At 48.1% G+C, this 71,001-nt stretch overlaps 1 protein-coding gene and 2 long non-coding RNA genes across 3 annotated transcripts; 1 reads left to right on the top strand and 2 right to left on the bottom strand.

Annotated features, from left to right (window-relative positions):
* The first annotated feature begins 16,149 nt into the window (after positions 1–16,149).
* LOC148107971 (uncharacterized) lies at positions 16,150–20,716 on the top strand. The gene is made up of 2 exons (XR_015721315.1): positions 16,150–16,198; positions 18,666–20,716. It is a non-coding gene; the product is annotated as an uncharacterized LOC148107971 (long non-coding RNA).
* Positions 20,717–20,896: 180 nt separating this feature from the next.
* LOC123777075 (uncharacterized) lies at positions 20,897–33,002 on the bottom strand. The gene is made up of 2 exons (XR_015721314.1): positions 32,166–33,002; positions 20,897–31,374 (listed from the first exon to the last, which is right to left on the bottom strand). It is a non-coding gene; the product is annotated as an uncharacterized LOC123777075 (long non-coding RNA).
* Positions 33,003–37,604: 4,602 nt separating this feature from the next.
* SCPEP1 (serine carboxypeptidase 1) lies at positions 37,605–69,770 on the bottom strand. Its single transcript, XM_045773532.2, has 13 exons — positions 69,640–69,770; positions 66,297–66,445; positions 62,272–62,361; positions 58,098–58,253; positions 57,697–57,771; positions 51,926–51,998; positions 47,878–47,915; positions 47,298–47,426; positions 46,598–46,691; positions 45,702–45,815; positions 43,387–43,524; positions 41,714–41,877; positions 37,605–38,187 (listed from the first exon to the last, which is right to left on the bottom strand). Exons 1-13 carry the CDS (start codon positions 69,707–69,709, stop codon positions 38,125–38,127), a joined length of 1,353 nt encoding a protein of 450 aa, XP_045629488.2. The 5' UTR covers positions 69,710–69,770; the 3' UTR covers positions 37,605–38,124.
* Between the last annotated feature and the right edge of the window lie 1,231 nt (positions 69,771–71,001).

Below are 71,001 nucleotides of genomic sequence, written 5' to 3'. Positions count from 1 at the left end.
TTAGCAGACTTGATTTTTTTTTTTTAGAGCAGTTTTAGATTTATAGAAAAATTGAGTGGTGAATACAGAAAGTTCCCATATACCCCCTCTCCCAAGTACACACTTTTCCTGATTATTAACATCATGCGTTGGTGTGGTACACGCGTTACAATTAATGAATCAATATTGATACGTTATTATTAACTAAAACCCATAGTTTACGTTACACCACATTCTCTGTGCTATATAGTTCTATAGGGTTTTTTTTTTAAATATTTTGTTTATTTATTTGAGAGAGAGAGAGACACACAGAGAGCACGAGCAGGGCGGGGAGGGGCAGAGGGAGGGGGAGAAGCAGCTCTCTGCTGAGTGGGGAGCCCGAGGACGAAAGGCTTGATCCCAGGACTGAGATCATGACCCGAGCCAAAGGCAGACACTTAACCAACTAAGCCACCCAGGCACCCTTATAGTTCTGTAGGTTTTGACAAATGCATAATGTCATGCACACTATCAGAATAGTTTCACTGCTCTAAAATCCCGTGTTCCACTTATTGATTGCTCCCTTCCCTCTCTCCTCTCTGACCCCTGGCAACCACTGATGTATTCACTGTATAGTTTCCCTTTTCCAGAATGTCATATAGTTAAAATCATAGTGTGTATGCAGCCTTTTCAGACCAGCTTCTTTCACTTAGTAATAGGCATTTAACTTTCCTCCATGTCTTTTCCAGGCTTGGTGGCTCATTTCTGCCTTCCCACCCCCTCACCTCCCCCCACCAAGCTTTATTAAGAAATAATTGACACATAACATTGTGTAAGTTTAAGGTATACAACATACTGACTGCATTCATTTATAAACTGCAAACTGATTACACCGTAGTATTAACTACCACTCCATCCCGTCACATAATTACCACTTCTTTTTCGTTGTGAGAACATTTAAGATCTACTCTCTTAGCAACGTTCGAGTATATATGTTGTAGGATCATTGAGTGTGATGGTCAAGAAAGAATTCTTGAGACGTTTTATGGTGCAACTTAGTAAGTTTAAGTAGCATGGGGAAAGGACCCGTGGGCAGAAAGAGCTGCACTTTTTGCTGTATGAAGCTGGTGACCAGATGTTGAGTGCCCAAGGGGAAGGGGGCATGTAGGGAGTATTAAATCATAAATGTCTTCATATTTCTACATGTAAAACTACTTTCTCAAGGTTTCTCGGTGCTTTTTATTTAGTTTGATATTAACTATAGGTGAGACGTACAGACAGTCATGAGACCCTTAAGAATGCAGCAACCAGCACGTATTTGATCCTTATCAAAACTATGCAGGCTATAGGCCAGCCTTCTGGGCTAAAGGTGAACATTTTTCTGCTTCTATCCCTCATCATTTCTCCCCTGACCAATTTTCAGTCCTTACATCTTTAGGTTTTTGAAGGACAAAGGGCTCATCTCCTGTAACTTCTTCAAGCGGATGGGGTCATAGGGCTGTTCCTATGTGTCCCCACATCCATAGGGATGTGACCTAGATTGGTCACAATCTATCCTTACAAGTAACTATAACAGAAGGCCATTGCTATAGAGTCCAGAGTGGACATGAGGGTGAATTTGTTTAGAGTAGTAAGGGCCATCTGTTGGCTGGGCGAAGGAGTCAGGATTATTATTATGACGAAAATAAGAAGAGTAATGAGAACCCTTTAGTGTAGACCATAGCCCACCTCCTGACTAGGAATGTAACCAGTCACTAAGTGGCAATGTAGGGCCTGTAAGAACACCCATTTGATTATTCACATCGTAAGAAACCCTGTTATATTTTTGTCATTGTCTGGAATGTAGATGCAATATTCTGCTCTAATAATGGCACATATTCCTCCTTGCACTGCTGTGAAAACATCTAATGCCATTCTATTTTGTAACTGTTTTACCCAGTTGGGTCATAATATAATACTCTTTTGAGAGCTATTTAAGGCCTTAATCGTGTATTTATCAGGGCCTCCATGTGCCATTTAACATCTTATAGACCTACTGATGGAAGAAAATTAGATGTCAGATGGTCATACCCGTGGAACGCAGACCTTGTCCAGCATTGTTTTAGATATGGAAGATTAGCTGGACTTATGATAGTCTTATTGCTACAGCCATGAGTCCAGGCATAATCTACAGTACATCTTCCATTCCAGCCTCGTGGAAGCCATGGCCATGGATTTGACCCACATAACCACTGGGTTCCATTAAGTGCTAGCCATCTGATGTCTGGTCACCTTGTCCAGTCAGTAACAAACCAATTGGTTGCCTTAAAATAATGGTATGGTCACGGGCTTCTGGAGGAAGCCATCCCATTTGGCAAGTATGATTGGGCCATAAATCAAGGGTATGCTTTTTCTGTTCCAAGAATTAAAGGGCCTTTGGCTTAGATGTCCTACTGTGGGAGTAAGCCACATATATCTGTCCTATATTTGATATAACCCTTCCGAGGTGTATTGATAGGAAGATTATGTAGTCGGAAAATCTGTTGTCAGGAGCCCCTCTGTGGACTGGCATGTTCAGTTATAATTTGGATAGCTTGAGGATAAGAGAAAGGTCTCATATAGCCTAGAGAGTCCCATGTAACATCTACCACATAGCATAGGCCAGCAAGAAACATCCTTTTTACTAACAGAAATATCCTTATATGTGCTGGTGTTAGGGTGATGTATCATGTCGGCAGTGTACTGACGTAATGATGCCAGTCTGCACCTTGTCATGGAGAAGCCCACCAAGGGGGCCTGAAGTGCTTGATACGGGCAGTAAGCCACAAATCCAGCATGAAGGTTGGTTTTGGAGCTCAGAGTAACATTGCGCCCGTTATAGAAAGGAGTTACCATTTCGGTATGGTTTGTAGACGGCAAGTAGAAGAAAAAGGACCTTCATGTTGTCTTATCTCATTGTTTGAAGAGGAGTCTGAGATCTTCCACCGGTTCACAGAATATGAGGGCGCGTCATCCAGCTTGTTGTCAGCCTGTGTTGAAGGGGGTATAAGTTTAATTCTGGAAATATGAGCCCATGTCAAGTGGTCTTCTAGTTTTACCACAGTGGGAGTGCTTAATGTGACCCTGTAAGGTCCTTTCCACTTAGGAATTAGTTCTCCAGAGTTCTTTGCCTTCCAATCTTTTAAATAGACTAGTTGTCCAGGGCTTACTTGCAAAGAAATTTGAGTCTCCTTAGGTCTGGCTTTGGCAGTACCTTATTAGCATATTTGTTGAGCGTTATATGGATTAATCCATGTTCGTATGAAAAATTTAAGAGGTTATTATAATCTGGGTCCAAGGATAAGTCAATGGTCTACCATGTATTAATTCAAAAGGGCTTAGGGGTGCCTGGGTGGCTCAGTTGGTTAAGTGTCCTCCTTCAGCTCAGGTCATGATCCCAGGTTCCTGGGATTGAGCCCCATATAGGACTCCCTGCTCAGCAAGGAGCCTGCTTCTCCCTCTGCCCCTCCCCATATCATGCTTGCTCTCTCTCTCTCTCTCTCTCTCAAATAAATAAATAAATAAAATCTTTAAAAAAATATTTTAAAGGGCTTAACCCCAATCTTTCCCATGAGGTGTTGTTTTTTTTTTTAATTTTATTTATTTGAGAGGGAGAGAGAGAGAAAGCAAGTGGAGGGAGGAGCAGAGGGATAAGCAGACTCTCCACTGAGCGTGGAGCCTGACATGGGGCTCTATCCCAGGCCCTTAAGATTCTGACCTGAGCCGGAGTCAGACACTTAGCTGACGGAGCCACGCAGGCGCCCTTCCCATGGGGTGGTTCTAATTCTTAAGAGACCAACTGGTAAAAAAAAGTTATCCAGTTTTCTTGTCTTTGTAGGCTCATCCTAGTGACATGTCTTTTTTTTTTTTTAAGATTTTATTTATTTATTTATTCATTCATTTATTTATTTTCGAGAGCAAGTGGGGGAAGGGCAAAGGGAGAGGGAGAGAGAAAATCTGGAGCAGACTCTGTGGTAAGTGTGGAGCCCATTGTGGGGCTTGATCCCACGACCCCAAGATCACAACCTGAGCCAAAATCAAGAGATGGACACCTAACCAAATGAGCCATCCAGGTACCCTGTGAGGTGTCTTTTTAAATTATGGTTAATCTTTTCAACTTTGCCCGATGATTGAGGATGCTGGCTTGTATGCAACAAATATTTAATTTTAAGGGCTTGGGCTACCTGTTGAGTTACTTGGGCTGTAAAGGATTGGCCATTGTCACTTTGAAGAGATCAAGGGAGATCAAGCCGAGGATAATTTCTCTTATAAAGTCTTTGTTACCTCAGTAGCTTTTTCTGTCTTACATGGGAAGGCTTCCACCCATCCAGTAAAGGTATCTATATAGACTAATAAATATTTATATCCCTTACAAGGTGGCATTTGTGTGAAATCAATTTGCCAGTCTTCCCCAGGCTATGTTCCATGTCTTTGTTCAAGTGTTAAAAGAGGAGCTGGTCAGGGCACCTGGCTGGCTCAGTTGGTAGAGCATTTGACTCTTGATCTTGGGGATGGAAGTTTGAGCCCCATGTTGGGTGTGGAGGTTACTTAAAAATAAAAATTTAAAAACTCGTAAAAAAAGGGGGGGAGGGTGATTGTAATGCACCTTCTCAGTGAACCTGGGCACGTATTGCATTAAGACTTACGTGTCTTTTGTAAAAGGGCTCTTAATCCTAGTCCATCAAATGAGGATTTGGTGAAATCCCATAAAGCTTCTCTTTCCATATGAGTAGGCTGGTGCAGACCTGTTGCTAATTTCCATTGTTTTTCCTTAGGGACAGAGATTTTTCCTTTATCATCCGTATACCATCCATTGGCAGTTTTCGTAGATCCTTCCCCAAGTGCTCTGTTGCTCTCTTCTATAGTACACGCGGGAACAACAGTGCTTACGGATTAGAGACTGCTGGTATCAAACTCATAACTAGTTAGCGTGAACTGCCAGGTTGGCTGCCCGATCGGCTAAATTATTTCCTTTAGATTCGAAATGTTTTCCCTTTTGATGTCCTCTCTAAGATACATTATAGCAACTTCTTTAGGGAGATGAACTGCCTTTAATAGAGTTACAATTTCAGGTCCATATCTAATAGGGAAATTATGACTAGTGAATAATCCCCTTTTCTTTCCAGATGACACCGTGTGCATGGAGTACAAGGAAGGTGTATTTTCAGTCTGTATATATATTAACTTTTAGGCCTTTAACTAACTGCAGAGCTCGAGGGAGAGCTATCAGTTCTGCCTTTTGAGCTGAAATATCGATCAGGGGGCTCCTGGTTGGCTCATCAGTGGAGCATGTGACTCTTGATCTGAGGGCTGTGGGTTCAAGTTCTACACTGGGTGTACTGATTACTTAAAAATAAAATCTTGGTGCCTGGGTGGCTCAGTCAGTTAAGCATCCAACTCTTGATTCTGGCTCAGGTCATGATCTCAGGGTCAAGAGATCGAGCCCCACATCAGGCTCCGGGCTCAGTGGGGAGTGTGTTTGAGCACTCTCTTTCCCTCTGCCCCTCCCCCCATTCATGCTCTCTCTCTCTCTCTCTCTCTCAAATAAATAAATAAATCTTTAAAAAATAAAATCTTTTTTAAAAAAAATTTATTTATTTATTTGTGACAGAGAGAGAGAGAGCATGAGCAGGGAGAGAGGCAGAGGGAGAAGCAGACTCCCCGCTGAGCAGGGAGCCTGATATAGGGCTCAATCCCAGGACCCTGGGATCATGACCTGAGCTGAAGGCAGACCTTCACTGACTGAGCCATCCAGGCACCCCCAAAATAAAATCTTTTAAAAATATATCGATTGGTAATGGGTTGGCCTCAATAGTTTTCATTAAACTGGCCATTGGATAGCCAGCCTTTCTCTGCCCTCCTTCTATAAAAATACTACCGCCCATGAACCAACTATCGTCAGCGTTGGCTATGGCTTGATCTTTTAGATCTGGAAGGCTGGAAGAGACTAGTTCTATGACCTCTTTACAGTCACGTGCAGACGCAATAGTGGCATGGTCTGATCCAGGCATGAGGGATGCGGGGCTAGGGTTTGACAGATTTTGAGAGCAATACTGGAGGAGTCTAAAAGCAGAGCTCGATACTTAGTCATCCCCCTGTCATCCATTGATGCTCTTCAGCTTCTAAAACTGCTCGAACCTGATGAGGAGTCATCACCGTCAATGGCCACCCCATTGAACGTTTAGATGCTTCTCCTAGTAACACAGTAGCTGCTGCTGCTTGGAGGCATGCTGGCCATCCTTGGGCTACCTGGAGGCATGCTGGCCATCCTTGGGCTACCTTGCCAATGGCTTTGGGAATATCAGGTCTCAATTCATACCCTCATTTTTGTGTTAGTACTCCTAGGACTTGGCCCTGTCTGACGGCAGCAAATAAGGTAAATGGCTTTTCTTTTTTTTTAAAGATTTTTTTTATTTATTTATTTGACAGAGATAGAGACAGCCAGTGAGAGAGGGAACACAAGTAGGGGGAGTGGGAGAGGAAGAAGCAGGCTCATAGCGGAGGAGCCTGATGTGGGGCTCGATCCCGTAACACGGGGATCACGCCCTTAGCCGAAGGCAGCCGCTTAACCGCTGTGCCACCCAGGCGCCCCTTGGGTAAATGGCTTTTCTAAGTTCGGTAGAGCTAGAGCCAGGGCCAAGGATAGTTTAGTTTTTAGTTGTTGAAAGACCCCCTCTTGTTCTTTATCCCATTTTAAAGGCTCTTCATCTGGCCCTCTAGCGAACTCATACAGTTTTGGCTAAGATTCCAAACCCTGGGATCCATAGGCTGCAAAATCCAGCCATTCCTGAAAAGGTTCAGAGTTGTTTTTTTGTGGCAGGTGACCCCAATTCTATTATAGCTCTTTTTCTCTCAATTAACAGGGAATGATGTCCAGGAGTTAATTCATATCCTAAGGATTGTACCTGCTGTTTAGAAATTTGAGCCTTTTTTGGGGCGCCTGGGTGGCACAGCGGTTAAGCGTCTGCCTTCGGCTCAGGGCGTGATCCCAGCGTTATGGGATCGAGCCCCACATCAGGCTCCTCCGCTATGAGCCTGCTTCTTCCTCTCCCACTCCCCCTGCTTGTGTTCCCTCTCTCGCTGGCTGTCTCTATCTCTGTCGAATAAATAAAATCTTTAGGGAAAAAAAAAAGAAATTTGAGCCTTTTTTGATGATACTCAGTATCCTTTCTCCCCAAGAAAGTTTAGTACAACACTAGAATTATAGTCTGAGCCCTCTTTCGTGGGGCTACATATCAAAATATCATTGATATATTATACCGTTGTTCCCTGAGGCCATGTAAGGACTGTCAGTTCTCTCCTGAGTGCATTACCAAACAAATGGGGACTGTCTCTAACTTCTGCAGTAGGACCGTGTTTGTAAGCTGGAATGCTTGGTGTCCTCCTAATGGGTCCCATTCAAAGGTGGATAGAGGTTGGGCCCCTTCCCCTTAAGGGATTACAAAAGAAAGCACCCTTTACATCAAGCATGGCAAACCACTTTGTATCGCACAGAATTTGAGTCAGTATAGTATAAGGCTTTAGCACTGTGGGGTGAATAGGGATGACAGTTTCATTTATTACTCTAAGGTCTTATACCATTCTATACCCTCCTTTAGGCTTCTTAATAGGCAAAATGGGAGTGTTATAAGAGGATTGGCAAGATTTAAGAATTCCACATTTAAGAAATTTATCTAGGAGTGATTGCAGGCCAGCCCTAGCTTCTGTCTTAAAAGGATTTTTTTTTTTTTTTTTTTGCATGTAATAGTAGCAAGATCCTTTAGAGCTATTTTGATGGGACGGACCTCTATTGCCTTCCCAGGGATATCACAATCCCAAACTCGTGGGTCTCCTTGTTTCCAAACATTAGAGGAAATCCCAGGATGGATGTCTAGTTTTTCTTCAGCCAGCAAGGAGAAGAGACCATCCTCCTGTCTAGTTAGTTTGAACTAGATTCCCAACTTCAACACGAGGTCCCTTCCCAATAGGAGAGTGGAACAGGAAGGGAGAACTAGGAAAGAGTGAGTAATTAATTGGTCTCTATATTTACAGATTAGAGGAAAAGTTTGTAAGCGTGAGTTAGGTTCTCCTTCTATTCCAGTAATTTTATGTTTAGAAAGGTCAGGCCAGAATGCTGAACAAGGACAGAGTAAGTGGATCCCGTATCAATAAGAAAATCTATGAACTTACCTCTCACATCCAGGGTAACCCAGGGCTCAACCATCTTGATGTTCAGGGGAGCTGGACCAGCCTCAGGGCCCCGTCATGCCATCTCTTCAAGTTGTTGCACTCAGGCTAGGAAATGAGTTCCTGGGACACCTGGGTGGCTCAGTCCGTTAAGTGTCTGCCTTCCACTCAGGTCATGATCCCAGCATCCTGGGATCAAGTCCTGCATCAGGCTCCTTGCTCAGTGGGGAGCCTGCTTCTCCCTCTGCCTGCTGCTCCCCCTGCTTGTGTTCTCTCTCTCTCTGACAAATAAACAAATAAAATCTTAAAAAAAAAAAAAAAAGAGGGAAATGAGTTCCTGTCCTCCTCTCCCTCTGTGACAAGGACAGTCTCTTTTCCAATGTCCCTCTGCCCTTCAGGCAGGACATGGTCTTGGTGGAGGGCACTTATCAGGACATTGTTTACTCCAGTGTCCAATTTGGCCATACCTATAGCATGGGGTCTTGCCTGGGCTTCCGCCTGATACTGCCTTCTTCTGTTGCTCCTGGCTAGCCTGGCATTGTGGGGAATCCACAATAGTGCAGTCAATATTTAAGCCTGCATTCTGCCCTGTATTTTAGCCCTGCAGCCCTTTTCCTGTCTTAGAGCCATATCTCTGTTACTTAAGTCTTCATGGGCCACTTCCAGCAGCCACTGGTTTGGAGTTTGAGAGCCTAAGGCCATTTTTGCCAATTTATGGCCAATGTCTGGTGCTGACTGGCTCATAAAATGCATATTTAAAATAGCCATCCCTACCAGTGTGGTTGGGTCTAAGTTTATATATTTATGAATTGCTTTTATTAAACATCCTTGAAATAAGGCTGGATTTTCATCATCTGCCTGGGTTACTTCCTTAACTTTATCAAAATTGACAGGTTTAGAAAATCCTCTTTTCACTCCCTCCAATAAACAGGTGACCATATGGTCTCATCTTTCTGTGCCAGATCTGTCCTTTTGGTAGTTCCAGTGAGGCTCAGCATTAGGAAGTGTTTTCTCCTACTAGATAATGATTTCTATCCCCAGTTGCCAGCTCATCTGCAAATTCTTGTGCCCCAGCCCAAATCTGGGCCTTTCCTTCTGGGTACAACGGTGTGTTAGAATAATGTAGATATCCTGCTAGGTTAAATCAAACTTTAGGGACACCTGGTGAAATCCATCTATAAACTTGGTTAGATCCTCTGAGTATCGTCCTAGTTGTTGTTTTTATTTGAGCCAGATCTGACATGGAAAATGGGACATGGACCTGTGCCCATTTCCCCATTTGCTACTTCCTGAAGTAGATACAATCCTGCCTTAGTCTGAGTGCTTGGTAGGTACGAAGCTCCACTTACATATGTCCTGCTAGACTAGAAGTGGAAGGCTCCACAGATTTGTATGGAGGGGGCGTTACTAGGGACCTGGGCTCAATTTGCAGGCTTATTAACTTTTTCTTCTGCTGATTGATGTTCTTGTTTGTCTGACTCAGTTGGTTTCTTTGATTGGGGTAGTCTACTTAAACAATCATCACCTAAAATATCTAAAAGTGGAGGGGCCTGGAATCTTACCAGAGACATCCTACACGTCTCTCTTGGATTAGGATCCTGACTCAGTGGCTTAAAGGCCTGGTTGTAGGGCACTTCGGTCCATTTTCCCTGATGCCTATAAAGAAAGGTCTAATTTATAAATAGTATTGAAGTATTAGGGACCTGTTAATGGGCATTTTTCATCATCGTCCAGAGAACATTAAGGCCAGGCATTCTTACAGAAGAAGATGAGGCACTTCTTCTTTAAATCCTGTTGTCCAGATTGACTCCAGTGTGCTAGGAGACAGGCCAAAGGGGAATCCTCTGGGATCAAGGAAGTTGATCCTGTAATTAATTCCTATAAAATGAAGACAGTACATTAACTAACTCGGAGTCCATTGCCAAAATCCCCCTCAGCTTCCAAATGGTGTCCCATCAGGAGTATTGCCAAAGGTTCCTGGGGTTCAGAGTATCGGAAAGTGTCTCTCATTCTCAACTGCTCTGACACCTTTGTGCCACTTGAGAAGGGATGTTGACCTCCCCTCACTTCCCTGCTGCATCTAGGCTACAGTAGATGCTGGTGAATGGACTGAACTGCCACATAGATTGGGGCTGCCTCTTTCCATTTTGAGGGAGTTGATGCATGTGGTGACCAATGATACTACACTTGTAAGCCTCTAGATCTAGTATTAACAGGTGGGGTAGAGGCCATGGCCTTTGGTAAGAAGGGGCAGCTATTTTATATTGTATTAAACGTCATATATCTCAGGTAGAAGTACTTTCAATCTGAGAGCAGGATGGAGAATGCCAAACAGTCCATGGGGAAGACAAATGAGAAACATGAAAAAACCCAAAGTATGGAACTCCTATCTAATCCAGGCACCTTTCTCATGAGCTTTATCCATGATCCAGTCCCGAGGGAGCAGTCCCCCCTTGGGTGAGTGCTTCTCCTGGGTAATAGTGCCCACTGGTCCCTTTCAGGTAAGAAATAAAGACTGGGGGTAAAGAAGACTTATTGTCACACCAGCGGTCTTGGGTTCACTCCATTGTCACCATACGGGCCACCAAAAATGATGCAGGATCGTTGAAAGAATTCTTGAGCTGTTCCACTGTGCAACTTAGTAAGTTTATTTAAGTAGCACGGGGGCAGGACCCGTGGGCAGAAAGAGCTGCACTTTTTGCTGTATGAAGCTGGTGTTCAGATGCTTTAGTGACCAAGGAGAAGAGGACACGCAGGCCGTATGTGATCATAAATGTCTTCTAATTTCTACACGTAAAACTATTTTTGCAAGATTTCTCTGGTGCTTATTACTCAGTTTGATATTAACTCTCAGCGAGTTAAGGGTCATAAGACCCTTTGAGAATACAGCAGCCAACACATATTTGATCCTTATCAAAACTGTGCGGGCCATAGGGCAACCTTCTGAACCGAAGATGAACGTTTTTCTGCTTCTATCCCTCATCGTATGATACGGTATTATTAGCTATAATCACCAAGCTGTACTTTAGATCATCAGACTTGTTAATCTTATAAATGGAAGTTTGTGCCCTTTGACCAGTGTCTTCCCATTTCCCCCTCCCCCACCCCTAGTGGCTCATATTTTTTTTTTAATCATCAAACACTATTCCACCATCTACATGTACTACAGTTTGTTTATCCGTTCACCTACTGAAGGACATCTTGCTTGGTTCCAAGTTTTGGCAATTATAAATAAAGCTGCTATAAACATTCATATGAAGGTTCGTGTGTGGACATAAGTTTCCAACTCATTTGGGTTAATACCAAGAAGTGTAATTGCTGGATCGTATGGTAAGACTATGTTTAGCTTTTCAGAAACTGCCAAACTGTCTTCCAAAGTGGCTGTACCATTATGCATTCTTGCTTTTTTGGATTCTCATTTTTTCCCTTAATGTGCAGTGAGAATTCAAAGTCGCTTAGAGGAAATCTGAATATAGACTCCTTCTAGATATTAAAGTTTTATGTCAGTCATTCACAGTTATCAATCTAATTTCAATGAAAGACTCAATCAACCAAATCTAATTCCAATGATATTTTTTACATTATTGAGAAATTCCAAAACACCTAATTTAGAATTTTCTTCTTTTGTCCTTATTATCTTTTGAGAACATTTTTATTATGGAAAATGTTGTATACAGACAGTTCAAAGAGCAGATAATCGGTGTCTTGAAACCAACGTGTAAACACCACCCAGCCCCACCAACTGGGAACCAGCTTGTGGCCAAGTTGTCTCATCCATAACCCTGTCCACTCCCCCTCCCACATTTTAGTTTTCCAACTAGTACTTTTATTGAGGCATCCCTTTCTTGAGATTATTTCTTTATTAAGGTAAAATTCATTTACAATAAACTGCACCCATTTCAGTGCACAATTTGATAAGACTTAACATATATACACCCTTGAAACCACTGCCATAATCAAAACACAGAACATTTCCATCATCCCCCAAATTCTCTTGTTCCGCTTTGCAGTCTCTTCCTCCTCCTGCTGCTAATCGCAGACCACCACGATCAGCCTTTTTTTCACAATACATATCTCCTCTCATATTATCTTGAAGCAAATGTCAGATAGCTTATCACTTTGTCTACAAATATTTTATTGATTTATTTTTAATAAATATTTTAGTATGCATCTCTAAGATGTAAGACCTCCTTTAGAAAAACCTAGCATAACCACAATACCATTATCACACAACGTAATTAGCAATAATTTAGTAGTATTAAACATCCAGTGGCAAAGCAGGTGCACAGCCTGCACACTAGGCTGAAGCCTCCCAAGGCTGGGGAAGGGGAGAGAAGCAGGGATTGCGGGCAGATCAAGCAAGCAGTATCGACTGCTAGCTGCACGGCGCTCAGGAGCAGCCTGCCTGCACCTGGCCTTCGGATGCTGAATGCCCTTCCGTCAGGTGGCCAGATCTAGGAAATAAAAATACAGGTTATTGAGTTGAATTAGCAAATTTGAATTTCAGATAAGCAATGAATAATGTTTAAGTATGTTAAAGTATGTCCCATGTAACACCTATACCAAAAGTTATTTATTATCTGAAATTTAAATTTAATGGCTGTTTATCTGGCAATCCTACACCTCTCCCCCCCCACACACACACACATTGATACGGAAAAGATGCTCTTCTAGGCCCTAAACACACCTCAGCTCCATGTGACCCTGCCTTCAGTGCAGGTGACCACCCCGCCCCCAAGTCTGTACATAGAACACTGTCTGGAGCTCAGGAAGCATCTAGGGCTGGGAACTCAGAAAGCTAAGCTCCATCTTGACTAAGGTGGGACTGGATAGAATGAGCTCAAAATCCCCAAAGGAGATAAGACGTCTCGTCCCAGTCCCCTCGTCTTCCCCATCCTTGTGGACAGAGACTAACCCCCACATTCCTCTCATGTATTTCCAACTGCTCTGGCTCCAGAGTCTCACACAAAACCCAACCCAAAATTCCCCTCTGCCTTTTTTTTTTTAAGTTTATTTATTTATTTAAGTAATCTCTACACCCAAAATGGGGCTCGAACTCACAACCCTAAGATCAAGTGTCACATGCTCTTCTGACTGAGCCAGCCAGGCGTCACCCCTCCCCCCACCTCACTGTGCTTTTTTGACAGGCTCAGAAAGAGAATAAATTAAAGCCTAATTAATCTGAGGTACCTGGGAGCGAGCTTTCCCTCACACTTTTCTACAGAGTTGCACTTTGCTGTGGAAAGCTCCAAGAGGCTATTGTTACAGCGTGAACGGGGTCTCACTCTTCAGCAGCCCTTTTAGGAATGCTCAGACACGTTGGATCAAACGGCAAGATGATCTCACCCAGCACTGTCCTCCTCCGAATTTATTTTGGGTCTGATGCACATTACCATAGCAGTGAGCCAGCCTGCGGGGTCCCCTGCATGGGACATTTGTGGAAGGCAAAAAGACCTTATGCCCCTTGTGTCTCTGAAAAAGAGAGCTCTTTACCTGCCATCATAGGCGCCTGCACCTGGCCAGTCACATCCCTCACCACACAGTTGTTTTTTGCTGTAAATCCCTTTATTGTTAACTATGTCATCCGTACAGAGGAGCAAACGGAACATGTGTACGGTTGCAGGTGTCATTATAAAGTGGACAGCCACCACCAGGTCCAGAAGATTACTCAGGTCTCCAGAAGCCCCTTGGGACCCACCCCTCCTCACATTCCCCTCCCCCCTTTGCAGATGGCCACCACCCTAATTTGTGGAAATCTGAAAATCATTTTTTGCTACTCTGTTCAATGTGTCTGCTATTTGTCTATCGCTAAGCAAGCCCCTATTTTTGAAGTTTATATAAATGGAATTACATTGTATGGTCTTCTTGGAGTGCTCTTCCCAGCCAAGGGGTGAGCTGAAGTAGTGGTACAAGGGCCCACTCATTTCTGCCCAAGTGCAGGACCCCTTGACATGGGCAGTCTTTGCTTCAGAGCTCCATGTTGGGCTGCCAGAGACTTTGACTGGTCTGCACTCGGTCTTGTCCATCTGCAGGTGATAGTCCCCCGTAAACCTCTCTTAGCCTCAGTCCCATGTCAGCCTCTGCTTTCACCCATGCTGTAACCAAGGGCAACATCTACTTCATAGAAATCCAAACTTTCTGATCAGCTCATACCTGGGTCCAATACAGACTCCACCCCTTCCCAGCTCTGTGACTCTGGGCAAGTTACGTAAACTTTCTGAGCTTTTTCTTCTCACATGTAGAATGGGTGATAAGTAATGTGGGGCTCAAGTGAGATATTTATAGAATGTGTCCCAGAATGTGAAGCACAGAGTAAGGGCTGAATAAAGGATAACTATGGTATATCCACAGACCACACACCAACCAGCCACTTGACATTTTCCATAAGGTTGTATCAGAAATCGGTTCACTATATTGTGTAGTAGATCTCTGACATTCATGAGGACTACACCCATTATCCTTATGAAACCCCAAACTACCAAATGCCCCCAGCACATACTGTCACCCATAAAATGAAATAAAGTACAACTGAAAATTATACATGACTCTTTTAGATCCTTACCAGTTCTATAAATAGGGAACTAAACCTTTATACAGCTGTTAAGTTATGCCAAAGCAATTTGGTGAATTGTTTCTTTTGTTTGCATTGAATTTCATCACATCAGAGGCCTGAGTCACCTCTGAATACCGCCCTTTTAATAAACCCAGACATCTGAAATTTAACATGCCCAAACCTGTTCCTCCCACAACCTGCCTCACTTCGGTAGATAATTCCGAGCCAGAAAATAGGAAGCCATCCATGGCACCTCCCTCCCTCTCCTTCCCACCTCCAATCCAGTAGCGTGCTTTGTCTATTTGTTTTCCTTTCAAAATGCCCTGAACCCACGCACCTTTTTCCAGCTCCACGGATGCCACTCTGGCCTCTTCTCTTTCAAGAAGCTCCTAACTGGCTTCCTCTTGCATTTAGAATGACCACAATCTTTGCCAAGGCTTAGAGGCTCTGCATGAGCCGGGCCCTGCCCCTCCCCAATACCACCTCCACTCCCCAGACACACCTGAGTGCCAAGCTCCTCTTGCTGGAGGACCATAGGCACTTCCTGTGCCTGGCACTCCCCTCCACCTACTCTGCATTGCACGCTCCTTTTCTTCCTTCAGGTCTGGGCCTACACAGCACCTATTCACCACCACGCATGGCCTCCTCCCATTTCTGTTAACCCAGCAGCCTGGTCATTTTTTTTGTTTTTGCCTGCATCCCAATTTGTCATATTTATTTGTTTATTGAAGGCTTTCTTCGGCGTGTTGCAGTTTCTTCGAGTGCACCAGTCTTTCGTATCCCTTTTGTTCGTCCAGGGCCAAACCCAGCACTGGCCATAACCACAGGCTTCGCGAACATCTGTCGGATGACTTTTCCAGCTAAGAATATCTATTTTATCTCTAACGGTCATTTTCCCCCATTGCAAAAGCCATACCTTTCCATTGTAGAAAAGACGATAAAATACAGATCGAAGAAAAGGATAAGACCGTGTTATCCCACATTTGGAGCTAGCCCCCACTGGTCTCCAGATACCTTCTTCTAGGGCAATTATCATGCATGTCTAGCCACCTATATAGGGATATATATGTTCCCAAGTCCTTCAGCTTTCTGTGGGCACTCTTTAATGGCCAAACAGAACCTCTTGGTCCCCACGCACACCCTGAGGGAAATCAAGCCTTCGGGAGGGGCTGTAATGGGGCTTGGCATCCTTGTTTACGAGGAGTAAAGAGTACGGATGCCAGCATTCAGGGACAGCCTCTGGGGAGGTCCCCGGAAGCAGGGGAGGCGCGGCTCTCACGGACAGCAACCCAAAGCTGGAGGAGAAGGGGAAACAGACGGCTCGTAATAAATGTGTTTGACTCCGTGTTTCCCATCTTAGCCAGTTTATGTTTCCTAGTGCTTCTCAAGACAGCCCGTCGTGCTTCTCAAGAACTGACCCCGTCCGATTTCAGCCAACCTGCCTGGCAAGATCTAGGCCGAGGCTAACGGTGTGTCTGGACAACACAGAACAATTACCAGCAAGTGAGTTCAACTTCAGCCAAACTTAACCGAATGTGGGAAAAGTCTGAAAAGTCTAGGAGACCCCAGAGCTGTTTAGAATATGTGTGTCATCGAGCGGAGTGGAGCAGGGAAGCCACTGGGCCATTTCACGATCAGACCAGAGGGACAAGATGTGGCCAGGCGCTTTTCGTGGTAGTTCATCTTCCCGGCAACCCTGCAGGGCAGGGGAGGTGTTTTTCACCCCTTCACCGGGAGGTTAAGTCATGTGACCAGAGTGACACAGCTAGAGGGGCAGAGCTAGGATTGGAACCAAATCTGTTTGACTCCAGAACCGAAAATCTTTCTGTGGATCAGAGAGATAGATAAAAGGATAGCATCAGCATTGCCGAACTTGAGGACGGCTCATGGCATGGTCCTGTGGCGTTAGTAATGAAAATAACAACTAATATTCCTGGCCTGGTGCTACAATTCCTATGTCCGTAATCACACTTATTCCCCCTGATATAAAGGAGATGCTATTGTATTTGTCTTGCTTTTGCACATGAGGAGATTGAAGTCCAGAGAATCAGAATAATTTGTCCAGGGTCGAGTCAATACCTGTGCTAGAATTCAAACCCAGAGACTCTTGCTGCAGGACACACCCCTTTAAGGCCCACGCGGTGCTCCCGCGAAGAGGAACAGAGGCCAGCAGCTTTTAGACACTAGCTGCAGCAGCTCCAAACTCCCGTCCAGGGGGGACGTGACTGTCCAGATAAGGGAGGCGGGAGCTATGGAGTCAGGCGGCGCTGAAGCCCCCTCTAGCCTGGCGACCTCACGGGGGGCTGCCCCTCAACTCCGCTCCATGCCTCCCCTTCTCCACCCAGAATACCTTTGGCTGCCATCTCCTTCCTGCCATTTTCCAGGACCGTGATGTGAATGCGCAGAGGAACAAAAGCGCCACAGCCTTGCTAGGGCTTTCCCACCTCCTGTGTTCTCTCTTTTGTTCACCCCATGTCGACAGACCGCAGAACTCAGCACTCCTCAGTTTCCAGAAAGACGGTGTTCACCCACGCGCACAAGAGGGGGCACCACCAGCTTGAATGAAGACTTGAAAGCGCAGCTGGGGAAGGGGACCTGCAGCCCACGACTCACAGAAAACCCTTATTCCATTTTCATTCTTCAACCCTTCTTTCCAGCCTGCTATCCATTTTATGGTCATCCCCCTTTGGCCTTTTCCCCGCGCATTTCCCCTGCCCTCTGGGGTGGCAGATGGTGGTCCAGAAAGCCCTTTTCTCTTCTCTGTGTCTTTGCTTCTCACTTTCCCCTCACCCCCTGGGCACACACAGATTCCTCTTGGAGACTTGTTTGGGTTACCCACTATCTTTTTTTTTTTTTTTCAACTTAAGTAAGCTCTACACCCAATGTGGGGCTTGAACTCAGGCCCCTGAGATCAAAGTCCCATGCTCTAGCGACTGAGCCAGCCAGATGCCCCAACCACAGCCTTTTCTCATCCAGTACATCCTTGGGGCCCTCCCTCTAGCCCAAGTAATGTGTGCAAATATTTGTTCCAAATAAGAGCTGTTCTGTCCCTGCTCAGAATGCTGGTTAATACACGAGCTCCCTCTCCTGCCCCCTGCCCTCGCAGCTCTTCCGAAAGAGGACAGCCGGAGAGTCTAGCCAGAGCGGTGGCGCCTGTCTTGGGGGGTGGGGAGGGGCTGTTCAGCTGCCTTTGCCTGCACTGGCCTTTTCCCCACTTCCTCCCTTTTGAAAGGTCATTGGCTTCAAAGGTCTCAGCAAGTTTGTCCTGAGCTCCTATTTTTCCATCTGTGGGTTTCTAGCTCCTCCTAACAGCGAGAGGGATTTGTCTCTGGTGACGGCTGCCAAAGGTAGTGGCAGGAATCTCTCAGAGAGCAATTACCTTGAAGAGCCTTCCCTGGAGAACAGGCTCTTTCTCTTCCAAATTGGAAAATTCTCATATTGTGCCAATTAGTCCGGAGGGCACTTGGCACTTTACCAGCAGAAACGCTAACAACTCTTAAAGGGATAGTGAGCGAGGCACAGAGACACCCTTCCCTGTGCCGTGGCAGCAGGCAGGTGGTTTTTAGAAAGCACAAGGTAATAATGAGCCGTTATCCTGGCAGAACACACTGGAACATAATGCTAAAACCCATCACCGATTCAGGTACATTGTGGGACTTACCCACCCTGCCCCTGCTCCCCAAGAGAGTATAGATTTCATTGCCAGGGTCTCCTTTACCCTAGAGGAGAAATATCTATTCTGAAAAAGCCTTATAATACGAGAAACCTCCTAAAGTCCATACATAAATGGACAATTTGACCTGCTGAAGTTTAATGATTTATCGTAATAAGAGACTGGCCAAAGATGGTTGCATGTTTCTTTTTCATCATATTGGCTTTGGGCTGCACTGCATGATTTCTTTTGAGACAGATTTGCTCCCTCTGTTAGGCTTTGCCTAAAACAACACTTCGCTTTCTTTGCTTTCCTCAGGTGGGTGGCAACTGACTGGAGTAGTCCAGAGGTGTGCAGACTGGCAGAGGACGGCCGGCTCGGGCTCACACGTTGCCCTATGCAAAATCACAGACTGCATGGCCGCTCTTCGGCTCGCTTGAGAGAGGACCGCACGGCTGTGCACACACACTGGAAGCTTCAGTCCATAGTGAGTTAGGTAGGAAGACGGAATCTTGCAGAAGCTGGCCAGACCCCTCACATGTGGTTTGGTAGAGGGGACAGTAAGCAGGGAGTTTGGAAAAGTGAGAGAGCTCTGTACACCAGAGGACATCACATTAAGCTAACCCGACGTCCCTACTCAATTCTGCAGAGGGTCACCTGTGTGCAGCTCTTTGCTTTTGAGTCTGACCCTGATTTTCACTGCTGACCCATTCTAACTTTGGCAGGAAAGAGCAAGCACCAGGATCGCTCTAAACATCACAGCGAAATACTGCACTCCCCTTGCCACGCCCACAAATAACTTTTTTTTTTTTTTTAAGTAATCTCTACACCCAACATGGGGCTCAAACTCACGACCCTGAGATCAAGAGTTGGACGTTTTACTGACTGAGCCAGCCGGGCGCCCCAATAACCATCTTTTTTTTTTTCTTTCTTTTTTTTTTTAGGAACAAAAAAACCCTGATTCCCCAATCTTAACGTATTTTAGATCTGAGTCCCAAAGTGTGTTTTCAGCAGACTTGATTTACTGTAACCAAAGTACATTCTAACACAACCTTCTTTGGACTTGGCATTTGCTTCTTTTTTAGATTGGCATTTTTATTTTAAAATATTTTCTCAGTGGTTTCCTTTTCCCAGCCCAGATGAAAACACGGCTTGACTTGAGCTTTTCAGCAAATTAAAACAGGTTATTCTTCTAGGAGCAGAGTTAAATGTGTTCCCAGAGAGATGCCAAATGCCACTTTATTTTTGGTTGCAGTTCTCTCAAGAGGGCCTTTTAATAGTTCTTGGAGTGGGGATGGTAATCTCTGGAAACAAGATAAACGGGGAGAAGATTACCCTGCCCCAAGTCCTTTCTTTTCCTTTACACTCGAGGCAACTATATTAGAGGTTGGACGTAGTGAATCTCACAGTTGAACTCGGAATTACCTGCTGCTGCTACTAGATTTTGTGTTGGGATCAGGAAGACTTAAGAAGCGAAACCTAATGATATGGTCTCAAAATACATTTGAAATGTTTCCCCTGGCAGTAATTCTCAATGTCTCTGGGCTTTTGAAACAGAGTGTAGCAATGCCATTCGTAGTTTCTAAAACCACACTGTATTAGAACTGGGTTTGGCTTTATGTGGTAGAAAGCCCAAACAACCAGGGGCTTAAGATAGAACTTTCTTTCCTTCCCATGCAGAGACGGAAGTGGTGGAAAAGTGGAATGGTGGCTGTATTCTTCAGAGTTCTCAGGGACCCTGGCTTCTTCCAGCTTCCCTCCCCACCATGCCTGTGCTTTGGTCCTTATGCTCATTACCCCCAAAAGGTGGCATCCACTTTCTAGCCAGTAAAATGAAAGAAAGGAAAAGAGAGGGCAAAAAACACCTGATGGGGAAGGTTTCCAGCCACGACCAGAAGAACACTTCTGCTTCTATTCCATTGGCCAAAGCTTAGTCACATAGTCATGCTGAGCCTCAAGGGAGGCTGGCCAATGTAGTCCTTTTTTTCTAGACAGCTGTGTGCCCAGTTAAAAAGCCTATTTTTTGTCACATACTCTGTGGTTTCTATTCTTAAAATTCATCAGTGTCTATCAATTTATCTTGAAAAAATGGGAAGACCTCCTGAGATTACTGTATAACATTGCAAGATGACATAAAATCAGTATTAGAAATGCCCCACACAGGGGCGCCTGGGTGGCACAGCGGTTAAGCGTCTGCCTTCGGCTCAGGGCGTGATCCCGGCATTATGGGATCGAGCCCCACATCAGGCTCCTCCGCTGGGAGCCTGCTTCTTCCTCTCCCACTCCCCCTGCTTGTGTTCCCTCTCTCGCTGGCTGTCTCTCTCTCTGTCAAATAAATAAATAAAATCTTTAAAAAAAAAAAAAAGAAATGCCCCACACAGATGGGCAGGGGGCAAAAAAAAAAAAAAAAGAAAAGAAAAAACGAAAGAAAGAAAAAAGAAATGCCCACTCTTTAAAATATTCATGCTCTTTTACCAGTAATTTTGCTTTTGGTAGTCCATAGTCATTAAATACCTCTAAATACAGAAAAAGTTTTAAACAAAAGCATATTCATCACGCGGTTATTTATAATCACACAACAAAATGGAATTAGAATGCCAAAATATGGGGGATTGAGGACATCAACTGTGGCATATGTTCTTAATGAGCTATTATGCACCTGTTAAAAATTAGGTTTACAAAGAGTCCACAGTAACAGAAAACTGCTTATCCTGTTAAATAAAAATACAGAGATATAGATTTGCAGTACAGGGCGCCTGGGTAGCGCAGTCGTTAAGCGTCTGCCTTCGGCTCAGGGCGTGATCCCGGCGTTCCAGGATTGAGTCCCACATCGGGCTCCTCCGCTGGGAGCCTGCTTCTTCCTCTCCCACTCCCCCTGCTGTGTTCCTTCTCTCACTGGCTGTCTCTCTGTCACATAAATAAATAAAATCTTAAAAAAAAAAAAAGATTTGCAGTACAGTTACAACTAACCTAGAGAGAGAGGGCAAAAGAATACATAAAAACAGCCAAATACTGAAAACCAACTCCAATGACCTCTTTGGCTAATGAGACTTTCAATAACTATTTTTTCTTACATTTCTTTATTTTCCAATTTGTCCTACAATTATACTTACTATTAGAAATAACTATAAATCCTATTCTCTGATCCTTCTAGGTACCTACCTTCTACCCAGCTCATAGGGCTCAGTTTAATCCTTCTTCCTATCTAAAAGCTTCCCCTGATCCTTCCCTCTCTCCCCGGCATCACTGTTAATACCACTTGTAATGGAGAGTACTACTTTGACTTCCAGCATCAAGGGGAATGCTCTGCTAGAGAAGTCTTGGGCTCCATGGCAGTTACAGTGCCATCCTGTGACCCAAGCACACTGATCAAATAACATAAAGCATGGGATAGGCTTTAAAAATAATCCACTTTGGGGGGTGCAGTCGGCTAGCATCCAACTCTTGATTTCGGCTCAGCTCATGATCTCAGGGGGGCTCCATGCCGAGTGTGGAGCCTGCTTAAAATTCTCTCTCTCCCTCTCCCTCGGACCCTCCCACCCTCATTGTGTGCTCTCTCTTCTCTCTCTCAAAAAACAAATAATCATAATCCATTTTTGTGGAGTGGAAGGTAGCATAGGTAAAATTAGTTTGTTCATGAGCTGATCATTGTCCAAACAGAATGATGGGAACATGGCGGTTCATTATACTGTTGTCTCTACAATCGTATTTGTTTGCCATTTTCCATAATATAATTTTGTGAAAAATGGTACCTAGGATTTACTCCAGTTTCTGAAATCGGCTAGCCAGGCCATGTCAACCTTCATTCAACTGAGCATTAACAACTGTGAACAAAGCAGTGAAATTTAAGACAGGAGGCAAATACGAATTAGGTGCCACTTGTAACATTTAGGACTGATTCAGTTGCAAGTGAAGGAAAATCTAACTCAAAATGGTTTAAGCAATTCATCGGATTGCTTAAGGAAGAGTTGGAGAATACTTCTCCCTTCAAATGTTATTTGATACAGGGCCCAAATACGTTGTTGCTTTGGGACTCTTTCTCTCCATCTCTTGGGCTCTGCCCTGTGCCAAGTAAGCTTCATCTTCAGGTTTCCTGACATGTCTCCTGAGGGTCACATCCGTCCTGGTTCAAGCCCCGCAGAAAAAAGGTAGCATTGCTGTTGGTCCCCCAGAGGGCTCTCCCCAACCACGCACATGCGTGCACACTCTATCGTACATCCTTGTATCCCGCCGTCATCCAACGCAGTCCCTGCACGTGGACGGGGTTCAACAAATGCTTCTAAATGCTTCTTTGAATGGACGACTGTTTGCCAGTGTGCAACAAGGAGATGAGCCAGCCAGACTCAGAGGAGGAACTCTGCACCACCCCAGGGGGAACCATCTTTCACTAGGCCTGTCTGATGACTAATGTCTGTTAATACCGTGGGGGATAACACCATTTGCAAGTTTCCCAAGGGATTAGCATTTACCAAAAACAAAACAAAAACAAAAACACCTTCCTCCTTCCGGGGAATGATAGCAGCTAATGCTGACGTTGGGTTTATTGTATGCCCTTCACACTTAACCATCACAACAGCCTTATGATTCATTTTTTAATTTAATTTTTTAAAGTAATCTCCACCCAATGTGGGGCTCGAACTTACAACCCTGAGATCAAGAGTCTCACACTGTACCGACCGAACCAGCCAGGGACCCCGATGGTGATTATTATTATCCCCAAGTTACAAATGAGATTGAGGCACAGGTCACCTGGGTAGCAGTGACCTGAACCAGAACTGAATCCAGGTCATCTGGCTACAAGATGATTCTTCTAACTTTTCTTTCTTCTTCTTCTTCTTTTTTTTTTTTTTTCAAAGATTGTATTTATTTGAGAGCACGAGCAGGGGGAGGGGCAAAGAGAGAGGGAGAAGCAGGATCCCCCCTCAGCAGGGAGCCCGACGTGGGACTCAATCCAAGGACCCTGGGATCATGACCTGAGCCAAAGGCAGACGTTTAACCGACTGAGCCACGCAGGCGCCCCTCTTCTAACTTTTCTGCTTCCTGGTGTTGGAGATGCTTACTTCCAAGCACTCCTTGCTGAACACCACTTTCAAGTTTCTTCCTGCTTCTCGAAGTTCTCTTGCAAGTCCTCCTCCCTGGCTGTTCAGAGTTTCACATTCCCATAGGGTTCTTCCGAGGCCCCCCTCTCTCCTCAGTCTAGACTCCCCCTGGGCCGTCTCATTAAGGCCCCTGGATTCAGTGGCCATGAGTAGCAGAGTAGCATTTGACTATGTGCAACAGAAAAAGTGACTCTACTAGTTTAACCAAACTAGTTATTTTTGGGGGGCTTATTTTTTCAGTAAAACTGAAAATACGTGATGGGGGCTGGCACAGCAGCTCTACAATGTCGTCGTTGTCCCAGGGACTCCCTTCTGTTCTTCTGCACCATCCTCCTGTGTGGCTTGCATTCGCATGCTCGTTTTGTCTTCTATCACAAGACAGGTGCTCTGCTCTAGCAAGTTTGCGTTCTGGGCAGACAGGGGAAAGACAAAAACGCACCCGAGGGGCGCCTGGGTGGCTGTCGTTAAGTATCTGCCTTCGGCTCAGGGCGATCCCAGAGTCCTGGGATCGAGCCCCACATCAGGCTCCTCTGCTAGGAGCCTGCTTCTTCCTCTCCCACTCCCCCTGCTTGTGTTCCCTCTCCGCTGGCTGTCTCTCTCTCTGTCAAATAAAAAAAAATAATAAAATAAAATCTTAAAAAACAAACAAACCTCACCTGAGTCTCATCCATCCCTTTGTATAAAGTATCCTGGTAATCCGTCCACCTACTTCTGCTTACCTCTCATTGGGCAGAGCCGGCCATTCCTAGCAGCCAGGAAGTCGGGGAAGGCATCCTTAACTAGGCACACTGCACTCGGAACAAATGTAAGACTGATAGAATGAAGAGAATTTATATATGTACAATGGACTATTATTCAGCCACTTGCAACAACATGGATGGACCTTGAGGGCACCATGCTAAGTGAGGTCAGACAACGAAAGAGAAATGCCGTATGATATCACTTATATGTGGAATTTTAAAAAGCTCAACTCATAAAAACAGAGAATAGAATGGTGGTTACCAGGGCTCAGGAGATGGGAGAACTGGGGAGACGTTTAAGGTTACAACCTTGCAACTAGTAAACAAGTTCTGGAGACTGCACAGCATCGTGATGATAATCAATAATACTGTGTTATAAGCTTCAAAGTTGCTAAGAGACTCGATCTTAATTGCTCTCCCCATGAAAAAGAGATGACAATTATATGTGAGATGAAAGAGGTGTTAGCTAACGCTGCTAGAGTAATTATAGTGCGGTGTCCAAATGTAGCAAGCCAACACGGTGCACGCTTTAAACGTACGCGCTGTGATGTCTGGTATATCTCCATGAGACCACAAGAGGGGGACTGATACTGGACAGGCAACCAACACGCCATTGATACACTGCTGATCCCAAGTCCACGATTCTATCCCAGACCTCTGCACAGCTGAAGGGGCGCTTATAGTCCCCGGCTGCCAGAGCCTTACTTTCCTGGCTCTCCGTTCTGGATCTACACCCCCGCCTTCATTAGGGTCCAGGTTTGTTGACCTTTGACACCATCTGCTGTTAAGGCACATATTCTCTGCCCTTTCCTTACAGGGTCTTTTTGATTTTCAAATACCTCTTCCTTTCTATTGCAAATCAAAAGCTATGGTTCCTAATGTTTCTTTGTCCTCCTCCTCTTCCTCCTCCTTTTTTTAAGTAGTGACTACAACCGCAGACAGCCCTGAGATCGAGAGTAGCATGCCCTACCAGCTGAACCAGCCAGGTGCCCCGTGTGCATTGTTTTAATAGCTCCAATCTTTCCTTTCTTCATTCATTCGCTTAAAGTAGGCTCCGTGCCCAATGTGGGACTTGAGCTCATGACCCCGAGATCAAGAGACGCGTGCCCCTCGGACTGAGCCAGCCAGGCGCCCCTCTCCAGGCATTTTAGATGTCCCTGGATGATTGGTGAAGGATCATACGCTCAGTAAGATACAGAAGAAAATCACAAGGATTAACATTTCAAAATATTGTCTTGCTGTAGATGAAGAATGCTCGTGGCAGTACCTGTAAAGAGAAGCTAACCAAAACATAAAGATGAATGACACGAACCATTATAAATCAATTTCATAGAATTACTCTGAGTCCAGAAAATGGGAACTATAAAATTTACATGAGTACCTGGAAAGCTGTTGTGGTTGTAGTTGTTTTATTTACTATTACTGGTTTATTAGAAGGGCTCTGACTCAGGAACTGCCAAAAGGAAGGAACGCAAAGGGCGGGGTACGGGGTAAGGGGCACGTGGAGCTTCCCTGCCCTCTCTGAGTGCGTCACCTCCCAGCACCTCGTTCCGTTCAACAATCTGGAAGCTCCAATCACTGGAAAGTTTTCTATGCAATACTGTTCGATGAAAAACAGGGTAGGGCATAAAATAGAAACCCACAATGTTTAAAAACATAACAGAATTAAATTCCGTAGGGATCAAAGTTGGAAGAGCTTATACTTCATCTTTCTAAACTGATTTCCTCATAAATAAAACGGGATGATTTTTTTTCGGGTGTCCATTTCATGAGGTTGGCGTAAAGAAGAAAGAAGACAAATGACGCATGTATACACTCAGCCCAGCATTTCATACATGACAAGTGCTCAATAAATGTTGGTTGTTAGGATGGTATGGTAGTCAGAAATGCAAACTGTAAGATGATAAGGTGGGAAGGGCAAAATTTTTTGCAAAATTATTTCAAGGTCATTTTTAAGAAAAACAAAACTGTAAGAAAACTTGTTTCACGGGACGCCTGGGTGGCTCAGTCAGTTAAGCGTCTGCCTTCAGCTCAGGTCACGATCTCAGGGTCCTGGGATCGAGTCTTATAGGGCTCCCAGCTCAGTGGAGAGCCTGCTTCTCCCTCCGACCTCCCCTCCACACACTCATGCTCTCTCTTTCGAATAAAAAAATCTTCTAAAAAAAGAGAAAAGAAAACTTGCTTCATTTAATAAAACACCGAAGTGTCTGTGGATGACCTGATTGGGGTCCTGAGTATCTCCAAGAACTTACAGGCCAAGAAGGCCTCCTCAAGACCCTAACGAGATAATGGAAACCACGCACCCAAGTTTGGTTCCCAGTGAGGCTGATGTGGTTTGGTGGGTTGGGGTACAGAGCTGACAGCCAAGGAAGAATTCTTAAGACATCTTTGGTGCAAAAGGTGGTTTTATAGGATACGACTTGGCAGAAAGAGCTGCCTTGGGATTGTGGGGAACAACTGATTATATACTTTGGGGTGGAGGGAAGTGAGACAAAGGGAAGTTCTAAAAGGACTTTCATATGCTAAAGAAGACTCACAGGATCCTGGAGGCCTGGCGATTGTCGATTGTCGAGCTAAGGTTGTTTTCCCCTCCAGGGAGGCATTCACTTGAAGACAGTTGGGAGTTTCCTGCAGGAAGGTTCTACTCTGCCTGCCTCAAGTATTTGTCCAAGGGCTGCAGGTTATATGGACATTTAATTTTATCTACGTTTCCTTCTGCCTTTGTTTCCCACATTGGATCATGCTAAGGTCAAGCAGGCAGAGCTCTCCCGGCGATACAAAGAAGGCGCACCTGGCAGGAGGGGATCCTGAGAGATGGGTGAAAGGGAGGTACACGGTTTCTCATAAAGACAGCCATCCGTGTCGGGGACGGACCGCATGGCGACGGGAAATTGACATCACTGAAGTCCCAGATGGAACGGGACATGTACTTCTCCACGTCTTCGGTAGGCTCCGTGCTCCCAACGTGATGCTCACAGTTTAGTTCAGTTCAGCAAAGACTAAGCGAGCGCGCTCTGTGTCAGGCACCGACTGGGCCAGGGACTTGGGGTGCAGAGGCGAGTAAGACACTTTCCGTTCCCCTGAAGAGCTCACAGCCTGCGGCGGAAACGGATAACGGTATTCCGGGGAGTCAGTCCGACGTCAGAAGCTGCAGCAGGTGGCAGAGTCTTAGTCATCTGGGGACGACGCGGAGGTGAAGTCGGAGAGGACCCGTCCAGGGAGTTGAAGTGCTCGAAGACAGAAGACAAATCCATTTTAAGGCAGAGAAGGCTTTTAGCTCTGGCACATTCAGCCTACAGCCTGCTTGAAGATCTACACCACGGCATGGATATGGACCTCCGTAACGTCCAGCCCGGCAGCGGGCAGCCCGAAGTCACAGCACAGTTCCTTGCGAGCAACGCCTCCTTCTTGCTGTCACTGAAGACACTACTCCGAGGAGCCCGCTCTGGGGAGTCTCATCTGCCACGAGAGTTGGAAGAAGAGCGGCACCCACAAGGAGACCAAGTTTCTGGAAGGAGGAAACGTGGCTAATTTTCATAAACAGATGAGGCAAAAAGTGGGTGTCATCATGAAATGTTGAAATCCCAGCCAAAGCAAGTGCATAGGTTGGAGCCTGCAGCAGAGCCAACCCCAGTGGGCCAAGAATGCAGCTTGGGGGCCACACTGTACAATCCGGACGAGGCCCATCAGGTTCTTCCTCCGTCCCCACTGGAATGCCAGTCAGCCAGCCATCTCAGGAACACTGACGGCCTGCCCTGTACCAGGGACACAAGGACACCATCCCAAGAAGCCTGAGGATTACAGGGTACAGGGAGAGAGCTAGGAAGGCAAGGGAGGGGACGCTTAACCTAGTGTGGGGGACCAGAGAAAGCGGGAGGGCGTCCTGTTTCTGCTGAGACCTGAAAGGTAAGGGAGGAAGGAGCCAGGTGGGGAGGAACAGGACGTATTTCAGCGAGAAGGGCACGTGACCAGTCCAGCGCTGGGTGTTGGGCTGAGGAGGGGAAATGCCTCTTCCCCAGTTCTGGTCATAAGTCTTCCCTGAAGACTCTTGGCCTCTGGCCCTCCCTTAATCCTCCGCAGTGAGGAAGGGCGGGTTATTTGATGGGTATCTGTTTGCCATGGTCTCAGCCTGTTGAGGGTGATGTGAGGTCACCCGCTGGGAATGCCCGGGGGCACTCGCCTGGACCCCTACTACTGCGGCAGGCCTCCCCTCCTCCCACGGGAGCCAACCTGGCGCTAGACTGCAAGATGCACCTCCCAGCGACCTTCAGGGAACCTTAACGACATGAGGTTTATGACCCACAAGCCCTGCAGGGTACACAGCAGCCTGAGGGCCCCGCCCGGAGGTCAGGGATAACGAGAGTGCAGCCGACCTGGGATTCGGCCTTCTCTGGGTTGGGCGGCGGGTGGAGGGGGTGGGGGGGTTCACAAGTTCACTCTTTACTGGTGAATTTAAAACAAAGTTCTGAAGATCGGACGCACTGCATAGCAATTACAGTCAATTGTACCCTAAAGTTCAAAGTTGCTAAGAAACTAGATCTTAACCGTTTTCACCAGAGAAATTCTGTGACATGACCGAGCGTGGGCGAACGTTGTGCGCGTGCGCACAGTGCAACATACACACGTATCAAATCAACACGTTGTGCACCTGGGGCCTACGTGATGCTGCGTATCAGTTACACCTCGATGAACAGAAGAAAAGGAAACACTTAAAAAAATAAAATGTAAGAGCGAGAATTAGAGCACGGGACGGGAGAGGCAGGGTCCCTCACGTGGCCAGTTCTGTGGGTCCCCCAGGGCTCTCTAAGGGGAGCTTCATGGATGGGGCAGCCCGGCTGGCTGGCTGTGTGTGGCGCCGGCGGCACGTTTACTGGAGACGGAGGTCCCTGAGACGGACGCCTTGGCGATCGCAGGCTTGGTTAATGGCAGGCGCTTGTGTTACAGTCTAAAAGCTAACTGCCAGGCTCGGACGCTAGAGTATCATTCGACGTGTAGTGCAGGAAACAGGAAGCTCTCCAGATGTTTTGGGTAGGAAAGGACACCAGGTATCCATGCTCGCGTCACTGGAAAGACTGGAAGGGGGGGAAGAGCTGGCTCAAGGACAAGGTCTCCAGGGTGACTCCAAAAGCCCAGGAGAAATGGCCCACGAGCGGAGCTATACCTCGGAGCCCTGCGCTGGACTGAGCGAACGCAGACCGCCATGGCTGCAAGGCAGGGACCCGGAGACCTTAGTCAGGAAGCCGACACAACAGCTTGATAGGCCCCACGGATGGGTGCTGGAAAGTTGCCGCAGGAAAACCTCACCCTGACTGGCCGGCAACAACAACAAAAATCAAAAGGGCCACCCATCAGATATGCACCTGTTTCCAACCAGAACCATAGCTACAAAGGAGTCTGTGACTCCAGTTTTTGGCTTTCTGACCTCTGTAGTCAGGAAGGGCTGGAGGTTGGAAGAGCTGAGCCACCGCACTTGTCACAGTGGTCGTGACCGGTAGACCCAAGCTAGCAGAGGTTCTGGATCTCGGGATCTGGTTTTTCTTTTTCTCTCTCTACCGGGATGAGTGGGAGGCGGTGTCTGCCCTACACATGCCACCTTGCCCTTAGATGGGCTAGTCCAAGGTCAAGGTTGGGGACTGGGCGATAGCAAGTGGGTTTGGATTCAAACACTGAGCTATGTCCTCCAATCTATTTCGATTTTCTTACCTGCTGACTTTGTTTTTTGGGTTTTTTTTTTTTTCAGTTGTTTCAGAATGTGGGTAGGGAAGAATACAATTTATAGGGTCCTCCCAAAAACCCGTCTTCTTTTTTATTTTTTAATATTTTATTTATTCATTTGCCAGAGAGAGGGAGAGAGAGCACGAGCAGAGGGGTGCGGCAGGCAGAGGGAGAAGCAGGCTCCCCACCAAGCAGGGAGCCCAATGTGGGACTTGATCCTAGGACCCTGGGATCATGACCTGAGCCGAAGGCAGGTGCCCAACCGAGCCACCCAGGCGTCCCAAAAACCCATCTTCTAATACGCTGCAGTGCAAAGAGCTGAGGATAGACACCAAATGAGACTGAAGAGGATGATTCTATTAGGTCTTCTGGGTCTACTAAGGATAGTGGATTTGAACATAAGGCCATGAAAAAGTCATAGAGAAGCATATTTGAAGGGACGACCCTAAAGTTAAAACGCATTAAATGGACAAAGAAGCAAAACAAGGAGAAAATCATTGCGGGAAGTACAATGAGTTGGTTTCCTTACTCTGCCCCTCGTGCGCTGTGTGACCCCTGCATCCCAGTCTCTTCATCTGTAAACTGGACATAATTAAATCTTTATCTCAGGAGAACAAAAAGGGAACACTGCCTAGGATGGTCCTTGCCAGAAAAAGGTCGACTCTGAACCCAAGTCCAACACTGTAATCACTAACGAAGCAAGTTCGCAAAATGAATTTGGATGACAACAGAGTAACGTAAAGCACCCTCTCTCTGAAACCAAACCCCAAAAGATGACTCGGCTTGAGAGTATCTGAAACTTTACACGGCGGCCACACATTTACATTCCGGATTTGCCATCACAGCTGTGGGACCATGGCCAAGTTATGGGATCTTTCCCAGCCTAGGTTTTCTCTTCTTTAAAATGGCAACAAATTACTGTACTTCACTTAGAAGCCTTCGGGAATTAGATGAGAAAATCCACCCACAGCATCTGGTACAGAATAAACGTCCAGAGGCTGCGATACGGTGCTCACGTTACCGGTGGTCAATCCGGGCCCCGCCGTCAGAGGAGCAGGTGTGAGACACAGCTCCTCCCCTCAAGGCAGGAACGCGGTGGGGTGCCCAGTGCGCAGAAGCCGTTCTTGGGGGCCGCACCACTATCCCTCCACTTGTAAGATGGACTGCACGTCGGGCAGGTGTCAGGACAGATGGACTACAGCCTGGTGAGCTCAGCCTTCCCCCACAGGAGTGTGGGGCGTGTGGGGAGTGAGGAGAGTCCACAGGGCCACACGTCACCATGCTTTCTCCACTGACCCCGCTCCCGACGAGAAGACATCTGAGGCGAGGAAAGACAGAACTACGAGAAGACCGAGTGTCGACCCACCACGACAGCTGGCTTCTAAATGATTCCCGGTGACGGTCAGCTCCTGGTACTCATGGCCTCGCGTCATCCCCTCTGCCTGAGCGCAGGCCGGACCTGCCGACTTGCTCCTAAAGAACAGAACGGGGTGTTGAGATAGCACTTTCGAGATCCGTCGTAAAAGACGGTGACCCTGATCCCGCCCGAACTGCCTCCTCTCTGCTTGCTCTGATGCAGCAAGCTGCCGCACTGGGAGCTGTCCGAGGGAGATGTTCCCCGGGCGAGCAACTGGGCGAGACCCTCAGTCCAGCAGCCTCTGAGGAGCTGAATCGCGCTGACAACCTCACCACTGAGCTTGGAAGCGGGTCCCCCCCCACTGGAGCCTTGAGGTCTCAACTGCAGCCCCGGCCAACACCTTGCTGGCAGCCTCGCGAGAGACCCTCAAGTACAGGACCCAGCTAAGCCATACCCAGGTTCTTGACCCACACAAGCTATCAGATAGTAAATGCCGTAAGTCACAGTTTATGGGTAACTTATTATGCAGCAAGAGATAACAAGTACGCCCAGCAAATAACAAGTCCCTAAGTCTCTCTTAACTAGGCTTCCTTCCCAAAGTGGTTGGTCCATCCAGGAAACACAACCAAATCTGAGTGCTCCGGCTGTCAGTGGGCCACAGGGAATACGGTCCCGGTAATTACTGCCCTAGCTGCCAGCGTCCCCCTCCCTCAGGCAGCAGAGAGACCGTATAGATCCGTGACTCCCCATCTTCCTGAGTAAGAACTCAGCGGACAGCCTAAGAAGTAAGCAGATGAACTGGGTGGGATATTAGAGGGTTCCCATTACCGCCCTCATTCAAACAGAGGTGGGCACCAAAAAGCAAACACACGAACATGAAAAACACCCACAAAAACCGAAACTCAACTCAAATGGAGGAAGTTAATGCGAGATACAAAAGTTAGATGAGGAACATTCCTTCGAAGGTCTATACCAGGAAAGTCTAAATACTTTGCTCGCTCTCAAGGAGGTTAGAGCAAACACAGAGTCCAGGAAACAGGAAATGAAGGAGCAGACAAGAAGACATCAGTCAGACGGTGGAACAGCAGCAGCATAACTGGGGAAAATAAGGCGAATGATAATTACAGAAAATAAAAGCACTTTAGAAATGTCAAAACTTGACCAAATTTGGAGCACCTGGCTGGCTCAGTTGGAAGAACGTACAACTCTTTATCTCAGGGTTGTGAGTTCAAGCCACACATTGTGTGTGGACGTGACTTAAATAAAGAAAACTTAGGGGCGCCTGGGGGGCTCAGTTGGTTGGGCATCTGCCTTCAGCTCAGGTCACGATCCCGGCGCCCTGGGATCGAGGCAACATCGGGCCCCCTGCTCAGCAGGGGGACTGCTTCTCCCTCTCCCTCTCCCCCGCTCATACTCTCTCTCTCTCTCAAATAAAATCTTTAAAAATAAATAAATAAATAAAACTTAAAAAAAAAAAATCGACCAAACAAAATTGACCAGAGTTTACCAAAAATTGTAGTGATGTTAATGTAGTCTTGCTTTTCCAGCTTTTTCTTTTTTCTTTTTTTAAGACTTTTTAATTTATTTACTTGACAGAGAGAGAAACAGCCAGGGAGAGAGGGAACACAAGCAGGGGTGTGGGGAGGAAGAAGCAGGCTCCCAGCAGAGCAGGGAGCCCAACACGGAGCTGGATCCCAGGACCCCGGGATCACGCCCTGAGCCGAAGGCAGCCGCTTAACGACTGGGCCACTTTTCCTGAGATATAATTGACACATTGTGTGAGTTTCAGGTGTACAGTGTATTGATACATTTATAAGTTGCAAAATGGTTAGCACCACAGTGCTTACTACCTGCTGTTGGCAGTCTTGGTTAAAAGTAACCAGAACGGGGGACGCCTGGGTAGTGCAGTCGTTAAGCGTCTGCCTTCAGCTCAGGGTGTGATCCCGGCGTTCTGAGATCGAGCCCCACATCAGGCTCCTCCGCTGGGGGCCTGCTTCTTCCTCTCCCACTCCCCCTGCTTGTGTTCCCTCTCTCGCTGGCTATCTCTATCTCTGTCAAATAAATAAAATCTTTAAAAAAAAAAAAAGTACCCAGAATGAAAACCGAAGGACAAAAAAGTGGAAAAAAGAAACAAAATTCAAATACACAGAGGAAAACATTGCTAATTGAAGATGTGAACCTGGGAATCAAAAAGCTCACTAACGGGGCGCCTGGGTGGCTCAGCTGGTTAAGCACTTGATTCCTGATCTCAGCTCAGGTCATGATCTCAGGGTTGTGAGATGGTGCCCCCTGTCGGGATCTGTGCTCAGCACGGACAGTGCTTGAGATTCTCTCGCTCCCTCTTCCTTGGCCCCTCCCCCCTTCTCTCTCTCTCTAAAAAAAAAAAAAAAAAACAACCACCCAAATTAAAACATGGACGTACTATCTGAAGTTATCAATCTGTAAGATTAAACAAAGAAGCATACAGCAACCCGGTGTCAAAATTAACTGTTTATAAAATGTTTTTAAAAAAAAGTCAAGTTGGTTTCCAGTTTCTCAGCAACAGCTGATGCCAACAGTGAAGACAAGATGCGACCCAGGGCTCTGCCGCTGCGTCGGTTGCTGCTCACAGGTGCAGAACGGAAAGGCGTTATCTCACATGCACATTCCAGGTGTGGGAACTCTGAATCCATGAAAGAATAACTGAATCTAATTTATGGAATCAGTCAGGATTCGATCAGAGAAGTGGAACTGTGTGCGTGCACGTGCGTGTGTGTGTGTGTGTGTGTGTGTGTAGGGATTTGACTCCTGCAGTGTGGGAGCTGGGTCGGCAGTCTTCCTAAGGCTGGTGCCTTCAGAATGTGATGCTGGGGACTGAGGGCCACCGGGCCAGCCGTCAGGAAGGGACAGGAGACATAACAGAGAAAGCACAAGAGCAATCTGAACCCCGGGAGCTGGAGTCCACGAGGACAGTCCGCGGGGCAGAAACTCATGCCAGCAGGGCCCTCCTCCCAGGGCTAAGCACCCGCACCCGGCCCAGGAGACAGAGATGCTCTGGGGGGATCCACGGGAAGGTGGGGCCATGGCAGGCCTGGCTGCTATTGAGCTGAGCCGGCAGAGACATGACAGAATGTTGGAGCCAAAATTGGCTGCTGGTCTCATTTTCATCTTCCAGGTCTCCATGAGAATTTCTAGTCTTTGGGGCCATTCTAATCAGAAACATACAGGAAAGGTAATTCTGGAAAATATAATCTGGCCTACGCAAGTGGGAACGTTACAAAGACCCCACGGTCCATCCCTTTTTGACTTCGCACCTGTACACATCGCCTTAAACCACACTCTCCAAAGAAAGACAGTAGCAAAATCACACTTCTGAGTAACACGACACAATATCCCCCGTATGGCCAAAAGCACACTGACCTTCTCCCCAGAACAATAGCAGGGTCCCTTGCTTGTCTTTGAAGAATGTTCATTCTTTTCTGAGCTGGTTCATACTCCCTTTTTGACATCTTAAAATTTAAATACTTACATATAGAGTTATTTCTTATGAGCACATCTTAAATTAGAAGATAAAGGGTGGAGAGAAGAGATCAAAGAATTGGTTAATATTTATTAAAATATATTCACATCACGATAAGGAAGGAACACTCGTATCTATCACAGTCTGTGTCCCACCGCAGGTCACGAGGTCACAGCTAGTATTTATAACTTACCATCGGTCACTACTTACTCCATACTTCTTCTGTCCTCAGCAAGGACTTCGGTTCATCATAGTTCCTCACCTAGTGGAATGACCCAAACCTTGTGGAGGGTGTGGGCCATTACCATATAAATTGGGTTATTATGGTTTTCCTTTGACTTTAATCAGGGGCTATGGAAGTACTATAAGGTACTGCAAAGGATCTCGGGCATTCTCCCACCTTATCCCCACTGTGTGGTAACAACCCAATTTCTCATGGATAGTCAGGATCAATCACCCAGCCAGTACTTTGCCTGTTTATTCGGTGCCCAAAGACACCAGATGGCAGCTTCCAGCTCCATTTCAAGGCAATCCTTGCTGTGTCTCCTGGTGAAAGCATTTCTCCCTTTATAACTAAGACTTCTAGACCAGTAGAGAGGCCAAAGTTGCAGGAATGGGAAGCAAAAATTTGACTATTGGATCAACGGGGCTGATAGGGAGAGGAGAGACTTTCATCTTTATGCCTTGACCCCTGGACTCCTGGATCCAGGGTGTGGGAGAAGCACGATGTTGATTTAGGGCATATACCACGTGCCGCAGGACATTGCCTCAGCCCTGCAAGGTATCGCCACCTAGCTGATACTGTAACCGAATCTTCGGTCATTCAGCCACGTGTGAGGGCAGTTGCTTCAAGATGATGGGGGAACATGGTAAGACCAGTGAATGCCAAGGGCATGAACGCACTTCTGCCTTTCGTTGGCTGTGAATACCATTATGGCGGATGACACGTTCTCTAAGGCCACAGATGGCGGTTTTGGCAGAAGCCCTGTGGGCAGGGAAGGCGAATCTATGTCCAGAGCAAGCGTCAATTCCAATAAGAACAACTTGCTGCCTTTTTCATAATGAAAGTGGTCCAATGTAATCAGCCTAACACCAGGTAGCTGGCTGATCCCTTCGGGCAATGGCGCCGTGTCAGGGGCTCAGTGTGTCTCTTGTGCGGCAGATCACTCGGCAGCAGCTGCAGTCAGGTCAGTCTGGGTGAGCACAAGTCCACTGCTGTCACTATGGCCACTTCGGTTGGCGTTGAGTCCACAGGAGTTGCTGGGGAAGGAGGCTGTCGGATGTCTACGGAGTGGGTCATTCCATCCATCTGGTTATTAAAATCTTCCTCTGCCCTTTGGCGAGCATTCACGGGGAACACAAGTTAGCTTTGTGTTCTGTCATTCAAAGGCCTGTCCTCCTACCTCTTCCTCAGGCCTTTTGATTTTTCAGTTGTGTCCTTTCCAAGTCCAACTACCCAGCCAAACGATGATTTGGTGCAGACCCTTTCTTCTGACCATCTCTCCTTCCAGGCAAAATGAACAAACAAGTACATTGTTCCAAGTTCTGTCCACTGGGAGGATGTCCACTCCCTGTCCACTCTCAGGTGATGCATGCCCACCACGCAGAGCTATCTGTAAACGAAGCCCCAGACTTCCTCGCCCCGTGAACTGTCACAGGGAATTGCCCATGAAGGCATGGGTGTGGGCTGCGAGAGAATGTAGTGTAGCAGGAAGAGGGCTTTGGGCATCTTGGAATTGGTGACAGGACCTCAGGGCAGGAGAAGATTGACTTCCTCGGGCAGGGATGGAAGGGCTGCGTCTAGTGGCAAAAAAGGTCTGAGGTCCCTAGCTTCCCTGGCATCTGCCCTTGTGGCCATCCTGATGCACAAACTCAGGTTCCTTCCCAAGTAATACTCCAGCTTCTTTTCCCTTTTTTTTTTTTTTTTTAAATTAGGCTCCAAGCCCAGCATGGGGTTTGAACTCGGGACCCTGAGATCCAGAGTCATATACTCTATCAACTGAGCCAGCCAGGCGCCCCCTAACACCCTAACTTCTAATGAAAGAAACCCTGTGAGGCTGGGATTCATTTGTGTTGTAATTCAATGCCAGAAGGACTCACAAGACTCGGTAAGTAGTTACACTCATGGCTACATTTTCTTCCAGCAAAGGACACCGAGCAGAAGCGGCAAGAGAACAAGATGCACTGGTGGGGTCCAGCGGGATCCAGCGTAAGCCTGTCACGTTTTTCCATGTCCAAGAGCACACGGGAGTGCTTCACCAAATAGCGAACCACGGGTAAGTGCGGGGTGCCCCTGCCCAAGGAGGCCGGCTTTAGTCTCAGGTCCGAGGGGGCTGGTCATGTGGACATAACCCACTATTTTTTTTTTTTTTTTAATTTAAATTCAATCAGCCAACACACAGCACAGTATTAGTTTCAGATGCATCGCCCGCTGTGAACACTCCCCTCATGTTCCACGGGAGGACTCTGGGTTTGGTTTTCAGTATCTCGGCCCAGCAACCAGAAGCCACAGTGCTTCCTTCACGGTCATCACAGAGGCCATGACATCCCTTCTGCAGACGGTGAGCTGCGAAGTAAAACTTAAAGGTCCTGGTTTTTAAATTAAAGACATCATTTTAATTTTAAAGAGATGTTACAACTCTTTGACTAAACAATTGCGCCTTTAGGAATTTATGTAAGAAAATAATAAGGATGTGTCCGAAGCCAGAACTGTCAGCATGACTCCCCAGAGCACTGTCTCTAGCAGTGACACACTGGACATTGCTCACACGCAACACGTGTGCACCTGGAACGTAATTTTGCATTGTGCGTTGGGGTACGTCCACAAAATGGAATGCTCAGCAGCTATTAAAAATGTCACAGGAGAACATTTATTGACATGAAGAGGTGTTTAGGACAAGCTGATATGAGTCAAGGAGTCAAACAACATATAGTAATGATTCCACTTTTGTAAAAAATATATATGCATAGATAGCAAAAAAAGGCTTGCAAGGATGGACACTAAACTGGTAACGGAGCTTCCCAGGGAAGGGAGTAAACGAGTGTTTATTTTGTTTACCTGTATTTCTCTTTTCCCCATAAATCACATGATTTGCTTTCGCAATACCAAAATGTCAACCTATTTCAACCCTTCATTTTGATTAAAATGATTAAAACACATCCCTTGGGAAAAAAATGGGAGGTTTTCAGAAGCAGAAATGAATTCCAAGCTGCCGTGGGGGCAGTGAGTCTGTTCTCCGGAGAAGCGGGCAGGAGCCTTCACGGCGCCGGCAGGCCGGGTTCCGCGGGACAGCGGCGCCCCTTAAGCGTCAGGGTTCTCGCTCCAGCCCCCATGCCCTGGGGCCAAGCAACTCCCCGCAGGTCCGTCCTACTCTTGCTGAGTCACCATCCTCATCATCTTCAGAGCCATGTCCCCTTGATCAGAAGGAACCTGGAACCAAACGGTATCTGAGCCCACGCTCCTGGTTCTCGGTCCAGGGGCGACATGTGAGACCCTGCTCCCAGGAGGAGTGTGGGCTCCGAGACAGCAGCCTGGGAGGGACATCTGCACCCGAGTGCGCCCCTTACGGGAGGGTTCCATGTCTGAAATGACCCCTGTGTGGGACAGAAGCTCATCAGGTTGCAGGGGTCTAAAGAAGTTAGCATTTAGGACAGGACCTGCCGCCCCATTTGGGGCTGATCTGTTGATTTACTTATTTATTTTTAGAGAGAGCGAGTGATCGAGAGCAGGGAGGGGTGGAGGCACAGGGAGGGAGAGAATCCCAAACGGACTCTCCGCTGAGGGCAGAGCCTGACTTGGGGCTCGGTCCCATGATCCTGAGATCCCGACCTGAGCGGAAATCAAGACTCGGACACTTAACTGCCTGAGCCCCCCCAGGCATCCCTGCTGATTTCCTTGTAAGACCTGTGCTTATGTTACCAGGACCCGGCCTGTTCAAGGAAGAGGGGAGAGTCTAAATGTATAAAGGGTCCTCTGGGAATAGAGTACAAAATAGCCAAGAGGGAAGCGAACGGCAAATCTGTCAACAGATACAACAAATAAGATGCTTTGTTTGGGCGGCGACCCGTCTTGGTATTATTGTTATTATTCAATTTTCTTTTGTTTTTCCTTTAGATTTTTCAAATAGGTTCCACACCCAACATGGGGCTCGAACTCATGACCCTGACATCAAGAGTCACATGCCCTACTGCCTGAGCCAGCCAAACGCCCCATCCCTTACATTTTTCAAATAATTCCTTTATAAACCCCCTTCCCACACACCGTTGAAAAGGGGAGGGACAGAGGCCTCAGTTTCTCCTCCACAAAGATGGGCGTCCAGTTGACGGCCCCAAGTTCTGAGCGTCCATGGCTCCATGATTCTCTACGGCACCCTGCTGTCCCCAACCCTCTTGCCCAGCAAGGTCCCCTGGAAGCACAGGCACAGTGGGGTATATACCAAAAAGACATTTCATCAACTAAAGCGGAAGTGGCTGGGGAGAATTTAATAACAGTTTCCAGGAGCTATTTTAAGGCTACCCTAACTGATGTCTTGGTTCTCTCGGGGACAAGCCAGAGGAAATGGGGCTGAACTCCAGCACAGGAGCGAGAGCATGTGCTCTCCTTCCTCTCCTCTCCTCCTTCCCTTCCCAACTGCCCCCGCATGGACCCTTCTCACAGCACTGTGTCCTAAGACTTCCTGCTAGCTTCCTCCCTAGTTGATACTGAGGGTACTCAGAATACTTAAACCCTAATGGGGAGGCGCCTGCTTTCAGCTCAGGTCGTGATCCCAGAGACTTGGGATCGAGCCCTGCATTGGGCTCCCTGCTTAGCGGGGAGTCCCTCTCCTCCCGCTAGCTCATGTGCTCCCAAGTGCACACGCACGCTTGCTCGCGCTCTCTCTCTCTCTCTCTCTCTCTCTGTCTTAAATAAATAAATAAAATCTTTAAAAAAAAAAAAAGCGCCCTAACGAAATGCCCTCCTAACCCTGCTGCCTTGTTCATGGTCTCTTCAGATCAAGTTTCTTAGCAGGGCAGGCTACTACTTCCTTCCAGTTTCTGAGAGGATGTTGTCCTCCTCCCTCACTGCTCATTCATCAGCTCCACCCTTTCCATGCTGGCTTCCGGGCTTGCCCCTGCACTGAGAGCGCTTGCCACGAATACTACAAGCACTAGGAATACCGCTGTGCCCAAACCACTGCTGACACTTCGCTCCTTTATCTGAGTTGGTGGCAGCTTGGGACACCAGCGGCCTCTGGGGACTTTGCAGGTGCCCACGTCCCTGGCCTCCCTCCTGCTTTTCTGGCTGCCTTTTCTCAACTCTCATTTGCAGGTCCTTCTTTCACTTCCTGCCTGTTAAATACTGGGGTACCCAGGCCCATCCCTGGCCCTTTTTATGTTCAACTCCCAGATCTCTCTCTCCAAGAACAAAAATCTGACTCGGGATCATATATACACAGCGTATCTATTCAGTCTCCCTGTGAGCGTCCCACTTGGCGGTTCTACAGGCAAACAGGTACCAAGCCCTGCCCGTTCTCCCTTCTGACACGTCATCAAACTCCTCTACTTCTCCCCCTCCTGGATTACTACAAGAGCGCCTTAGAGGGGCGCCGGGGGGCTCAGTCAGCTGGGCGTCTGCCTTCAGCTCAGGTCATGATCCCAGGGTCCTGGGATGGAGGCCTGCTTCGGGCTCTCTGCTCAGCAGGGAGCCTGCTTCTCCCCCTGCCTGCTGCTCTCCCTGCTTGTGCTCTCTCTCTGTCAAATAAATACATAAAATCTTAAAAAAAACAGAAAGTGCCTTAGATCGGCTCTTTGTCCCAGTCTCATCCCAGGCCCTCTGCTGCTAGAATGCCGTTTCTTAGACAAACTGGCAATTTTACTCCTTTGCTTTAAGACCCTCGATGGCACGCCGTTCCTTTCAGGATACACGCAAGCTCCCTAATGAGGTATCCCCAGCTCATCCCTCGCCAGGGCCCCCTGAGGCTCCTCTGGACCTATCCATGCTGTTCTCCTTTCTCCTACGCCTCCCCTTGCCTAGCCAATGCCCCTAAGGAGCTGCGTTCTGGAAAGGGCACTTCAGTTCCTGCTGAAACCTCTCTTAGCATCTCCTTGGCCATCCGAGTAAACACGCTCCGTCTGCTTGATGGACAAACGGAGTTCAAAGACCAGTTTTCTCGGCAGACCACACCCCGCAGCCCCTTCTCTATGGAGATTCTGTCCTAAGCACCAGGCTCTCAAGCGGAGAGAGCTGCCCAGAGGGCACCTTACCACCCCTCCCTAAGACTCTCCTCCAGGCAACCGCTGTCCTGGGAAGAACAAAGACCCTGCATTTAAGTGGCCAGACCAAAGCCTAACCGTGAGGGAAGCAGCTGACCGCTTGGGCAGCTCTGCAGGTGTCTGCGTGCGGACGTGCAGTGGACTTATCCCTCCAGAATGTCCCCCGGCCCACGGACAGCCACTCGGTCAACCCACACCCTAAGGGGAGGTAGTGTGTTCGCTTAGCAAATGCAGGAGAGAGACAACCTCATCTTTGCACACAGAGCCTCTTCCAAACTGGAATTCTGGAAGCTACTGCCGCTCGAACACTCCCCCCACCGTGTACCATGCACTGCGACTCAGCTTTCCAGAGCGCTGAACTTGGGTTTTCACTCCCCGAGAATGTTAGGGAAAGACGGCTTCTCCCTTCCTCCCCCAAGGCAAATGCATAAGAGGAAAGTAACATTAAACTCATTTCAACTAAGGAGTAAAAGAGAGCCCAGCTTCAGGCTCTCAGAAGGATTTAGCTTTTCTCAGTGATAATCTCCAGATCCAAAGGAATGAAGCACTAAGAGCAGGATTTCATGAGAGACCTGGAAACACTCCCCAACCCAAAGCACTTCTCAGACCAGCCCGGGCAGCGCCCTCACGCACAATCAGCGGCCCGTGCTTCACCCCGAGAGCACCTAAGAGCCCACGACCAAGGCTGAGGGACGCGGCCTCACCATGTGCCCGGCTCTGAGGATCCAGTAGAAGGCCAGGTTCTTGTAGGACTTGATGAAAGCGGACGTTTCCGAAGACTTGGGGTCACTGTACACGGCCTTCCACTTGAGCTGACTGAATTCGGGCAGCCCCGTCCACTTCAGTTTCCGCACCCAGGCCTCCTGACCTGGCAAGGGGGACAGAGCGGGGCTGGCATTAGCAGCTGGGTGGGGGAGAAACAAACTTCTAGAGCCCATCAGTTCGCCTTCCCTGAGCCGGAACGTGCACAGAACTCATCCCCAGATCCGGTTAAAAGGCAAATCCGGAGTCGGCAGGTCTGGGTAGGGCCTGAGACGCTGCCTTTCCAGCAAACTCGCAGTGATGCCCACGATACCTGGGAGAAACCTAAACGCTGAGAAGCCTAACTACTCTTGCCTCTGCCTTTCCCACCGCTGTATGCTCTGAAGGAAGGAAACTGGGGACGTCTGGAAGCGGCAGGACTCGCCGGAGGACTGAGAGGTCGCCGGGTCGGGAGACGCGCACGTGGACCCCCTGCGCAGGCCACGGAAGAAACACAGGACCCCTTCGAAGCAGCCCTCAGCGCTCTTGGCTTACAATTGGAGGAAATAGCCAATCCCGCGGACCTCAAGGGGTGTGTCGTACCTGTCAGACCGTGTGCCCTGATTTACCTGGGGATTCGGAGAACCTGCCTCCGTCTTTACCCGGTCCTACTGAAACAGAACCACAAAGGCCACTTCCCCGGGTCCTCAGGGTTAGAGGCAGTGGGGTTTAGTTACAACCCAGCTTGCAGGGCTTACCGCCTGCTGACAGTGCCAGAGACTCAACAGCCCATTGGCCCCATGGCCAGGAAAGGGTGTCCTTTCCTATTTCTGTGGTGGGAGTAGGTGTCGTGCGTTTCTCAATTATACTTAAGGGCCTCAAAATCTGGCAGGCCCGGTCTTCTCTAAGGGGCACCGTGATGAGAGAGCAGAAGGCTGGCTGAGGGCAAGCACAGGCTGACACCCTGCAAACTGCCCCACTCCCCCATCTGAGTGCCCTTCCGCAGTCCCTGCGGGCTGCCCTAAAGCTAAGGGAAATAAAAACAAATGGTTAACTAACAAATCACAGTCCAGCAAGACCTCTGCCTCCCTCAGTTTACAACTGTCTCATGATTTACAAGAAAAAACCCTTACCAATAACCTAACTTCCAGAAGGAAACTCCCAACTGTCTTAATGTTAATGCTTCACTAGAGGGAGAAACCACCTTACCCTGACAAGCGCCAGGCCTCCAATACCTCGCCAGGCCTCCAATACCTCGTAGGTCCTCTTTAGCATACAAAAGTTCTTCTGAAAACCTTTTTTCCTTACCCCCAACTCCATACAACCCCAGGGCAGCAGCTCTTTCTGCCCATGGGTCCTGTCCCTGTGCTTTCATAAAATCACCATTTCGCACCAAAGACGTCTCAAGAATTCGTTCTTGGCCGTCAGCTCCGCACCTCGCCTACATTCAAAAACTGCGCCCACAGCTCTGTCCTCTTCAAAGAGGTCAAGGTTGGGGCAGATGCACGGAACAGGAAATGGCCTTCCTCCTGGCATTTCAATGTCACCAGACCCAGGACTGGCATGTCCGGGGCCAGTTCCCTTCCAGCTCACCCCACAGAAATGCCTCCACGTGCCCTGCGGTGCGTGTTCCTACCTATGGTGTCCACGATGAGATCGAGCTGTCCGTTATAGATGGTCACATTGACCCCTGCTTCCAGCAGCTCGTCCACGATGCTGATGACTGGCTTCATGAAGTCCCCCTCCATGTTCTGGAAGACACTGGCAGACTGGCCTGCACACGAGGAAAGAGAAAGTGGTAAGAGCCTACAATCTGCCAGAACAAGAGGCACCTTTCAGCCAGAGCATCCTGGGCTCTGGCACCCAAAAGAGCCACTGTACTTCACCTAACAAAGGCCGGACACGCCCGTGCTTCACCAACAGGGACCGGCCGGCCCAGAAATCCATGCCGGAGCCAGTCACCTGAAAGGGAAGCATATCCGCACCGCGCTCTATTCACTCAAGCGCTTGTGATGACCGCAGGCCCATTTTTACCAGGGAGCCTGATGTGGGGTTCGATCCCACGACCCGGAGATCATGACCTGAGCTGAAATCAGGAGACGGATGCCTAACTGACTGAGCCACCCAGGCGCCCCCAGATGTCATTTCTGATGAGGAACTGAAACCTACGGAAGGCTGATGCCTAAGCGAACAGGGAGCTACACGAAACACTCGTTAGGCCAGGGCTCTCGGGAACGCTCTCTGCTTTGGGGCGGGTGTCGGCTTTCCTCCTTTGCTAAGTGACATCAGGGCCACGTTGTTAAGTTCTGTGCAAGTGGCGCGACTCTAGTAATAAACCAAATCAGACCTAAACCAACGCGGAGCCAGCCCTCAGGGAAGCCACGGGGGACGAGCCCCAGGCAAGAGAGGAGATGGTCGGCTCCGCATCCCCGCATCCCCGGCGGACTGCTGACCGTCCTCGCCGCCACACGGAACCCCACAGTAACAGCGGCTACTATTCATTTCTGTCCGCCAGTCACTGGGTTAAGCAGGCACTTCACAAACATCCCATTTCCTCGTCACCAACCCTGGGAGGTAAGGAGTCCGAACTTGTGCAGCGGTTAAAGCAAACCAGGCCCTGCGAGGCTACGAAACATGCCCAGGGTGAACGAGCTCGTCAGTGGCAGGCGGGGCTGTGAGCCCAGGCCTGGTGGGCTCCCCAGTGCGTACGTAGGCTGAACTGCAAACCGGAGCTCAAGACGCTGGGTGTGGGTATCCGCCGGCAAGTCTGTCCTTTCCGGACCAGACACAGCTGCGGCCACACAGAGCTTTCTCTATCAATCATCGCCTGCAAAAATGTAGTCCCCTGGCCCGTCCAGCTGCACGGGGCAGGGAGGGTCCTGTAACCAGAGAAGATGGGGCTGGAAAACGCAGTCACAGGGATCAACGGAAGGGGCGGAGAGGAAAAGGTGCTCTGGCAGGCTCGACCTTAGCTGCCTTCCTGTGATGGCCCGCACCCCTATTCTCAGTGCCACCCGGCTCCCCGTGGTGGTACCCACCCTAAAGCTCTGACACCAGATTCTTTTTATTTGATCTAATTAACTCCCCCCTCCCATTTCTAGAAAACTCTAAGGGGTGAGGCAGAAATGAAGACACTGGAGCTGGGAGGAGTCCTCTGTGAACTGCAGGTTGGAAGGATGGCCCGTGTGCCCTGAGGACCAGGGCTGGAGCCAAGTCTTAGCCTCTCAGCAGCTGTCAAGGGGCTGCCCCAGAAAGGCACTGCCTTGGGGTAACTCAAACATAAAGGAAGCCCTCCTTAGCTTGGCCTGTCTCCCCTCCAGGGATGTGGGAGTCCCACTGGCTCACGGCCTCCCTATAGCACAGAGCAGGAAGTTATCCAAGATTTCTACCTGGTCCTGGTCTCTGAGGACCCCCAAGAGTTTCTAACATGGCACCCACAAGAGAATGCAGTAGACCCTGGAACCACATCCAGCATCAGGACCAGGGGGAGCCTGGCCAGGGAGCTGGTCAAAACCTGCCCCAAAGGACCTTTGTCTGGAAGTCATACCCACAACCAACTGTGGCTTTTGGGTGTAGCTTTTTTTTTTTTTTTTAATCTCAATTTTTTTTTTTTTATTATTATGGAAAACCTCGAACTGATACAAAAGTCCGAAGAGTAAGAGGATTCCCAGGGGCTCACCATCTGCCTCCAACAATTACCAACACCTAACCCATCGTTCATTTCCCTTCCCACCCACCTCCCTACCAGCCTCTCATGCTGAACCAATTTGGGCACGTTATTTACTGTCTCCGTATTTGTTTGCTGGTCTAAAAATGCAACCAGTAATTCAGTCCTGCCTGCAACCTGTCCTCACCACCAACAAAACCCCCTCTTCCAAGTAAGGCCCTTGCACTGGCACCTCTACTGCCCCGCAACCCCACACACGGCACTTAATCAGGGCACGGGAGTACCTCCCCAGGAGCAATCCTCAGGAATAATTTTGAGCTTCTTTCTGATGGGACCGTTCATGAGCTGACTCAAGGCGTCCTGCTGCAGGTGTCTCACGTGGCGTTGGTAAAGATGAACTGAAACAAACTGGCACCCGGTGAGTCAAAGGGCTGGAAATACGACTAAGACAACGTCTCTCCCAAGCTGCCGGCATGGTGTGCTAAGAGGGAGGCTTTCAGCGGGAAAATGAAAAGCATCACCTTCATTCACCCCAGATGCAGGAAGAAAGCCAGACAGACGCTGAAAGTGGAGATGCTTTATTAAGTTTGATTGCTGCCCTTTGTGTGCTTTGGGGCTATGGAGATTTCCCAGCCCGGTCAAAGGGAGTCAGCTGAGAAGTGGCCTTGAAGGCTCCCGCAGCCTTTAGAGGCCTCCTATGGAGGGAGGACGCCAGGCATTCGGCACCCACAGCGAAGCTGGCTCAGCTGAAAGGCAGCTCAATGCAGCCTTCAGAAGGACTGTAACGCGCAACGTGCCGAACTTGGTTCCCACACTTCAAAAACACTACGCTAAACGAAAGATGCCCGATGCAAAGAGACCCCCCTCGGCATGGTTCCATTTATATGAAACGTCCGTCCTGGAAAGGCGTATCTAGAAACATGGACAGACGAGTGACTGCCTGGGGCTGGGAGTGGGGATAGAAACCGACTGCCAGGAGACACGGGATCTTTCTGGCATGATGGAAATTTCTAGAACTGGACTGTGGTGATGGCTGTGCAGCTCTGTGAATGCACTAAAACCACTGAATCATACACTTAAAATGGGTGAGCTCTGTGTTATATAAATTAAAGCTAAAAGAATTGATTCCCTCTTGCATGGAGATGGAGACAGGGGTCTAGCAATGTCAAGGTTCACTCACCTAGGGGGCTCTGGGTGAATTCTAGGCTTGACTTCACGGCAGACATGCGAGCGCTTTTAGTTAAAACGTTATAGAAGTTTACCCCATCCGTGTTCTGAAATACAGAATCATATTCGGCTGTTTGTCTTCTTTATTTACCCATTATAGAAGTGGCATAACCGAAAGGCACTCGCTCTCCACCTTACCCAAGGGTAGCTTAAACTTTGTAAATTCGCCTGGACCCGAAAGAAACCCAGCTCTGAGGGCTGAGACCAGCCGTCAGCCCTATCTCGGGGGGGAGTGAGCAGCTCATCCGAGCGGAGCTCCGATGCTGGAGAAAACCAAGGGCCCGCGTGTTCATTTACGGGGAGAACAGGGCCGGGGAGGGTCCTGCACACTCGTCCTCGGCTGTGCATCCTTCCCTCCTGGCTCGCTGGGGGCAGAATGTTGCCTGGCAAGGGTTCGAACGCTCACGTTTGCCAGACATATCGTTCCTTATAGCATCCACAGATTCGGGCAAGGGACAAGCGGGTCTTGCAGGCCTCGGGTGGCTTTTTGACCTCGGCCCTGCTCAGACTCATCGGCTTTATCATTTAGCACGTGATGATTTTCAGATCTGCGGGGAGTCTCAGGATAGTGCCAAATCCTGACGGCACCGGCCAGCGGGCCCTGGCTCCACGGGAACAAGGCAAGTGGGCTGCCCCCGAGTGTGTCCCGTTACCTGTTCAACGACCATTTCTGCTTTCCCCCACAGCTGGGTGGCCTCTTTGAAGAGCCCCTTATTCACGGCATCCAGGACGTCCTCTGCAACCTGAGACACTTCTGCCAGGCCTTGGTCGTCGAGAAGAGACTGGAATGCAAACCAAGAATGAAAAGGCCCACTTTGCTCCGAGACACAGACCTGGCATCACCACCGCTTGGGACGGGCGGCAGAGACAGTGGGAGGAGAAAGGCCTACAGATGAAAGCGTATTGTCAGTCACGTCATCACTGATGAAAGAAATATGGCAAAACATCAGTGGAGTCCAGATGGCGGGTATACGGGTGTTCACAGGGATCTTTCAACTTTTCTGCACATGTGAAAATTTTTATCGTAAAAAGTTGAGGGGATTTTCAACATTGTGTTTCTTGTACCTGGAGAAATGGGGAACTGGGCTGAGGGTTCATTAAATCTCCCCCGAGGGAGCTGTGTGAACCTCCTAGGTAAACCCAGCCAGCCTGTTTGTCCTGGGGACAGAGCCAGGAGAGGTCAGCTGGGCTGCTTACCACGGAGGGTGCAGATGTGGGGACTCCTCTACTCACCACGCTGTACAGGAAAGGTCCCCAGGAGAGCACCGAATCTAAAGGAAACCACATATGTACAAAGTCAGTCCGCCGTGGCTCTGCCCTCCCAGAGGAAACCCAATTAGCTTCCTCCTCCCAAAGCAGAGACAGAAGCAAGAAAGCCGGTGGTTTCGGGTCTGTAGGCTCCTTAACTCACCAGTGTCCCTGCAGGGCCGAGGTCTCAGTGGTCGGGAGGTGGGAGGATATGGGGGCCTTTCTGTTGACTCAGGGCTAATGATGTTAATTTGGCCTGATACTGGAGCAACGAGTGAGTCACCGCCAGCGACGGCATCCCCACAGGCATCTGCGTGTGCGTGCGTGCGTGTGCCCGGAGTGCAGGGTCCTCTCTGCCAGACCTCTAGGCTTTCTGCCAGCTCAGAGTATTTCCCCCGCCCTCACATTTCCCCAGTCTGGGGCCACTAGCTCCTGCCAAGGAGCTAATTAAGGAAGAAGACTAAGCATTTTGTAATTCACGTGCCTCTGACTATACTGTCAACCAATTCTTTTCAATTCCACAAACATATTGAGAATTTATAAAGGGTCTGAAGCCAGCAAGGAGATACCAATGAGTAAAACAACGCCCGCCCTCGAAGAGAAGAGTGGGGCTTGGTTTGACAGATCGCAGTTCCCATAACTCGAGGTAAGGCCACGGCCACTGAGATGTGCCAGCACAGAACGAAGGACCACAGCCTGCACGTCTGAATACATCACTCCTTTGCTTAAAAGCCTTCAGTCGTTCCCTAAGACCAAGCATCTCAAAGTATGTTTCAAGTAACCTCAGTACAGCAGGAATTCAGCCTAGGTATTAGAGAAGAAAAAATGCTTCTTCAGTTAAATACCTTTGAGGCTATAAAATATAGAACATTTCCCCCCCGAATGACTTCTCAGAGCCTTTAACATGCCTGTGAAACCTTGACGAAGTGGAGCCCGTATTTACCCCGGCAACTTGTCTGACTGTGAAGCCCTTTGCACGGTACCTCCCTGGTGTGGTAGCGTTCAGGGTACACCCCGAGAAATGCAGGCATGCCAGATCCTCCGGAACCTCGCTATCGGCCACCTCTCCAACTCAACTATCAAGCTCGTGCCTTAGCTTCTTGAAATAGAGAATCGTCTGCAATTCTCCAATGCGCCCCATTCCCTGCTTAATCTAGACCAGGGAGGGACAAAACTTTTCTATACAGGAGCAAACAGCAAACATTTTTTGCTTTGCAGGTCGGGCGGCCTCTGTTGCAACTACTCCACTCTGTCCTGGCAGCCTCCAAGCCCCTGGAGACAACATGCAAACGAATGGGTGTGACCTTGTCCCAGTAAAAGGGCGGTAGGACAGACTCAGCTTGTAGGCTGTGGTTTGCCAACCTCGGATGTGCAACAGAACTTTCTGCAATGATGGAAATGTTCTCTATGTGGTCCGGATCAAGTCAATAGCCACATCGTGGCTACTGGGTGCTTGAAATGTGGAGAGTGCAATTCAAAGATCGAAATTTTTATTGTATCTTAATTAATTTAAATTTAGTTGCATATGGCTATGGCCACCATCTTGAACTGTGCAGCTTTTCTTGAAGATGTGGAGCATGTCTGTGCGTCCTTCCTAGCACCTAGCACCATGCCTACTACCTAGCAAATAATAATTGCTCATACAAATTAACAGTATTTCTCCCTCAAAAAAGGAGTATTTCTGGGATGGAGGGGTGGAAGTTAAGTGGATCTGAAAGGAGGGATTCAGATCTGGGCAGAAGAGTTCTTTCTTTCTCCTTTCTTTCTTTCTTTCTTTCTTTCTTTCTTTCTTTCTTTCTTCTTTCTTTCTTTCTTTCTTTCTTTCAAGATTTTATTTGGCAGAGAGATAGTGAGAGAGGGAACACAAACAGGGCGGGTGGAAGAGGGAGAAGCAGGCTTCCCGTGGAGCAGGGAGCCCAACGCGGGGCTCGATCCCAGGACTCTGAGATCATGACCCAAGCCGAAGACGGACACCCAACGACTGAGCCACCCAGGCGCCAATCCCCTCTTTTTTTAATTGAGAGAGAGCATGCGTGTGCACTAACAGGGAGTAAGGGGTGTGGGGGGGTGGAGAGGGAGGGGCAGAGGGAGAGGGAGAAAGAGAATCTTAAGAAGGCTCCACAGGCAGGGTGGAGCCCAACATGGGGCTCGATCCCACAACCCTGAGATCATAACCTAAGCCAAAAATCCAGAGTCTGATGCTTAACCGACTGAGCCACCCAGGCGCTCCTGAGCAGGAGGATTTCTAAGGGGAAGTAGGTCACAGCAAGGTGAAAAAAGGTAGGTTTTGGACAGGCTGAGTAGCACTTGCAAAGCCTTGAGTCTTGTGTAGCTAGTGGTGTGGGTGAGAGCGTAGATTCTGGAGCCTGCTGCGGAGATGAATGCCGACTTTAGCTGTGCGACTTCAGGAAAATTGCTTAACCTCTCTGAGTCTCAGTTTCAACATCTCCAAAACTGTGATGATAACAGTCTCCATCCCATGGAGCTGTCGTAAGCGTTAAATGAAGTTAACACATGCACAGTGTTGAGTGCTGTTAGGAAACTGTGATGAGAGCCCAAAAAGCAGCACGAGGCCAATGGCTGTGATTTTGAGTGAGACGGGGGGGGGGGGGGGCTCACGCCTCTGATCAAGGCTTCTGAAGCTTCATGATGTCCTAGGAGGTCCATCCAGTTAGAAAAACAAAGAGGAGCCTTTCTCCCGATGCTAAGAGCATCTCAAGAGCTCCCACTTACACCATTTCAGCCCCGGATGATGGCAAGAATAACGGCAAGAAATACCATTCCCAGTAGCATCAGACTATCCCAAATCCATTAGGGACACGGCTCTGTAACAAACTGAATCCCCACCTTTTAGGGAAAAATATTACTTTTTATAAATTACTATTTTTTAAAAACTGAGGCATCATCACATATCCAAAATCACACATGCACATGCAGACGTTTTGATGAACGCACACACCCATGGAACAAACACCCCAACGAAGATTTGGAGCATACACAGCCTAGAAAGTTTGTTGGCATCCCTTTCCAGCTCATTCCCCTCTCTCCTCCAGAGGTAACTTCTCTTCTAATTTCCTGCTTTGTACTTTGGTTTTGCCTGTGAAAAGTCACCTCCTGTCAGGTTCAGGTGGTTGTCAACCAGGGACGTCTGGAGCAGTCTGTGCGTGTCACACTGGGGTGGGTATACTGGCATCTGTGGGGTACAGACGCTCACACCTTACAATGCACAGGACAGCTCCCACAGCAAAGAATTATGCGGCTTAAAATGTCAATAGCCCTGAGATTGAGAAATCCTGTGTCAGAGTCAACCCCACCAACGTGATGTCGGAAGCCACAGCCCAGATGCCTGCATCACAAACAGCTTCTGTGCTCCCACAGAGGACACTCTGGTTAGGAAACCATGAACCTGAGCAGCAGGACCTAATGGTGACCTTGTTCCACCACCAACGCGAGCAACAGACCGGAATTTCACCCCAAATGCTCATGCTAGTGCTGGTGACAAGTGACCAACAGACTGGGGTAGAATCCTGACCAGGCCACTCATGCTGTGCGTTACAGGGCCAATCCCATTCCCTCTCAAGACTTTAAAATGTAGGGGCGCCTGGGTGGCTCAGTCGGTTAGGCGTTGAAATCTTGATTTTGGCTCAGGTCATGATCTCAGGGCTGTGAGATCGAGCCCTGCCTTGGGCTTGCGCTGGGCATGGAGCCTGCTTAAGATACTCTCTCTCTCTCTCTGCCCTCCCTTCTAAAAAAAAAAAAAAAAAGGTCTTCAACTGTAAAATGTTGAGTCTTTTGGTGTAAGAATCAAATAAGAGAATTCAGTCAGGCCAGCAGCAGTCCATGGTAGGAGCTCTATAAATGAGCTCTCGTCCCCAAATTTCTTGGACACTCCTGGGACAAACACTTCCTGTGTTGACATCTCTAAGGACCCAGAAAATTCTGTTTCTGTTTTCTGATCTGGACCACACAGCCCAAAGTCCCAGGGAAGGATGGAGAAAAGGAGTAAAGGAGTATCTGAGGATTCTGTGCTTACCAACAGGGGAGATCCACGAGTCACCCAAAGCGACACCGGCAAAGTTGCACCGGATGGTCCCTTGCTGAACGGCCTGAAAGAAGAGCCAAGAAACATTCTTACCAAGGGAACCCACAGACCTCTGTCCTTTCTTCAGCAGGAGGGAGCCAAGCCTTTACGCACCACCTTTCCCGAGCACAGAAAACTTCTGCCCAGCCTTTCTAAGACTCCCTGGGTATCCGAAGACATAAGAGACCCAGTAGACAGCGAGAGTAACTCTTTCCTGCTGCCATTTGCAAAATGAGGAAGAACTGCTCGAGTCTCTCTCGACTGTTTTCACGAGAGTGTTGGAAGGATGTGCATGGGGTGTGGTGCAGCCCCAGCTTCTTTCCGAGGGTCACTGGCACTCTTTCCCCTGAGGTCTGGGATTCCTCACAAGGTGCTGGGGGGGTGGGGGGGGGACCTGGGTACAACGGTCACTGTCCACACGGCAGTCGCTGAAGGGGTGGCAGGCCTCCCCGGGAGGTCCTTGAGGGAGGAATGGATGCCTCAGGACTATACTAGCATTTGTATAAAAATGAGAAAAAAGAATATATAGTGGACCCTTGAACACAGGTTGGAACTGCACGGGTCCACTTTTACATGGATTTTTTTCCAACAAATACAATACAGCAATGTAAATGTATTTCTCTTCCTTATGTTTTTCTTTTTCTTTTTTTTTTTTAAAGATTTTATTTATTTATTTGACAGAGATAGAGACAGCCAGCGAGAGAGGGAACACAAGCAGGGGGAGTGGGAGAGGAAGAAGCAGGCTCATAGCAGAGGAGCCTGATGTGGGGCTCGATCCCATAACGCCAGGATCACGCCCTGAGCCGAAGGCAGATGCTTAACCGCTGTGCCACCCAGGCGCCCCTCCTTATGTTTTTCTTAATGGCACTTTCTTTTCTAGCTTACTTTACTGTAAGAATACAGTATATAATACATGTAACTACGAAATATGTGAATTGACTTTATTTTTCATTAAGGCTTCAGGTCAACAGTAGGCTATCAGTAGTTAAGTTTTGGGAGGGTCAAAAGTTATATTTGGATTTTCCATAGCACAACTTAGAAAGAGAAAGTGAATCACTGTGTTACATACCTGAAACTAATGTAACATTGTGTGCTGACTGTCCTCAAACAAAAAAGATGTATGTGGGGGCGCCTGGGTGGCTCAGGTGGTTAAACGTCTGACTTTGGCTCGGGTCATGATCTCAGGGTCCTGGGGTTGAGCCCTGCATCGGGCTCTGCACTCACTGGGGAGTCTGCTTCTCCCTCCGCCTCTGCCCTTCCCCCGGCTCCTGCTCTGTCTCTCTCTCTTTCAAATAATCAAAATCTTAAAAAAAAAAAAAAAAAAAGAGAGAGAGAGAGAGATGTGGATTTTCCACTGAGCAGGAGGTTGTTCAAGGGTCAGCTATGCATGGATTAGCTTATGTAGGCAAGGAATACGTCTGGGATGATACAGAAGCGACTACTACCAGAGGCTGCCTTAGAGGAGGGGGATGGAGGCAAGGGGGAGATCTTTTACAGAACGCCTTTTTCATTTTTTGACTTTAAACTATGCACAGGCACAGACTATTCAGAGATCTAAAATAAAACAATGAACATGCTGACTTTGAACACCAGTAATTATAGAGAATTATGCATTTATCTGGGTTTTCCAGAAGGAACTTAGCTCCTCTCTTCTTTTTATTTATTTTATTTTTAAAATCTACTGAAGTAATTTCTACACCCAACGTGGGGCTCAAAGTCACCACCCTGAGATCAAGAGTCGCACGCTCCTTGGACTGAGCCAGCCAGGCGCCCCCAGGAACTTATTTCTTAAGTTACCTAAGTAGTCCGGACGATGAAGGAAAGTTCCACTTTATAGAAGAATGCCAGCTAATGGATGTGAACACCAAGACAGGAGGAGAAAGCCATCATTTTGAAACTCCTCATGAACTTACAGACTTACAGGCGAATTAAAAATGACGTTAAAGCCATTAGGTGAAAGATGGATGAAGGACTGGACATCCGTAGAGTGTGAAAAGAACACGACTCGGGTAACTTTCCACCCAGGCAGACGGCGAGAGAGCCCCGTGGAAAAAAATCAGACTAGGTCTAGATACTACGTCCTTTCTGATTTCAAGCACAACGAAGTGCACAACATCACGGATTATCAGAGGCTGGCTATTTATTCTACAAAGGGCCAGAATTTAAAATATTTTCAGCTTTCTAGACCAAACAGTCCGTGTTGCAATGACTTAGCTCTGCCGGTAATGCTGGAGCAGTTAACGGCAGTATGTAAGCGAGTGAGGAGTTCTAATAAAACTTTATTCGTGGACACTGAAATCCGAGTTTCATATAATTTTCACGAGTTATGAAATATTATTCTGCTTCTAATCCCCTCCCCGAACCCCCACTACCTGAAAAGGTAAAAGCCATTCTTAGCTCACAGGTCGTATGAGAACAGCTGGATTTGTCCTCTGAGCCGTAGTTTCCTGAAACCTGCCCTATTACAATATATGCTATCCGAAACTTTTACCTTGAATATATTAGACCTTTATACATAACTTAAGAGTTTCGTAGGAAATACAATAAAGAGAGAAATAAAGTAAATGAATAAACACCATGAAGATGTTACTAGTCAAATCCAGAAAAGGAGACAAGCTAAGTGGTGTGGTTTCTTCACCAAATCGGAGTCATAATAAAGGGGCTGTGCTACATGAAAACACACTTTAGGGACACCTGCAGCCAATTCCTGCATCTGCTTTGAATAATGGTTTAGACTAACCGGCTATCAAGCACACGCTGGGATCATTAAAGAAATCTGAATATTTGAGATGAAAATATACTGAAATGGGAAGGTGAGGACTAGTGACTGAAGAAAGCAGGCTGTAGACATTAGGTTAAGATGATCTCATATTGGTTTAAAAAGTATTTTATAAAAGTGCGGGAAAAGATGTAAAGTCCATCTACTAAGGCGTTAGTCGGCCTCTCCACCTGGTGGGAAGGTCACATTTTAAGTTTTAATTTGTGCTTGCTGTATTTTCTAATTTTCTGTTATGCACATATACTATTTCTTATGAAAGTTTCATTTTTTAAAAGAACTAATAAATCTTTAAAAAGTGAAGGGCAGGGGCGCCTGGGTGGCACAGCGGTTAAGCATCTGCCTTTGGCTCAGGGCGTGATCCCGGCGTTAGGGGATCGAGCCCCACATCAGGCTCCTCTGCTGTGAGCCTGCTTCTCCCCCCTGCTTGTGTTCCCTCTCTCTCTGGCTGTCTCTCTGTCAAATAATAAAATCTTTAAAAAAAAAAAAAAGTGAAGGGCAGGGCGCCTAAGTGGCTCAGTCGTTAAGCGTCTGCCTTCGGCTCAGGGCGTGATCCTGGCGTTCTGGGATCGAGCTCCGCATCAGGCTCCTCCGCTGAGAGCCTGCTTCTTCCTCTCCCACTCCCCCTGCTGTGTTTCCTCTCTCACTGGCTGTCTCTCTGTCAAATAAATAAATAAAATCTTAAAAAAAAAAAAAGTGAAGGACATACAAGCTCACTGGAAACAAACTGGAACACCGCAGGGGACAGGAGAAAATGTGAAGAAACTTTCCCCTCTGTCCCACATGAGCCCTCCCACTCACCAGTTAGCCCCAGTTCACAGGGTACATACCCTTCTAAATCCTTCCTTTGCTTTCACAAGCTTATACACACACGTATATAAAGACACATCCATTCTTTATAATGGCTGCAAAGTGTCCCATCATGGAAGGATACACTTATTTTATTTAACGAATCCTCTGTGGACAGCTACTGACCTTGTTTTCAGTTGTGGACATTGTAAGCAAGAGTGTATTAAACACCCTCTGACCTGGGGCGCCTGGGGGGCTCAGGCAGTTAAGTGTCTGACTCTTGGTTTAGGCTCAGGTTGTGATCTCAGGGTCATGGGATTGAGACCCGCATCGGGCTCCACGCTCAGTGTGGAGTGTGCTTAAAAGATTCTCTCTCCTTCTCCCCCTGCTCCCCCACCACCCCACACTCTGACTCTCACTCTCTCTCTTAAATAAATGAATAAATGAATGTTTAAAAAAAATCCTCTAACATACACACATATAAGAATTCCCAAGGACAGGTTCCTGGAACTGAAATTATTGGGTCCAAGGGCATACAGATTTTACAAGTTGACAGAGACTGCCAAATTGCCCTTTTAAAATGATTTACCAATTTCCATTCCCACCAAGACTGTAGGAGAGCACTTATTTCCCTGACTTCTTACCAAAACTGGGTGTCACCAATCTTTAAAATATTTAGAAGCCTTATAGTTTTGGCTACTAACAAAAGTTGAGCATTTGTCATATGTTCATGGGCTGTTTTCATTTTTTCCTTATTATAAGTGGCTTGTTTATATACTTTTCCAATTTGCTACTAGGATATTGTCCTTTTTTATGGTTATCAATATGAATACTTTTTCTATCATGTATTTGTGTGTGTGTGTATATACATACATCTTTTGAAATTATCTATGGAACTCTTAAGTTTTAAATTTGAATGTGGTCTAAATATGTCAACCTTGTTATTTTTTTTTTTTTAAGATTTTATTTATTTTTTCGACAGAGATAGAGACAGCCAGCGAGAGAGGGAACACGAGCAGGAGGAGTGGGAGAGGAAGAAGCAGGCTCATAGCGGAGGAGCCTGATGTGGGGCTCGATCCCAGAACGCCGGGATCATGCCCTGAGCCGAAGGCAGACGCTTAACCGCTGTGCCACCCAGGCGCCCCCAACCTTATCATTTTTGACTTTCGGGCGTTCCATCATACGAAGGAAAGCTTCAGGGGCGCCTGGGTGGCTCAGTCAGTTGTGTCCAACTCTTTTTTTTTTTTTTTTTTTTAAAGATTTTATTTTATTATTTATGTGACAGAGAGACAGCCAGCGAGAGAGGGAACACAGCAGGCGAGTGAGAGAGGAAGAAGCAGGCTCCTAGCGGAGGAGCCCGATGTGGGACTCGATCCCGGAACGCCGGGATCACGCCCTGAGCCGAAGGCAGACGCTTTAACGACTGCGCTACCCAGGCGCCCCAGTTGTGTCCAACTCTTGACTGAGGCTCCGGTCAGAATCTTCGGGTCATGAGATGGAGCCCATGTTGGGTTCCATGCTGGGCATGCAGGCTGCTTGAGATTCTCTCTCTCTCTCTCTCTCCCTCTGCCCCTCTTCCCTCCCTGGTTCACCTGCTCTAAAAAATAATAATAATAATAACTTAAAAATTAAAAGAAAATAAAAAATAAAAAAAATGAAGGAAAGCCTCAGGTTCTCTTACGGTTTTGATTTTTATGTTTAGATGTTTTTTTTTTATGTTTAGATTTTTAATCTATCTAGAACTGACGTTTTACGAAAGAAAGAATTTCACGTTACGGTTTGTCAAAGCATATTCTATCTGCTGCCCAGTGATTTGAAATGCCATCTTATCATCGGCTAGGATAATGCCATGTGATCACACGCACGACACATACATGTTATTTACGTACACATATGTACACACCATACGCTGCTGCATTGAAGCCGTTAGTCTGCTGCTATGCTCGCACCACATTGGTTTACTCGCTGTAGCCTGCTTTATAGCTTGTTCCACATCGGCTAGGGCGACCTTCACTGTTCTCTTTGAAACTTTTTGTGGTGACTGTTACAGACTTTATACAAGGTCCCACTCAAAGTATATTCAGTATCAGGTGATAGAGAAAGGAACAGAATCAGTTTCTGTCTGAAACCAAAATAACAACGTCATCTTCCCCGTTACCTTATAAAGTTCTAGACCAATGCCAGCCGCCATTTTTCCTCCATAGGACTCTGAGAAAATGTAGAACGGAATCGTCTAGCAAGAAAAGGAATTTACGAAGAATTAAATATCCCGAATGCCTTTTTTTTCCACACGAATTAATTTCGAATTTCTATTACATGTAATGGCCAGACAAAACAAATCCGCTTTTCTTAGTCTTTTCCCCCATATCTGATTAGAATACTGGGTTCCAAGGTCCTTTTTTCAAGCTCAAAACCACCTTTAGAGATGATAGAAACAAAAGGCCACAATCTGCTCTCGGGTGCAGAAAGGTTTTCTCTGATAATGGCTGGACATTGAACTCCTGGGGAAACTGAAGTTTATTCAGACAACTGTAGTAGCGTCCCCGAGTCACTGCTCACCTGGAATTCCTCGTGGTGACAGAAGAAAGTCCTCAGGAGAACCATCATGTCTGATGCCACGGTGGCGAGGTCTTTGGCGTATGCGTCACTCTTGTTCACGCAACTGAAACCAGTGCCCACAGGGTTATCCACAAAGAGGAGACTGGCCGACTGGAGCTACATGTCGCACAGGAAAGTCAAGTGGTACCATCACTCAGTTAGTCACCGACTGTCTTTCCACCGTCTTTCTTTTTTAAATTTATTTTAATTTAATTTTTTAATTTCCACCATCTTTTATGCATGTGAACCCATGCATGTGAAGGTATCAGTGTGCTTATGATTACTGCTAAAAGGGATTTCAAAAAATAATACGGGATGGGAGGGGCGCCTGGCTGGCTTAGTCAGCAGAGCAGGCAACTCTCGACCTCAGGGTTGTGAGTTCAAGCCCCACACTGGGCCTGGAGTCTGCTTAAAAAGATAATAAGTAAGAAGGACCAAGAACATAAACTACTAAGGCAAAGAAAGGCAAAGAAAAGAAGAGGCGAGAGGGAAAGATTAACACACACACAGGGACCAAGGCATCTAAGCTGCCCCTTTTCGCACAGTAGTGTCCTAAATGTAATCCACGAGCTCAGGCAGAACCGCCCAGTGTCAGTCAGAGCCACGGCTCGAAGGACTGACAGTACTTCCAAGGTCTGAATATCACACACCAGTTTTCTTCAAGATGAATCCACTCTCCACACCAGACTGGCCTCCAGTACACCGCAGGTACGGAACTTATCCTAATACTTTTTCCAAAGAGGCTCAGAGCTATCAACTCTTCTGTCTGGAAGGATCCTCACTGATCACACAGTCCAGCCACGTCCTTTACTGATCAGGGAATTCAAGTTGAGAAAAGACCCAGGACTCGTCCAAGGAAGGTCGCAAAGCTGGGCAAGGAATGGCAGCACCAGCACTTAGGCCCGGGCCTCCTCACTTCTCGTTCACGCTCTCTGCCGGGGTCGTACTATGCCCTGAGTTCTGGGACACCTGTGGACAAGCTGGTGTGGCACTCTGCTACCACACGCAGCAAGTTCAGGAATGTTCCAGGCTAAGGGAACAGCATGTGCAAAGACCTGAGGCAAAAGTAAACTGCACTTAAGGAGGACCAGCAGGGAGACAAAGAGAATCCAAGGCCTCAGAGAGGACCTTAAGGAAGAGGTGGCCCCGCACCGAGTCTTGAATGGTAGATGTAAGTCGGTAAAGTAGGAGTGAATGAGGGGCCAAAGGAATGAGGTCCAAGCCAAGGAACTGGCCAGGCAGAGGCCTGAAGGCAGAGTGTACGTGGACAGACGTTGGGAGATGGGGCAGGAGGTAGGCAGAGACCAGTTTATGCCCAGGAATCCGGCGCTGATCTTCTGGGAACTAAGGAGTGATTTGCACTACCGAGAGGCGCCCTGAAAGCAGCCACTAGAGAGGATGGAAGAGGGATGGATGGAGAATATTAACGACACGCGGGTGTTAAACGCGGAGTTATCCTACACTCCAGCAATTCCACTTAGAGGTAGATTCCCCCAAAAACTGACTATAGGAACTCAAACAAAGGTTTGCACACCAGTGTCCCCCGCACTCATCGTCAGAGCCAAAGGGTGGAAACAACCCAGGTGTCCACCAACAGACGAAGAGACAACGAAATGTGGTCTGTCCACACAATGGAGTTTTATTCAGTAGTGGCACATGCGACACGGATCAACCTTGCAAATACCATGTGAAGTGACAGAAGCCACACACCAAAGGCCACATACCGCACGACTCCATTGTGGTAAGATGGCTAACACAGCCGAGTCTACGGAGACGGAAGGCTGACTTGTGGTGGCCTAAGGAGAGACTGGTGGTTAACAGGTAAGGGTTTTCTGGGATGGGAGGGTACTGGAAACGTTCTGAAATTCATTGTGGTAATGGTTGTAAAACTCTGAATATACAGAAAGCCACTGAACCATACACTTTAAATGGGTGAGTCGTATGGTATCTGAATGATATTTCAATAAGGCTGTATTTTAAGAATTCATTTTTAGGGGCGCCTGGGTGGCTCTGCCTTCGGCTCAGGTCATGATCCCGGGTCCTGGGATCAAGCCCTGCACTGGGCTCCGCACTCAGTGGGGAGTCTGCTTCTCCCTCTCCCTCTGCTCGTGCTCTTGTGGGTGGGCAGAGGGTCTGGTGTACTAACAAATATAGTTTGGGGTATGTTGAATAGGGGATATATGAGGGACACCCACATGGAGACATCTCAGAAGCAAATGGAGAAATAGTTCAGGAGCAAAAGTTCTGAGCTGGAGATACTGACTCGGGAGTCATCAGCTTCTATGTGTCATTAAAGCAGTTTGAGAGGACAGAGCTGCCCAAAGGGTGCACAGAAGAGAATGTTGCCAAGGACAGAGAACGGGAAACAGCAACATCTAAGACAGGGGAGTGGTCAACAGGGTGGCAAAGAAGTCCATGGAAAGAATCCCATGAAGGATCCGCTGGACTTGGGACTGGGACGCCAGCATGCCCCCGGGGACAGGAGCTCCAGCAGTTACGGGGACAGCGCAGTGGGTTAGGACAGGGCTGCCCAACCTCGTCACGGCCGGGGGGAGACTCATGTACAGCACCCTAGAGCTCGTGGGCATCGGGCTCCCTAGCACCCCCTGTCTCCTGCCCCCAGCCCCACCCCCAGCCCGAAAGCTCTAGGCGAAGACATAAAGAAGAGGTAAAGACTAGACAGCAGTAAACAGAAGCACACCTAATTTTACCGCACTTTTTCTAAATTGAAGGCTTGTGGGCAGCCCCACATGGAGCAAGTCCGTCGGTACCATTTTCCCAACAGCATCTGCTCACTTCGTGTCTCTGGGCCAATTTTAGTAATTCTTGCAGTATTTCCAACTGTTTCATTACTACTGTACTTGTCATGGTGTTCTGTGACCAGTGGTGACCACTCAGGGAAAGCTCAGATGATGGCTAGCATTTTTTAGCAATAGGGCCCTTTTCCCTTAAGGTACGTACACTGTTTTTCTACACATCACGTTAGTGCCCATGGAACAGACCACACTATAGTGTAAGCATAACTTTTATATGCCCTGGAAAATAAAAAAATTCATTGGACCCGCTTTACTGTGGTGATCCGGAACCGAACCCACAGTATCTCCGAGGTATGCCTGAATAAAGGATTCTTTGAAGAAAGGGCAGGAGCTGGAGGGGCTGGTGCAGTAGGTTGGGGAAAACCTGTGCATGTCCGCAGCCCAGGAAGAAGCGAGTCTAGAGACAGCGTAAGGATAGAGAAAGGCAGTAACTGTCCGAGGGGAACCCCGGAGGAAGGGACGTCAGCAGAGAGGAGCCTCACGTGTTGTTCTGAGGTGGGCAGGAGGCCAGTACGGGGCAGAGAGGTAAAGCACTTACTAGCAAGGATGGGGGTGGCTGGTCACAGGGCCGGCTCTGTTCTCTCGGGGAGGCAGGGAGACAACATGTCAGACAGGGAAGGGAGCGGAGTCGCAGCGCACCGCAGAGGCGGCCCTAAGCCCAGGCGAAGCCCACAGCCGGGCAACAGCCGCACCCCGCCAACGCTGCGGTGTTGGCACCTGGGAGTCGGAACCAAGCAGATGGACAGTGGGACTGACCCAAGCTTGGGGGTGGCAGGGCTCTTCCGGGAGAACGATGAAGGAGGCAGGGGGTGAGCAGAGAGGGGTTAGGGCAGGAAGTGAAACTAAGAATGAGGGAGCGAGGGAGACAGAACTAGGGAGACACCAGAAGGGCAGAGGACAAGGGGTCTGAGCTCTTGATGGAGTCAAGAAGCAAGGCAGGCGAGGGGAGAAGGGACAGGATTGGGGGCTCTGGACGGAAGCAGGGACCCTGCAGTTGGACTAGAGAGATGGCCAAGATGTAGGGAGTGACGAGGTCCAGGGTGTCGGCTAGAATAGGCTTCTGCCGCCAAGTGGAAAGAAAGGTCAGCGATGTGGGAAGGTCAGAGAGACCCGGGGCGGGACAAGCTTCCCAAGAAATGGAAGAGGCTGGCGAGAGAGGAAGCCTGTGGACAAGTGTGCAAGACCCCAGGACACATGGGGAAAGGGTTGGGGCAGGATGACTAGACTTGTGACTCCACCCAGAATGGGGTAGGGCCAGGTGGGGCTCACCCCTGGGGAGGCCACAGGGCCCTTGCAGTTACGGGCTGTGCTCACCGTACCCAGGTACTTCTTCGTGGTTTGAGATCACTATCAAGGGGCCCAATTTCCTCGAAGTTTCCAAATCCAGTGCTGGAACCTCCCGGACCACCCTGTGGAAGAGAAAATAAACAAAAATAAACCCAGAGAGAACATCAGTCAAATCTTAGTCATTATAATGACGACCACATTCGCAATAAACAATTTATGATTTAGCCATGGCTGGGTCAATGTTATACAAAAGACCCAAATGACCTGGTGAACCATGGTGCCTGTACCAACGGAGCCCCCTGGTAATGCTCAAGCCTTTTCAAGGGAAGAGACCCAGGGACGCCTGGCTGCTGAGTCATTTCAGCCTGCGACTCCTGATCTCAGGGTTGTGAGTTTGAGGTTGTGGGTGTAAAAATTACTTGAAAATAAAATAAAATAATAATAATAATAATAACAATAATAATAATATCAATCAATCAATCATGGAAAAGACCTGGCCTAACAGCCCCAGAGGGAACTTTCCTACCTCCTCCGATCCTCTGAGATTGAACCCTGGCCTGCCATGGGGTTCACCGAGCTTCAAAACACCTTGTCCACCCCCTCTCATTTTTAAGATGAGCAGTAAGGCCCAGGGAAGGGGCATGGCAATTAGGGGTCTGCCAGGCCAGGACCTGGGGCCCTGTGACGCTCCACCCACCACCCTCTCCTCAGTGTCCCTGCAGACTGACAAGGGACCCAGACCAAGGGGCAGTTTGATCACGTGGGTCCCCAGGACAGAATTCAGCAAATGCAAAGGTCCCAGTGCAGGGAGGACCCAATACCGCGTGTACGCAGGAGCAAGGGCAGGGCAGGGCAGGGCTGTGACCGGAGCTCGGTGCTGGGGCCCAAGCATGAGAGGTGGAGGTCCTATGGGTTGGGAAGGGCTAAGGGAGGGAGGGAGACCCTTCAGGAGAAGGTTAGGGGAAAGCATGGTCAGTGCTCTTCTGGACAAAGCCTCAGGGGCCAGCTGAGCCGAGGGGATAAGCCTCGAATAAAAGGATACTGCCTCCCCGTGCATAAGCAGGATGGACAGGAAAGGGAGATACACAAACATGGAAGGAACCCCTCCAGCAAAACAGAAGCTGTATGGGGAAAGCTAAAGGAAAAAAAAGACAACATAGGGTCAGGGCTTAGGGGTAACTGGAGGACCCCAATACGGAAAGACCGTATGAAGCTATGCAATGTTTTGAACCAACACCAAACTATTATAAAACGGGGTGGCTATAATCCGTCTAATTATGTGCACGCTGTATCTTAAGCTTTCCCAACAGCGTGGTAAAAGCTCACCGACCAGACGCAGCTGCTCAGCAGTGACATTTGCAACAGCGAAAGGGTGCACCTGCAGTGTCCCTCGCTTGGGAACAGGTTCGGAAGTTCCGACACGTCTACAAGACGGACCATGAAACGGCCATTTAGAACCACAGACTACACGGAACTACGCGGAAGCACTGAAAAACGCTTACACTGCAACACGCGGTAAGTGAAGAGCTCGCGTGTATCCTCCCGGGAGTGCTGGGCCCCTTCCGGGAGACGGGAGGACAGGAGCAGAGCGAAAGGAGCGAAGCTGGGAGTCCCAGGGGCTTGACCTTGGGGGGACAAATCCCAATTTCCTGTCCTGTTCTGGATAAGCTGTGGTTGGCGGCAGGAGACGACACTCCCCGCACTGCCCCCCGCCCATGGCAATGAGAAACTGGCCGGAGAATGTTCTATTTGAGAACATCCTACTGCAAAATCCTTTTTCCTTTAGAACTTTGGGATGGGGTGCTGTCACGACCCAGGACTACCCAGTGACTCTGAAATACGGGGAACGTGTCAGCAGACCAACCGAAATGCTGAAAGGACTTGAGAGTGTGTGTAAAACAGCTCACGGCTCGCTCAGAGCCACTTCACTCAGGTGACAGGACCTCGATTCTCAAAGACTTGCCCACAGAAGTCAGTATGAGCGTCGCCAGCTGGCTGCTGAAGTAGGTCCCCTTTTAGCCTAAAGTAGTGATTTCTTCCCTAGTCATATCGTCTTTTTCCTTCTCCCGTGGGCCTCTGAGCACCGACGGGCAGGTTGGTTAGTGAGCCTGGTGATAACCTGCGAACAGTACCTCAGCTCAGCCAGGGTTAACCTAACCAAAGGTCACAAACTGGGCGGCCTCCGGGGCCACGAAATCAGCTGCGGGCGGAGGCTCCTGCCCTGTCTGACAGGGGCCACTGCCACTCAGCTCTGGGACAGCAGGGTCAGGCCCCAAGGTGCCAAGTCTCCTGATTTTTGGAAAAAGGAAAGAAATGTCTTGAACTTAACATGTTGGCAACCGGGGCGCCTGGGTGGCACAGTCCGTTGCGCGTCTGACTCTTGGTTTCGGCTAAGGTCGGGATCTCAGGGTCATGAGATCGAGCCCGGTGCCGGGCTCCACGCTCAGCCCAGAGTCTGCTTGGGATTCTCTCTCTCTCCCCCCCACCTCTAAAATCAATCAGTCGATCTATTAAGAAAATGTTGGCAAGTAATTCAGGCAGAACCACCACCTGACTCTGCCATCAGCCAAAGGGAAGGTTTGCAGCCTCTGAAATGGAACAGTTTTTAAATTCCTGAGAAGGTGCCTCAGGGGGGCAGCGACAAGGGGCCGCGCACTGGCAGCTCCCGGCCGACACGCCAGCACACACCTCTGCTTTCTGCTTCGGCTCCGTATGTCGGCTTTCACTTGAGGGTGGAAAAAGTCCTGCTGATTAATAAAAATGTTCAAAACCCTCAAAATTCCTCAGATTAAAAACCAAAGTGCAGGGCACCTGGGTGGCTCAGTCAGTGAAGCATCTGCCTTCAGCTCAGGTCATGATCTCAGGGTCCTGGGATCGAGTCCCACATTGGGCTCCCTGCTCAGTGAGGAGTCTGCTTCTTCCTCTACCCTTGCCGCCTGCTTGGGATCTCTCTCTCACTCTGTCTCTCAAATAAATAAACAAAATCTTTAAAAAAATAAAATACAAACCAAAGCTCAGAAAATGGAACCCTGCCCCATCTCCGCCTCCGGCAGCCCGGGGTGAACAGAAGTTCCCTGGAATACACACATGGGATCTTTTCTCAGACGTTTTCATATCTGCACCCTCGGGCCGGGCCTCACCTCCAGCCCTCAAAGGAGACAGTTGTGATAATGCTACAAGAGAAAGGGCCCTCCCGGCAAAGGGCTCCTCTGAGCTCTATCTCACTAGAAAAGTCTATAGAGGCCAGCTAAGGAGGCCAAGTCCAGGGTACTGGCAGGTTGCCTGTGAATACTGACATTTTGGGAGGAAGTGACATTTGCATCCCATGGAGGGGAGTGGCAGGACACTCCATTTACCGGTGAGCAACCTGGAGCCCAATCTGGGCCATACGTCTAGTTTCCAGAAGCTGAAGCAAGAGCGCATTCCTCAACCCCTCCCTAGAGTCTGGTCTTCAGGCGGGTGTGGGCCACCTCTGGACAGGTGTTTTAGGAAGGCAAGAAAGGACCCTCTGCCTGCCCCCAGATACGCTTCGACCAGCTCTCTGCCTTCCATCCTACAATCAGAACTCAAGATTAAAACGCAAACACACTCAGGGAGAAGGACAGGGCGCCATATTTAATACTAAGGTACAAAAGGCTGAGTCCTTTCAAAAGATCAGCTTTTCTGGGGGCGAGGAGTGAGGGTCGAGGAAGGACTGGGAGAAGAGGGAGAGGCAGGGCTGCTCAGGGTACCTCAGCCTTTGCTTTGGAACTTTTCAAAACGTTTCTGTCAGCATACAGTCAATGCGTCTTCAGAAGCTCCCATGAAGGCGTCCGGCCACCGACCGCGCTCAATATAAGCACAGCCCTGCAAAGGCTAGAAGCCCTCACTCTGGGATTCGGCCCCCTTGGTATACCATTGCCTTGGCCTGCCTCAGGAGGACACCGAACCCCCAAGCCTAGGCGACCCCCCACTGGCTGCTGGATCACATCAGTCCTTCACCGCTGAGCTGCGAGTCCTCAAGAGCAAGCAAAGTGGTAAGTGGGGGAACCTGACCAGGCAGCCAAGCCACTTTTACCTGAAGCCACATGACCAGGGGCAGTTCTGAGAAGTTCTTGCAGGGGTTAGTGGCATAATAGAGCCACCAGAACATGTGGGCGTCCTTGCGGACAGTCACGTAATCCCATACTTCCTTTCCCTCCTCTGCGGGCCGGGCGGTGACCGCTCCTGAAACAGAAGCACAAGGTGATCTTCCCGAAGAATGTGTGACATCCGGGTCAATTCCAAGCCCGCAGAGACGGCCATGATAAGCTGCAGATGACTTGGTTTCTGTCTGAGGCACTTTACTCACGCTACTATATTGTGGAGATAAGGAAAGGCACTTCGGTTATAATGAAGCAAACTAGGAGCGCCTGGTGGCTCAGTCAGTTAAGCATCTGACTCTTGGGGCGCCTGGGTGGCGCAGTCGTTAAGTGTCTGCCTTCGGCTCAGGGCGTTTTCCCGGTGCTCTGGGATCGAGCCCCACATCAGGCTCTTCTGCTGGGAGCCTGCTTCTTCCTCTCCCACTCCCCCTGCTTGTGTTCCCTCTCTCGCTGGCTGTCTCTCTCTGTCAAATAAATAAATAAAATCTTTAAAAAAAAAAAAAAAGCATCTGACTCTTGATCTCAGCTCACGTTCTGACCTCAGGGCTGTGAGTTCAAGCCCTGCATCAGGCTCCCATGCTGAGCAGAGTCAGCTTGAGATTCCCTCTTTCTGAGCCTCCCACACACTCTCTCTATAATAAATAAATAAATCTTAAAAAAAAAAAAGCAGACCAAACTTAATAATAGCATAGGAAGTTGTGGGCTTTCACTTTTCCTTCTACACCCCTGTAATCAGATTTTTAACAATAAGCATGAAACACTTTTACAATTCTGTTTTAGAAAGACAGATTCACATTTCTGGGGGGAAAATCGCAAAATGTAAAATGCCGACCTTTATATCTCATTTCATATATGAGTAAAGTGGTATCCCAAATGAGAGGGACCAATATTCACTACCTTATGCTGGGGCAACTGTTAGCTTTTGTAAAGGAGGAAAAAAATGTAGGTCCTTACTTGACAAAAATAAATTTCAAGTGGATCAAGTATTTCAATTTTGAAATTTAGATATTAAAATAATACAGAATACAAAAGTATAATTGAGGACACCGGGGTGGCTTAGTTGGTTAAGCATCTGCCTTAGGTTCAAGTCATGATCTCAAGGTCCTGGGATTGAGTCCTGCATCAGGCTCCCTGCCTGCTGCTCCCCCTGCTTGTGTTCTCTCTTTCACTCACTCTCTCTCTCAAATAAATAAAATCTTAAAAAAAAAATTATATATATATAATTGAATGGTTTTTTTTTAAGATTTTATTTTTATTTATTTGAAGAGAGAGAGACAGCCAGCGAGAGAGGGAACACAAGCAGGGGGAGTGGGAGAGGAAGAAGCAGGCTCATAGCGGAGGAGCCTGATGTGGGGCTCGATCCCATAACACCGGGATCATGCCCTGAGCCGAAGGCAGATGCTTAACTACTGTACCACCCAGGCGCCCCTGAATGGTTTTTTTTGATCTCCGGATGGGGAAATGATGTAAGCATACCCCAGAGATTATAAAGAAAAAGATCAACAGAGTTGAAGACAGAGGCTTGTTATATTTTCTGTACAACAAAATTTATGTACATCAGAAATTGAAAGGCATACAACAAAGAAGGATCTGTGACAAATATGAAAAAGGATGATCTTCCTTACTCGTGTAGATCAATTTCAAAAAGGAAGATCCTAATAGTGAAATGGGTAAAGGCTCTGAGGAAATAATTTATGAAAAGGAAATTTGAATGTCTGATATATATGTGAAAAAAAGGATTAACATCACTAATATTCAGCTATGAAAATCAAACCAATATGAGGTCACTAAAAAAAAAAATCTCTGCTTATTTGATAGATAAAAAAATAATGGCAGGTGCTCAGTGGCCACAAGGATACAGGAGACCAGTCCTCAGCGCTGTTGACAAGAGTGCACACTGGCATCACTTTTGGAGAAGGCAGCTTGGCTTTCCAAATATCAAAAGATATTCCACAGATCAAAAGCCACATATATGCACGTATATCCTTTAATCCCGCAGCTCCAATTCTCCCTAGTTAACTTTGTAGCAGAGAGGAGGTGCAATACACTCTCTATGTCACCTTTGCTAAAGTAACAGCTCTCGAGTTACAGTTGTTTTTCTCAAATACCCCTCTGGAGTAAGAAAAGGCTGCCGTTCAAAAAGATGGGAGGTCACCCTCCATGATCGGAGTTTCCTGCTTTCCACTTCCTCTTTTCTTGAATTTCAAGCCCCCGTAACAAGGAAAAGCCCAAAAACTGGTCTCAAAGAGAAGGGAGTAGAGGAGGAGACAACGGAGTTTTGTGAGTGAGAAGGGTGTAAATTAAGAAAACCAGAAAGTGGCTTGAGGAGGAAAACAGTGGCTAGATCATAGACGTAGCGGAAGATTCTCCACGCAAGTGACCTAAGAGTACAAGTCTCCTGGAAAATGACAGATGAGGCCGGGTCCCTTTTGACTTAACTGCTGGCCCTCCTCCGTTCCTTGGCAGTGACCACTGTTAAAATTGGGGGGGGGGGGGGGCAACATATTTGACAACATTTCCTAGACCCAAGCTGAAGGACCAGATGATCCACAGTTTAGGAAAGGCAAGAGGAGCACTCGTAAGCAGTCCGCCTAAGATCACAAGGCAAGTTTGTGGCCAGTTCAAATTCTCGGATCTTGATTCAGACCAGGAAACATTTTGCTGAACGACTGAAAATCGATTTGCAAGTCATCCTATTAAACACGATTTTGTTTTTGTCCAAAAGAATGGCAGTGAGGGGAGATGTTAATGCTGTCTGTTCTGATAAGGAGAGAGAGAAAGACATCATCTCAATGAAACGTTCCATTCGTGGTAGGGCCGGTTTTTCAGGGTCCTTCACACCGCATGTTTCGGCTCAAAATAAAAAGTCCTCATTAATCCCACTTAGCAGCCAATCATCGCAGGAAAAGGGAGGTGGACTTAGGATCGTGGAAACCTCATCGATCAGCAGTTTCCCCGAGTCATCTATTTTGCACAACTGCTTCTACCGAGGCGTAGGGAAGAGAGGCGCACCAGACCACTCAGCGCCAGAAAGGGGTAGAAAAAGCACTTAGCATGAAAGAAAGAAAGAAAGAAAGAAAGAAAGAAAGAAAGAAAGAAAGAAAGAAAGAAAGAAAGAAAAGAAAAAAGGAAAAAGAGCCAGGTTCTAAAGCAGTATAATTACGCAAGGTAGAAACTGGAGGAAAGAGATTTGCTTTCAAAAGCACAAACCCACTAAGAGACGCTCATCCCTGAACAGAGGAGGCACCGGCCGCTGATGCACCTTCTGCCCGAACCTACCGGTGCTCAGGCCCAGAAGCAGCAGCAGCAGCAGCCGCAGCACAGAAGAGGGTCGGGGCGCCAGCTCCATGGCGAATGCCGGGCGGCAGCATCAGCCGCAGGCTGGAACCGGCGCCCCACCACGTGACGGCGGTGGGTGGGACCTGGCCGGGGCCCGGCCGGGGGCGGGGCCTGTTTGAGGGGCCGGGGGCGGGGCCTGGGCGGCGGGAGGGTGACCGGCGGCTGCTAGTGTCCCGGACCCGCCCTGCTGGTCTGGCGCACCCCGGGGCGGGTGGCGGCGCGCGGGGTGTTCTGCCGGCCCCACCACGTCCTCCTCTGCCGTTCTGGGGACGGATCAGAGAAGTTGAGGCCTTTAATGCATTTGTTTGACTTGGGTCGTGGGACAGGACTGAAACGCTGCGGACTAATAACCGCGAGAACCGTCCTTCCCGCCCGGCTCATCTCTTCCCTCACCCAAAATAGGCCTGGCATTTCAAAAGCTACCCCATGTCCCTCCGAGCCCGATGAAGCTGAACCAGCTGGTCATAGAACACTGTGATTCCATTTTCGCAGATCTAGCTTTAAAATTATTTTAACTATAAAATTACATATATTGTATACATTTTGGAAATTACAAAAAAAATTTAGATCCTACAAAACCATTGCTGGCATTTGGAATATATCTTTCTCTGGTTTTCATCTTTTTAAGTACAATGATAAAAAGTTTTATTTTTTTCCTGTTGATAATTTGTAATTCACATAATTCTGTGTTAACATTGTCTTCACAACGGTCATTTTTTTTTTAAGATTTTATTTATTTATTCGACAGGCTAGAGACAGCCAGCGAGAGAGGGAGGAGTGGGAGAGGGGGAAGCAGGGGGAGTGGGAGAGGAAGAAGCAGCCTCTTAGAGGAGGAGCCTGATGTGGGGCTCAATCCCACACTGCGGGGATCATGCCCTGAGCCGCAGGCAGACGCTCAACCGCTGTGCCACCCAGGCGCCCCCATTTTGTTTTTTAAAATATTTTATTTATTTGAGAGAGAGAGAGTGAGCATGAGCAGGGGGAAAGGGAGAAGCAGACTCCCTGCTGAGCAGGGAGCCTGGCCTGGGGCTCCAACCCAGGCCCCCCCCGGGGATCATGACCTGAGCTGAAGGTAGAGGCTTAGCAGACCACCCAGGCGCCCCCACAACAGTCATTTTAAAGAGGGAATTGTAGGTTTGGGTAGGGGAAGGGAGGAAATGAATGGTAGAGTGTGTGTGTGTGTGTGTGTGTGTGTGTGTGTGTGTGTGTGTGTCTAAAGGTCATTTTTTTTCCTTAGGATATACTAAATAACTCACCTCGTAGAACTAGGACACAAGATAATACAAGGACAGTGTGAGGGTC

The sequence above is a fragment of the Ursus americanus genome, chromosome 23 (assembly GCF_024610735.1).
Source record: "Ursus americanus isolate L20-20 chromosome 23, mUrsAme1.1.p, whole genome shotgun sequence".
Taxonomy (NCBI): domain Eukaryota; kingdom Metazoa; phylum Chordata; class Mammalia; order Carnivora; family Ursidae; genus Ursus; species Ursus americanus.
Note: the sequence above shows the minus strand (reverse complement) of the source record. Positions and strands in the feature narration are given on the sequence as shown.

Excerpts from the sequence above, each read along its gene's own strand:
- SCPEP1 (XM_045773532.2), bottom strand. The coding sequence starts at position 69,709 with ATGGAGCTGGCGCCCCGACCCTCTTCTGTGCTGCGGCTGCTGCTGCTG. Across the intron at positions 66,446-69,639 it reads GCTTCTGGGCCTGAGCACCG|GAGCGGTCACCGCCCGGCCC; the intron begins GTAGGTTCGGGC and ends CTTCTGTTTCAG. Across the intron at positions 45,816-46,597 it reads ATTCACCCAGAGCCCCCTAG|TTCATCTTTACCAACGCCAC; the intron begins GTGAGTGAACCT and ends AGTTTGTTTCAG.